Genomic DNA, 72,089 nt, shown 5'->3' with positions numbered 1-72,089 from the left:
GGGCTTACTGAGAGAGACTGTGTTAGCTCACACTAGTAAATAAAAAGAAGACATCCTAGACAATGCTACAGTTAAACCATATTGGTATAGGGGTTGTTCCATGTGATTTCAATCACTTTCTGACTGCACCCCTTTTGATTTGAACAAAACCTTTCATTCATGTTTGCCCGTGGTGGAAGTGGTCAGAAAGTGACTTTTTGGACCTGAATGTCAAAGCATTCAGGAGATGGAGGTGCTCAAAGCTGACCCATTTTGCATACCCCAACCTTCCATGAGACGTCCACATCGCTGGGGAAAAAAATAAACGGTTGAGTGTGATATCATTTGAAAGCTTACAAACAGGGTTGTCAAATGATATGATTTCATTTAAGAAAGTTCTTACATTTTCATTTACGCTATAACGGGGGGGGAACTGTCTGGCTTTCAAATTACTCTTGAATGCACAAGGTGCAATTTTGAAATTGGGTAGTGCATCATCAGTTTTCCTCTCGTCATTGCAGACCTCAGAGAGCTATTTATAACTTGTCAGAAATGTCCAGATCAACTAGTCTATGTCAGCTAACGTTTTTTTAGCTAGGTCTTTTAGCCCATTGATTTTGTTGTAATGTTTGAGTCACTCAGATATCACATGAACACGCAAAATATGTAAAACTGCAGGAAATTAGCTTAAAAATGGCCCAAAAAATCTTCACCCAATGGCAGAATGTATAGAATTACAGGAAATAAACTGCAAAATCCTCTCCGCCAACAAAAGGGGGTGTGAACAGTTTGTCATGGAATGTGCTTTTGCCCATAGAAATAGACATGGGGGGGGGGGGTGTTCCCCAATGATGGGAGGCCCCCTCCCTATAAAAGGTTCTGAAGACCGGGAAGGGGTGGGCTTGTTTTAAGAGAATTGTCCAATCAGAGCCTCCTGAGGGTTTTTGAACATAATGTCATTTTAAAGGATGAGATGCCCTGAAGCACCGATCAGCCTTATATTCAGACCGACCCATACTGAACCATTAGAACAAACTCCTCTCCCCCTTACCAACAAGTTCTTGGAACAGTTCTTTTTGGGCAACATTAGGCAGACACTTTAGCAGCCATTTCAAACCAGAACCTCCCCCATTTCACTACCAAATGTTTTAGGCATCTTTCCCCTCACATAAATAACAATTTAATTAAACAAAATAAAATAAAAACCAAGGTATTCGTGGAAGAACTTATCACACATGGAAAGGACAGCCACATCAATACAGTAATCGTCATCATCATGTTCATCAAAAAAGGTCATAAGAAAGTCTTGGACCAGACTGATTGCAGAGGAGTGTCTGATCACTGTTCAGAGTCCAACGCTCTCAGTCTTTTTTTAGATTACATCATTTCTGATTAGCCATCTTGAAATCAACAGTCCGTTCCCCGTTTGTTCTTCCTGATATTTACATCAACATTTACACAGTCTTGGTGTTTTGTCTATGCCCCATGAAATATAAAAAACAACGGGTGACGCCAACTCAGCACTAAATGGTCCATGAACGTAACAAAACAAAGTGGCTTAAAAGTAGCTGTTCCAAGGTGTGTGTGTGTGTGTGTGATATTTGTATTTGTCTCCAATTGTTATCCTCTGTATACGCCTATATTCAAGTCATTGTACTCTGTGTGTTGACGCAGATAGGCAGCTCTGTGATGGACTGATGAGGGGGCGGGTCATCAAATGATTGATGGACTGATTGATGGGGGAGGAGGGGGTGTATGCCCCTAGGAGGGACGTGGTCCTTTAAAGAGGTTCTGAACCCATGCTATGGATGCAATGGGTCTGGCCTGATGTCAGGTGTCATCGTCTGTGTCCTCCATGAGAACTTTGGTGTCCCGGGTCTTGGTCCTGAGGAGAGGAAGTTTAGTAGAGGGGAACACAGCCATACATTATTACCATACTGGGAAGCGAGGCGCGGTTGTCTCAGGGACACGCTGTAGCTTTGTGTGTATGTATGCATGCATGCCATTATATGTGTGTGGAGCAATTGTATAACCTTACTGGGAAGCGAGGCGTGGCCGTCTCAGGGACACGCTGTAGGAGCGTTTCCAGTTCTTCTTGCCCAGGCGGTTCCGGACTCCGTCCTCCTGGTCCATCATCTGCTCCAGCAGCGTCTGGTCGTCAGCGTTCAGCGGAGCCACTGAGATGTCCCTCACGGCACGGAACTCGCCACAGTTATTCAGGTGCTCGTTCTCCAGGCGGAAGAAGTTCCACACAAAACGCCTGCAGTGGAGCGGAAGAGAATCAAGTGAAATGTTGAGGTGTTTCACATTCATTTCATGTATGAAATACCATTGAGGGAGGTATTTAGTGGTTAAATGATCGCCCGTGAATCTTCAGATAATGTAATCTCACCTGAAGACCTCCAGAGGGGCTAGGATGGTAGCCACAATGTCTGCAGCTGACGGTGCACTGGCGGTGCTCAGGGAGAGGGGTATTGTCCAGGCAAAACGCAGCAGCACATCCTCCAGTATGGCACAGTAGTAGTAGGCCTGAACAAACACACACACCCATGTATTATCATCACATAACCACATATCTTCTGACATTACAGAAAAATAGTAGGCCTGAATATATTTGAACGATTTATTGCATTAGCAGACATCGTCTTATGGCTGGGTGTTATGGCCTAAAAATCATTCTCCATTTCCATTTTTTTCCCTAACTTCTGGACTATTTACGACATACATTTCTAAATAAGCTTTGTTGTACAATTAAGAGGTCAAATACACTGCATTTCAAACAGTCAACAATAATCTAAATGAATTCAGGGCTTGTGAAATTACACCTAGGCCTTCCACAACCATTAAACCAACTAATTATTTAATTATTTGATCAAAATAGTTGAACCTTTTTGTTGTTGTTGTTGCAATAATCACTGATCTGGCTTTCAGGTTTGTCTACAAAAATATTTTGTTACAATTTAACCAGAACCATGTATAAAGCACATTCACTAATAATGACTAACCTCTTGTAGCAGGCATTATAAAACCGGTCTCATAATCTCTCTAGCACAAGCCCACGAGCTAGTGAGTAGCCAGCCAGCCAGTTTCAAGGATCTATTTGCTAGTTAACAAGGCAGAACAGTTGAATTGTTATGAACACACCCTTCTGTCCTTCTCCAACTGTTTGAACAGCAGGCTAGCCTGTCCACTATGTTCAGATGTTGAAATCAAGTGGCCTACCTTCTTTCTCAGAATGAGATCGAGTTGCCAATTCCTTATATAAATTATGTTTTATGTTTATTGCACATTTATAAAACACAGATTATAAACTGGGTGGTTCGAGCCCTAAATGCTGACTGGCTGACAGCAGTGGTATATCAGACCGTATACCACGGGTATGACAAAATGTATTTTTACTGCTCTAATTACATTGGTAACCAGTTTATAATAGCAAAAAGGCACTTCTGGGGTTTGTGGTATATGGCCAATATACCACAGCTAAGGGCTGTGTCAAGGCACTCCGCGATGCAGCGTGCCTAAGAACAGCCCTTAGCCATGGTATATTGGCCATATACCACACCTCCTCATGCCTTATTGCTTAATTAGACAACTAGTATAACAGTCTGTGGCCAAATTGCTACTAGCGGTACTGCAATGCCGTGCGCGACACTGAGAATGAATTGTCCAGAATCAACGTTCATTGATTCTCCTGTTTTAGTACTGTCTGCTCTGTGTGAACTTTGAGCAGTTGAGGGTATGATTAGAAAGGTTAACTTGTCCTCTGTTACAGTAAAATAATGTCTCAATGTGTTTTGGTGTCCATATGACCCATTCTGTTGGAGCAAACCTCAAATACAAATAGCAGGTTGAAACCGCTTGTCAGAGAGGAAGACGTGATCTCTCATCTTTATTGTGCGAGTGTCAGGGGCTTTGTGTGTGAGTGTAAACAGAGGAACAGGCGAAAGCGAGAGGTTTCACAAATTAGCCCAATGCGTTTCTATGGGCTTATTTCGGGCCTAAGCTTGTTGACTACCTTTGCGTCTTTGGGACAACTCCCATTGTTAGGGCGGAGACATGAGCATCTGGTCATTATACTCTGATTGTTGGTGTAAATGGAAAGGTGCTCAGAGCAGAGAAGGAACGAAGGAGACGAGACCAAAAAGACAATATGAGAACAATCGGACATAAATGCTCATGAGAACAAAAAAAAGCTTGATTCTTGCGATACAGGCATTTGGAATATTGCACAGAAACATACATTCAAATGAGTTACATATCGACCAGCCCTACATCCTCTCTGTTCCTCTTTGAGGCATATGTTTTTCCCGAACTGTGTGTGTGTGTGTATTTCTGTATTTGGACGATTACCTCTACCCAACTTATATTTGTCATTTTGGTCGTTATGACCAAGAGGTGCACACTAACTTTCTGTGGGTAGACGATCTCCTCTCTGAGTATGGTGTTATCTCCTGCATTGCGGTCAAACAGGCCCCAGTCCATCTTCAGGTCCCACACCAGGGTGTAACAGGAACTGACTAATGAACAGCCAATCAGCAGGTAGAAGAAGATCTGGGTGTCATCATGACGCTCAGCTAGGAGGGGAGAGGCATAGGGGTCAAGGGTCATATTCAATCACTCAAATCACTGATCAATCAACAAAGCAACCGCTCAATCAATGATTCAAGCATTTGGTACGTAGTGCATACGTAGAAACTACAAACGTTATATTGCAAATAGCATTACTGTACTAATCTCTCCTTGTTTGTTGTTCCATTGTTTGTGGATCCTCTCTCCTCTTATGAGAATCACTGGTATATGCATGTCAACCGGCGTAGTGGCCCAAAACAGTTCTGTACTTACGATATGTCATTTAGATCCCAGTCTAAGATGACTATAAACATTCTCTCCATACCTTTGTGGGTGCTGTAGAGGGCAGCAAAGGTGACCACGAAGAAGGTGGTGGAGTATTTCCCTGCGTTGACCAAGTGTGGGAAGGCCCGTTTGGAGTCGCGGTAACGCCGCAGGCACTGCACAAAGCGGAACCAGGCCGGCAGACACTGGATCACTGCCCGCACGCCATACGAGTACGAGTGACACACGCCTCCACCTTTCAGAATACACATCGATTAGGAATTAACCAATACAATTCAGTTATACGAGTAGGAGTGACAAACACCAGCACCTATCACAAAGCACATTATCAGTCAACCAATAAAATCTGCCAAATTACATTCCATTTAAATTCCTGTCTGTTGGATCGGACATTTTATTTTATTTTACCTTTATTTAACCAGGTAGGCAAGTTGAGAACAAGTTCTCATTTACAATTGCGACCTGGCCAAGATAAAGCAAAGCAGTTCGACACATACAACGACACAGAGTTACACATGGAGTAAAACAAACATACAGTCAATAATACAGTATAAACAAGTCTATATACGATGTGAGCAAATGAGGTGAGATAAGGGAGGTAAAGGCAAAAAGGCCATGGTGGCAAAGTAAAAACAATATAGCAAGTAAAACACTGGAATGGTAGATTTGCAGTGGGGGAATGTGCAAAGTAGAAATAAAAATAATGGGGTGCAAAGGAGCAAAATAAATAAATAAATAAAATGCAGTAGGGAAAGAGGTAGTTGTTTGGGCTAAATTATAGGTGGGCTATGTACAGGTGCAGTAATCTGTGAGCTAGAATTTAACATAGAACATAGAATTTATTTACAGGAATTTAATATACTCATGAGTTTTAGATGGAGTTGACTCCAACACTTAACACCCATGCAAATAATAACATCAACGGGATAAAATGTGCTTGAACAAGGCTAGGTGGTGGTGTGTATGTTTATTTGGACTGGATAGTGTTTGGAGTGAGCCGTCTGTGGACTTGGTTTTGTTTGTTTGGACTCGAGTTCACTTTGTTTGGACAAAAGTCTTGAGGGTATGTTTAGTGTGGGCTTGTTTTGACTGAGATTTGTATGCTTGGATAAGGCTGCGTGTTGTGATGACTGAGAGTGAGAAAGAGAGAGATACAGAGAGAGGAGGCGGGGATAAAGGAGAGGAAGAGAGAAATGAAAGTAGCCACCAGAAATGAGAAAAGCCCTGATTGTTGAGCTGACTGATTGATAGTCAAACTAACAAGCTTATTGTCCATTGAGCTTGGAGTGTGTTAGTGTGTGTGTGTGTGTCCGTTGCTTACTGTCGCGCAGTAGCCCGTCTTGTTGCTTCCAGTCGAGCTCAAAGCTGTAGAAACAGATGAGGTACTCCAGGTCCATCAGAACCACCCCTAGAGAGTTAAGCTGGTCGGCCAGCCAGAAGTCTGCAAACTCTACCCTGTGGAACGGGGCTGTCACCACACGGAACTGGAGGAGAGGGAGGGATAGGGAGAAATGTAGAGAGGTGGGGAATGGAGAGAGGGAAGAGAGATCATGTGAGAGAAATATATATATATCTGACTACGGATGCATAGGACAACAAAGACAGAGCATTTGGCAACATAAAATGTCTATATTTTACCCCTTTCCCCCGTCATGATGACAGGCACATGTTCAGACATGTTCTGCTGCCATATAACATTTGACAGTGCACTTCTTCGGCATTCTGAGCGTCTCACCAGCAGTTTGAGGAGCCAGAAGCGTGACTTGTAGTAGAGGGTCTTGAAGGGGTTGATGAGGAAGAGGAAGAAGAAGCCGTAGAGGACCAGCGGGTTGGCCTGCATGGGCACCAGGATGGACTTGGAGAACAGACAGGACAGGATGCTCACACACCACAGCACCCCCAGGAAACCAGCAATCTATGTGGAGGGGAGGAGAGGCAGGTTAACTGATGTTGTAATTTGATTGAAAACGCCATCTATTCGTGTCATTCCGTTCTACTGCTTATTGCTTTGGCAACAGCTGATTTGCTCCCTTCATGCCAATAAAGCTAGTTTCAATTTGAGACAGAGAGGGAGAGAATTCAAGCAAATGACTTGATACTAATGCGAAAAGCTAGATTCAGTAACACTACACTAAATGTGACCATAAAAAGCCACATAGATAATATGAACGAGTAATAATAATCAGAACGATATGACTAAAACTCAACCAGTGTCCAACAACAAACTTCTGGGACCAGACTAATATATGCGCCATTCATAAGACGCTTTTATCCAAAGTTAGTTATGAGCGCATACATTTTACTTAAGAGTGGCCCCGGGAATCGAACCCAAAATCCTGATGTTGCAAGCGCCATGCTCTCCCAACTGAGCCACACAGGACCAAACTCTTACCTCAAAGAGGTGCTGGTGGGAGAGGTTGTTGCGGGGGTTGAGCTCGAAGATGAGCACATGGTTGACCCCAGCCTGGCGCCAGCCATACGTGTTGATGCCCAGCAGGAAGAGGAACTCGATCAGCAGGAAGCCGCCGCGGTAGATCCTCACCAGTGGCCACACGTTGGCATTCTCTATCACAACCGCAGCTAGAGGGCAGGACGATTAATAACCCATTTATAACACATTAACGTCAGCTTTCCGTCAACAACTGAGCTGTCAAATCCTGAACTAGAGCACTTAGGCCCGTAGAAATGGGGATGGAGGGAGGGATGACGGGCGTACCAGTGATGACAACGGTGACCATGAGGACGAGGAAGACGCCACAGTACAAGCCAACCCTAAAGGTGGTCCACGCCGGAGCTGGCTGTGCAGCACCCAGTGGGGGCACTCGTAGTCTCTTCATGGCTCTTTGTCTGTCTCCTCCCTCCAACTCTTGTGTTACCAGGGCCTGAGAGAGCGGTGGAGACACAGCGAGAAAGGAAGAGATTGTCACAGCTAAAAGTTCAAGACAAGATGATAAGCAAATAAAACTGAAATTATTATGGTACATTACTGCTAGCCAATGCTTTTCATTGATAAGAGGGGGGAACAAAATGGCTATCCAATCCAGTACCTCAGTCTCAGAGATGAGCTGGGTAATCTTCTTGCAGGTGTAGAAGGGGGCCACCTCCACGTGGGCCACGCGCCACTCGGCTCCCCGCGACGTCTCCAGGATCTTATCATGCTTCTTCAAGATCTTACGGAAACCTGTGAAGTTCAGATTCTGGGGAGAGGAGAAACAGTTGAAGGATTATAATAGGAGTCTCCCAGAGAATTCTTAGGACGAAAACTTATTGCAATGGATCAGAAGGTGACACAGGACAACAAGGTTAGGGTTTGCGGTAGTGTCTAGGGTTTGGTGATTAGGAGCTGGTACCTAACTTGGTAGTTCTGCAGCAGGATGAGGCTGAGGTAGTATCCAGAAGTAGTGTATAAGGGGGTAGTATCTAGGGGTAGTGTCTACTAGGATTGGTTGGTATACTGTATACCGGGGGTATTTGGAAAAAGCCACAGGATTGTTTTTCGATACCGTCAAAACTATTTCTTTGACGTTTTTTCAATATGTTGGACTATTTGTAGCTACCTTTTTAATACCTGGGGTCAACATGTGCAATATGTTAGGAGATAAAGCAGATTGAGTTCTTCACATCACCTGTTTCACATGATCTTACATTATGAAGCTTGCTGTAGTTCCCCAGAATAGTTATGCCAGTCACGTGTTTGTTTGTAAATAGCACAATGGGAGAAAGCGGGAGCAGGTGAGTCCATAGCAGTCTATCTATTGACGAGTCTCTGTTGTGCAGCGCACATGAGGTGATGAAGTTACAATTCAATACTAAATGTTTGCCATCAGATATCTTATAAAGGCTTTCTGCCAGAAGTCAAAGAGCTCTGGATGAGTTCTGTACAGCTGCCATTTTTTCCCTGTGCTTCCTACTAGCGTTTTTTTTTGTCTCCTCCCTTCTTCTCCCCTCTGCTCCATGTACACATGCTGCTCTTCCTTCAGAAAAGCATGCATCACAACTTGGCTCATTTGCACAACTTCTCTCGTTCACATTCGCTTGTAAATGTCCACACTCACCGAAAGTTACATTTGGTAGCTACTAGCTATGCTTGTATAGCTTTATGGGCTGGATTTGCCCGTCTTTGCAATTAGTTTGTTCGTTTTTGCAAGTTAGCATTTAGCTAACAGCGTCTATGTGATTTCACTATTAGTTTGTGCTGCTTTTGTTAGTATTCTGGTAATAGAGGCCCAATGGGCTTTTCTTGTGTTTTTAGCACCCCCTTGTGTGCTATGCCGGTAATACCGTAAATTCCAGGATGAGTGAAGCACGGTTTTACAATATGAAAATCTGGATACCGCCCAAGGGTCTAACTTTGTAGTTGTGCAGCAGGATGGGGCAGTGTCAAAGGGGCAGTGTCAAAGGGGCAGTGTCAAAGGGGCAGTGTCAAAGGGGCAGTGTCTAAGGGGCAGTGTCTAAGGGGCAGTGTCTAAGGGGCAGTGTCTAAGGGGCAGTGTCTAAGGGGCAGTGTCTAAGGGGCAGTGTCTAAGGGGCAGTGTCTAAGGGGCAGTGTCTAAGGGGCAGTGTCTAAGGGGCAGTGTCTAAAGGGCAGTGTCTAAGGGGCAGTGTCTAAGGGGCAGTGTCTAAGGGGCTGTGTCTAAGGGGCAGTGTCTAATGGGCAGTGTCTAAGGGGCAGTGTCTACTAACCTGGTAGTTCTGCAACAGGATGAGACTGAGGTAGAACTCTGAGAAGGCCAGTTGCAGGTCTTTGATGTTGCGGTGTTTGCAGCGCTCCTGCTGGGACAGGTGGAAGACGGCCTTGCGGCGGCGACGGAGGCCCTGCATGCTGCTCTCCCGCTGGGCATCCAGTGAAGACTGCAGCTCATTCTGCAGCGTGGCGAAACGGCGCTGGGCCTCGGCTAGCTTTTCTGAGAGAGGGAGAGGAAAGAAGAGCGGGAGATAGACGAGAGAGGGGGGCAGGGTCATGGGAAGAAGGGGAGAGAGAGGGAGATTGAGTAAGAGAGACAGGGAGATTGTGTAAGAGAGAGGCAGTCTGATTCATTCTCTGTTGCCTAACTATTGGTCTTTGGCAGGAAGATTCAGTCCCTAAGGGATTCATGTTTGTCTTCTGACCAGATGGGCTATTAGTGGCCTAGACCTGTGGAGGAGAATGTGACTGTTTGCTAGTAATGCAATGTGAATGTGCTGTTGGTTTTTGTACAATCATCGAAATAGGCTAGCTAAGTAGAGAAACAAACTGTGGTTTGGTTATATCAGGTGCATGAAATCGAGCATCATGCACAGTTACCAGAGTAGAATGTGTTGATTTTGGCCAGCTCCTTCTCACACGTCTGAAAGAACTTCTCCTCAAACTTGGCGTAGTACCTCTTGACCGTGTCCTCGTCGGTGACTGGAAAGACAAGAGAAGATTTGAAGCACAAGGCAAAAATGTGGTGTTATTCATCTTCTCTCTTTTCCAGACAAGCTGATGTTTGCAAATGTCTTTGAGACCTTGGTATTTTTTGCCACCTGTGATATTGCGCAGTGGTCCTTTCGCCAAAGATAGCCTCAACCCAGTCATTTCACATATTTGATGCATTTAAACACTAGCAGCCCATATTTAACTATCTAGTCAACTTAGAAAGATTGTTTAGAAGGGAATTTAGAAGGGAATACATCAAAACATGTGAAACGACTGGAGTCTTAAGTAGGGACGTCAAACGTTCATCCTGCTGCACAGACCCTATGGACGCTCTAGTCTAGAACGCCTTGTTAAAATTGTGCTTAGGAGATTTTTCTAAACTCTCTCCATGGATAAAGTAGAAAGAAATGGATGTCATTATTGTAAACGTGTGTGAATATGCTACATTTACTATCATCATATATTGGGGCGACAGGGTAGCCTAGTGGTTAGAGCATTGGACTAGTAACCGAAAGTTTGCTAGATCGAATCCCTAAGCTGACAAGGTAAAAATCTGTCATTCTGCCCCTGGACAAGGCAGTTAACCCACTGTTCCTAGGCCGTTATTGTAAATAAGAATTTGTTCTCAACTGACTTGCCTGGTTAAATAAAAAGGTCAAATAAAAACATGGAAATAATGAATTAAATTACACTCATTTCCATATGGTGGACAAAACATTACACAAGCTTGCATTTTCACCACAAAATGTAGTGGAATTAAACATCCGTTTTACCTCAGATTGGAGATGTTATTATAAAAAGTGTATAGTCATCACGCCAACACTAAATGGATTGCTTGAATCAGATTCATATATTTGGTTAGGTACTGTTGATTTTGTCATACGCGTCTGTCCGTCGCAGGACTTAGCGCCACTGTCATTTTCAAACTTAAAAATAGCACAGACAATTCGGGACGCTCTCGGTATAAAAGTCGCTGGTCCACAAACTAATACACGGATTTGACCGTCATCACTGAAACGAAAGCAACCCGTCACTATTTAGAACTACGTGTGGAGAGGCGATTCGTTGAAATTATCCAGTCAAAAAGTTGCGTTTTCTATTCCATATTCACCATAAACATTTTCCTACAAGGAAATGAGTTGATAAAAGCCTACTACAGGTTGTCATCTAGCGACAGTTACATGTTTTATACCCAAGTTTGTTGTGGTTTTTCTTTTAAAAGGAGCGCAAACTATATCTGTCCCAGTTCCATTGATTTTAATACAATATCGATGCGAGTGATTCATTTGCACGCTCTATTGATTGCAGTAGAACAAGCTAATCAATTTCAGTCTAGAGTGACCGATTGGTAAATATTGGTGCGTGAGCAGTTTTTAAAAAGGTACTCATTTTGCAAAATACAGTAATCTGAACACAAGTGTGACGTGTGTGTCATTTTTGTCTTCGTCTTCAACAGATCACAACTTATTGCAGCATATTGATTATGAATTGACATTTAAAAACAGTGTTTTGACACAGCTATAATTCCAAATCCATGACAACAGGAAGCAGCAATAGTATAATTTTCAACTTATGTTTTAGTAATATAAACTGTACCTTTTACATTACTTTTCAGGATTCTACTTAATCCGGTCAGAACTAATGGACTAGCCCAAAAACATGTTATGATATATTGATTTTGATGATATTAGTGTCTTGCCTACCCTAAGTCTGCATTGGCAGAGGCTGTCCTAAGAGATGGTACGGTAGGTTATTGTGAGACGCCATAGAGAGCAAGGTTTCCGTACATACATTACGCTGTCATTATTAACCTCTCAAAGTTAACTTATTCAGCACATTCAGGTGGCATGACATGGTGGAGATGACATTGACAGTGTTATGACAACAGACAGCAGCTCTAGTCCGTTCATAATGCTGAGAGCCGCAGAGGTCTTTTAGAATGTAGAACAGCTGGCCATGTTTGAGAGTTCACACACAGTAGAGGGTGAGAATGTTTTGGTAGAGGTGAAAAGCAGTTTTGCAATGTTTTGAAGGAAGAGCGCTAGTGTTTCACAGAAGGCTAATATTTTCATACAGAGAGAACACAGCAGTGGTAGAACACTAGACTGCTGCGAGAGACAAAACGTGTCCAATTTCTACGGGAAGAAAATATATGATGGACATGTACAATGTGGTCTTTACTTCTGGTCCTCCTGGACGCCCTGCAGTGTGTGCAGGCTTTTGTCCCAGCTTAGCACTGAAACGTCCGACTTCATATTGTGGATTAGTTGAATCAGGTGTTTAAAATAGTGTTACACTTGAGACTGAAGCCTGCACACATTTCAGATTTTTAGGAACACTGGTCTAAAGAAGGGGTATTCAACCGGGGGTCTGGAGGTATTGAATGACATACCTACAGAAGAAAATGTTCTATCTAATGACGTCAACTTTATTTCTCAACTCCTAATATTGAGCAAATTGGCTGGTTCCAGGAAATGAGGGCCTTTTGCATCCCTTTGATATTTTAAGTATAAATTGTGCACCAATATTGAATTTTAAAAGCCTGTTATAGTCCATGAAGTACCCTTTAATATAGACCACATGAGAATTCAATAAATCAGATTTTTGTTATATATGAATAAAGATTTACTAAATTGCCAAAATTCTGCATTTTGACATGCCCTCCGTGCAACCTCTGACTTGTAGGAAGGTTTTAACCAACATTTCTTCAAGTTTTCACCATCACTGTGAAGACCTAGTTATTTTGTTGCTTTGACAAAGTCATTTCTGAAGATTATTATTTACTTGTGATTCAAAATCTGTACCTCATTTTAAGGTCAAACCTGTTACCTTAATGTGTGGTGTCAGGAAAATAACCTCACACTCAATGTCAACAATACAAAGATGATTGTGGACTTCAGGAAACAGCAGAAGGAGCACTCCCCTATCCACATCGACGGGACAGTAGTGGAGAGGGTGGAAAATTTTAAGTTCCTCGGCGTACACATCACAAACAAGCAGAAATGGTCCACCCACACAGACAGCGTGGTGAAGAAGGTGCAGCAGTGCCTCTTCAACCTCAGGAGGCTGGAAAAATGTGTCTTGTCACCAAAAACACACAAACTTTTACAGATGCACAATCGAGAGCATCCTGTCGGGCTGTATCATCGCCTGGTACGGCAACTGCTCCGCCCATAACCGTAAGGCTCTCCAGAGGGTAGTGAGGTCTGCACAACGCATCACCGGGGGCAAACTACCTGCCCTCCAGGACACCTACACCACCCGAGGTCACAGGAAGGCCAAAAAGATCAAGGACAACAACCACCCGAGCCACTGCCTGTTCACCCCGCTTTCATCCAGAAGGCGAGGTCAGTACAGGTGCATCAAAGCGGGGACCGAGAGACTGAGAAACAGCTTCTGTCGTAAGGCCATCAGACTGTTAAACAGCCATCACTAACATTGAGTGGCTGCTGCCAACATACTGACTCAACTCTAGCCACTTTAATAATGAAAATATTGATGTAATAAATGTGTCACTAGCCACTTTAAACAGTGCCACTTTATATAATGTTTACATACCCTACATTACTCATCTCATATGTATATACTGTACTCTATACCATCTACTGCATCTTGCCTATGCTGTTCAGCCAACACTCATTCATATATTTTTATGTACATATTCTTATTCATTCCTTTACACTTGTGTGTATAAGGTAGTTGTTGTGAAATTGTTAGATTACTTGTTAGATATTACTGCATGGTCGGAACTAGAAGCACAAGCATTTCGCTACACTCGCATTAACATCCGCTAACCATGTATGCGTATGTGACAAATAACATTTGATTTGACCTATAGGTAAACAGACTAGACTTTTTTTTTATGTTTAGCTTGCATTCAACTGCCCCTCCCTGTTGCACTCAAGCTTCCATTTCCCCTGTCACAAGGGGATTTATGGCTGATGTAAGGTTAAATCTTCAACCCTCTTACTTTATTTGGTACTTATAGTATTTCACCTCGATGGGAACACGTACTTTATTAAAGTTGAACATGTGCTCTTAATGACAGAATGTAAACATTTGGTGAAATCAAATTTTTCACTGTCACAAATCTCAAAAGGCACCGAATTCACGGAACGATCCAATTTCACTATCTGGAATATCTGAAAAGGCGAACAGGCTACTATAGTGATATTGCTGCTGGTAAACTTTCTTGACTTGGACATTAATATTTGCCATCACATGACTAACCTTTGTTTAACCAGCTAAACAGCTGCTCTTATCCAAAATGTGTTTTCGAATTTCTTCTCCTTGCCATTTTCCATTCACCTGATGATAAGACATGTTAATCTGTATTTTTTGCTAATGTATGATGGGGCTCCATGGGCTGCCGGTTTGACTGAGAGGGGGGTCCCTGGTCTAAAGTAATTTAAAGTTTAGTATGTGCCTCGATACAGTGCTGCCACACTCCTGTAATACCTCAGAAGGCCAGCAAGAGGAACCGTTGGCAAGAGTGCAGCAGGTTGGTTCCGAGTAATTCCCAGTGTTACAGTATTAGGTTCACTTACAGTAGAGCTATGGGTAGTCCAGACAGGTGCGTCTGACTCAGTGTCTGAGCACTATCTGAGTCAGAACAACCAGACTGTGGTCTGGAAAAGACTGGGTGGGTGTCAGGGATATTTCAAGGAGTCTACCTTCCTCTTACATGCTCATGTAGGGTTCCATGTACATTTTTATCAGGTGCATTTGTGCTTGGATAGATTACAAACTGGCACACACTGTGGCCCCCCACTGGAGTTAAGGAAAATGGTGACCCCTGTATTACGTTCTCGATGACTTGGATTCCTGAAATCGGTTTTTGAAACTATGGTACATAATCTCATATTTTGTAGGACCAAAGATGCTGAAATGAACTAGAGATGTAATAGGCTAGGAGGATCTGAGAGGAAAGGATTCATTGCCCTAATCGCCTTTTGCCTTAGATGAGAAACGATGATTCATAACAAAACGCTCATCCTTCCGCTTTCTGCAGAACGAGTCTATCATGAATACATTACACACGCAAGGACACATGCAGCAAAAGATAAATCACTGGAAGGTTTTTTTCTGGATCAAAATGGGGCTTAGATAAAAGGTCAGCCAGTCAGAGCAGCTGAATTCTGTCCAGTCCCTGGGCAGCCCGTCCAAGGATTTTCTATGCAGAAAAATCCCTGCACTGGTCTGCAACAACAACAAAAATGCTATGAGAGAGAGAGAGAGGTTATCGTTAGAGTCTGAATCCACTGGAGGAAGAGAGGATGGGGAGAATGATGGATGAGTGAATGGATATAATAGCTGAAAGATACAACTCAGAACACTCCCTGTAGAACTGTATGCTGAACAGGATGTTAGCCTGTAGCAGTGCCGTTGGTGGGAAAGTCTCCAAATATCCCTTTTACTGGCCTTTCAGGGTCTCTATGTTTTGCACGTGTCTTCAGTCAAAAGGTCATAGAGAAATGTAAACATTTTGAGAGATTTTTTTATAGAAAGGATCTTCACAGTGCTTTCCCCTACTGTCCTCTAAGCTTCAGTGATGTCTCAGTTCCCTAAATCTAGCGGATGACAAAAACAAGTTCAAAGTTTTGAGGGAGAAATACATTTTACGTAGATGGGTAATGACATGATTTTAATTTCTTTCTTGTGTGTGTTATGACTCCAGTTTCAATATACAGTGACACACGATGACCAAATCTGAGTGGGGACTATCCAAGAGGGGTTGTTGTGAGTCTGCAGATTAAATAGAGCTCATTTTATTAAAAGATATGCTATTTTATCTCAGACAGGGATCCTGACTGTGGCTGAATCATGGACTAAATTGACAGTTTTTCCTCAATGTCCCTTTTCTTGTTTTTCCTTCGTCTTAGGCCATATATATATAGCAACTGCACAAAAGGGGCAGAAGATGTTGCTTGAATACCAATGGGATCTTAATATTATTGAATTGCTATGAACCCCTCAATAGGCTATGGGCTGCCTCTGCTATATATCACCCAATAAAACCCTTCTCTGGTGTGATGTTAATCAAGTTCAATGTACACAAAGTGTACAAAACATTAAGAACACCCTCCTAATATTGTGTTGCCCCCCCCCCCCCCCCCCCTTTGCCCTCTGAACAGCCTCAATTCATCAGGGCATGGACTCTACAAGGTGGTGAACGCGTTCCATAACTTTCACCTGGTCAGTCTGTCGTGGAAAGAACATGGTGTTCATAATGTTTTGAACACTCAGTGTATAGTGTAAGAAGTTGAACTCCCGGGTTGATTAAGGTTATCAACTGCCCCAGGGCATGGTAACAGCCACTGTAGTACTGGTAGCCAGCAACTGTATAACTGGTTTGGGTAACTCTATATACCTCTACAGAACTGGGTCACTGAGGCCGTCTGGGCCCTGAGGAGGGCTGACAAGATTGGAGATACACACCAACCAATCTATACACAGCTGGGTGACACACTGCCAAATCACAGGAGAGCCTGAGCACTAGGCACACATTGTTGGCCTATTTGGTTGAAGAAAGACCCTTAAAACAATTTTGACACGGTGGGTAAGATGGTGGTGGCAGTGAAGTCAGACTTGTGAGCGTGCTGGTGAAGTGACATCATGATGTCTGTGTGTGAAAATTAACGGGCGAAACCAACCTCACAAGTCTGCAAACCTCAGCTGTTTTCAAGGACCATCATTAACTTTTCAATTACATTCAATTTCGCCTAAAATGGGCCTGTGATTATCGTTAGTCTGCCATGGCAAATAACAGCTATTTACACCCAGTTCTGGCACACACACGTAATGGCACAAAAACAGCAGCCGAGATAATCAACACACACCCACACACATATTCATAAGCAACAGCCATTCATAACTGTCATTTACCACACGTGGGTAGGTCGCATCCTCGCTCCCGTTCTCTCTGACACACGCACACAACACAGTGACAAACAGCTGCAGCGATCACAACAATACATTCACTCATAGTTCTATTATCATCTGTTGATTGGAAGAAGAAGAAGGGAAAAAAACGATGCCTTTCGGCCTAATTCATGTAGTGAACGCATCTACGGTGCATCACAGCGATGAAAACAAAGACGACTGCAGTCTGCAGTTGAGAGTTTGGAAAGGGTAGGCCTACTGAACAAAGAGCTAAGGGTATTAACAAAAATCAAAAACTCTTGGTTGGGTAGTTTCACAGTGTGCGAAACTGCGGTGTCTTCTTGGTTATGTAACACCGGTTGGTTACTACATTGCTATTACAGTAAACACACTGGGAGCATAACAGTGTCCCAATACTTTTTTGCCGACGCACTGATGAGTCGAGTTTCAACTTGGGCAACACTCCAGGCCATGTGTCCACTGTCCAGCCATAGCAACCGCACCTACAGACCCAGAGATCGGCTCGCTCCAATCCTATCAGTGGCAGTGATGTTGAACTATGACCTCAGATGAACACAGGAATCCGTGTTTGTTTTTGCTGCCGAAGAAACCCAGGGATATACAGTGTCCTCAGAACGTATTCAACCCCCTTGACTTTTTCCACATGTTGTTGTGTTACAGCCTAAAATGAAATCGTGTCACTGATCGACACAATACCCTATGATGTCAAAGTGGAATTATGTTTTTAAGAAATGTTCACAGATTAATCAAACATTAAAAGCTGAAATGTCTTGAGTCAATAAGTATTCAACCCCTTTAGGCTTGCCATAACAAAGTTCAGGAGTAAAAATGCTTAACAAGTCACATAATAGGTTGTATGGACTGTGTGCAATATTAGTGGTTAACATGATTTCTTTTAATGACTAACCCATCTCTAGACCCCACACATACAGATAATTGTAAGGTCCCTCAGTCGTAGTGACTTTTAAGCACATATCCAACCACAAAGACCCATTCCGTGCAAAGAAGGGCACCTATCTAATGGCACCCACCTACCTTTTTATACATCCCTTTGAGCATGGTGAAGTTATTAATTACGCTTTGGATGGTGTATCAATACACCCAGTCACTACAAAGATACAGATGTCTTCCTAACTCAGTTGCTGGAGAGGAAGGAAACCACTCAGGGATTTCACCATGAGGCCAATGGTGATTTTAAATCGGTTACAGAGTTTACCTGGGGCGGCAGGTAGCCTAGTGGTTAGAGCATTGGACTAGTAACCAAAAGGTTGCAAGATAGAATCCCAGAGCTGACAAGGTAAAAAAAAAAAAGCTGTGATGGGAGAAAACTGTGGATGGATCAACAACATTGTAGTTACTCCACAATAGTACTAACCTAAAATATTCCAAAACATGCATCCTGTTTGCAATAAGGCACTAAAGTAAAACTGCAGCTTTGTCCTGAATACAAAGCATTACATTTGGGGCCAACACATCACATTCCAAATACATCATATTTTCAAGCATGGTGATGGCTGCATCATGTTATATGTATGCTTGTCATCGATAAGGCCTGGGGAGCTTTTTAGGATAAAAGAAACTGAATAGAGCCAATCGTAGAGGACAACCTGATTCAGTCTGCTTTCCAACAGACACTGGGAGACAGCAGGACAATAACCTAAAACACCAGGCCAAATCTACACTGGAGTGGCTTACCAAGACTCAATGTTGTCTTGGTAAGCCACTCCAGTGTAGATTTGGCCTGGTGTTTTAGGTTATTGTCCTGCTGTCTCCCAGTGTCTGTTGGAAAGCAGACTGAATGTTCCTGAGTGGCCTAGTTACAGTTTTGACTTAAATCAACTTGAAAATCTATGACAAGACTTGAAAATGGCTGTCTAGCAATGATCAACAACTGATTTGAGAGAGCTTTAAAAAGGATAATGGCACATTGTACACAATATTGAGACCCGTTAAAACACCCCTAGGGTAATTTGACGTGACTTCACTGTGAATATTGAATAGCCCCGTGTGTTTTATGCTAGAGACGTAGATTCTTTAAGTGGTGTTAATTTTTACCCTGTTATTTAGAACCTGGCGGACAACTATAAAAGCTCAAATCAAGTGTATTCACCCACTGGCTCAGACAGCTGAACAGACAAAGACATGTTCCCACCAGCACAAGTATATATACCCCAATTTAGGTGAAGTCTCCTCCTTCCCTCTAAACATGACATCTTTATTGCTAGGCAGGAAGCTAAGTGATGTGGCTAATAAACTGTTCCTTCTTTCTCCCGTCATGTGACCTGACCTGACCTCAGCCCCCATTCCTCACTAATCCACAGCTCTCCACACTATCAGTGACCGCAAGCATGTGATTGCCTTTCCCTCACACAGTAACATTCCAAGCCCCTGGCTCATAACCAACCTTAATTGACTCCACCATATACATAACCAATAACTTCTGGTGTAACAACCAGACTGTGGCCCTTCTCCTTTTCCATAGAATACCTGATTATTAACAATATTTCAAATTTAGAAGTCAGAAACCATCAGTGGCGACAGCTCAATCCTCTCTTTCTGCCGATTCTAATAAAGCTTGCGCCAATTCCATAACATGGGGCGTGTGAAAGGACACGCTCACGGCAGTGTTGTTTGTTTTGCTCTACGACATCCACAGGCTTTACGGCAGTCATCTGAACATTGACGCCCAGGTCCTAATTTCCAAGATGTCCTCTCACAAAACCGACTGTCCAGACTGAACCGTTTGAGCTATAAAGGAATAAGTCAACAACATGGACAGGTAAGACTCTCACGGACGTTTAGCTCTGACGCACACAAGCTTTAGGGGAGTTGCCAGGAAGCTAACCCAGTGCCGGGCCTTAACATTTTTTTTATCACACAACGTGAATAGGGTGCAACAGTGCCATAACCAAAGTGACTAAATATGGGTCTAACAAATAAAGTTTACTTATATCGCCTAGATGTAGGACAGACACGTCAACCTTATTCCTTAGGATTCATTTTTTACTCTGTTTTGCCATTTTATGAATGTGTTATTGAATGCGTTTCTATGGGCTATAGCAGTAAAGGCCAAAATCAATATAAAAAATAAATAATAATTGGTACTTTTTATTATAAACTGGGTGGTTTGAGCCCTGAAATCTGGTTGGCTGAAAGCCATGGTAGACTGTATACCACAGGTATGACAACACATTGGTAACCAGTTTATAATAGCAATAAGGCTCCTAGGGGGGGGGGTTGCAGTATATGGCCAATATACCACGGCTAAGGGCTGTGTCCAGGCACTCCGCATTGCGTCGTACATAAGAACAGCCCTTAACAGTGGTATATTGGCCATGTACCACACCTCCTCGGGCCCGATTGCTTAAATATACCTACACGGTTCCTAAAATTCAAAATCAAATTGCTAAATGATCCATGGTATGACCATTTTAGTAGATATCGCAAACCAAAGGCTTAGACCTATAGGAGTTAGTTATTATTCCACTTAGAGTATTTTGTGTATTTCATTGATTAAAAAAATACAATTAAATCAATTTTAATCCCACGGTAGGTGGTTAAAGTATTTGAAATGATTTCAAATTGTATTTGAACCCAGGTCTAACACACAGACATGCACTCGTTCTGATAGCAAACCATTTCTATCCCTTGAAAGAAGCTACACTGTACAATACTCAACCTACATGCCTTCTCGGGTCCCCTCAAGCTTTGACTCGCCTAACGCCTCTAACTTCAGGCACATCTCAGGGTTGATCGATACCAACTCTTTTCACCCTAATCAGCTACACTATACAATCCTCTACCTACATGTGTGTACTGCAGTTCCCTCCAGCTTTGACTGTGTTACAGACCTCAGGCTCCTACAAAAGGTGTTGACAGGCGAGTGGAACAAAGTAGCCTCTGTGGCCTGGTCAAACGTAACAAGCTGGATTAAGTCTTCAAGCTCACAATGCCACGCTGGCACCACAGGGAACTCTTAACAAAGGACCATGACGCGTTGCACTGAGAATCACGCTGTAGAAATGGATTAGCCGTCCAATAAACTGAGGACAGCTATGATTACGCCAGCGACAATAGAAAAAGTCTGGAGCAAAGCATTCTGTCATTCTCCTTGCTGTTAGACCAAAGACTGATGGACAGAAACTTCGTTTAAAGAAAGAGGGGTATTTGAGGGATGAAGTTTGCTTATTGTGCACTTTTCTTCCTCTCCCTGGCTCTACACTCTTCCTCTCCCTGGCTCTACACTCTTCCTCTCCCTGGCTCTACACTCTTCCTCTCCCTGGCTCTACACTCTTCCTCTCCCTGGCTCTACACTCTTCCTCTCCCTGGCTCAACACTCTTCCTCTCCCTGGCTCAACACTCTTCCTCTGCTCTGTCTTTTCTTCTCTCCATTTTCCACTTTGCCCAGCGCTTTTCTCTCCTGGTCTATCAAATGCAGGTGATTGACTTTGTTCTTGCATTGATATCTGCAGCAGTTTGATACTGAAAGGCCATGGGCTACCTAATAGTGGTGTGTTGGGGGGGGGGGGACGTGGGGGTCAGGGTTGGGCCCTAATAGTGTGCAATATGCACGTATACACACACACACACACACACACACACACACACACACACACAGAGCTTATTTTACCTTCGATAGAGGGTGCCTGGTCCTGGGCAGAATACAGCATATCCTTGAAAGCCTGCAGAGCAGAAATATAAAATCAAGAAAGGGGTAAATAAAATAATAATCACTAACCTAACTAATCGGATGACACATAAAAAGGCCTAATGCACTGCAGACATTTTGTTTGAGGCGACATTCCTTATGTTTCAACATGTAAACCCTTTAAATGATGCACTTTAGGTGCACACAGCACAATGTGTTATAACAGCACATGATACAGTGTGACTATTTTACTCGCATATGCGCCTATGCTGTGCGACCCAGACTTTTTAATTTTATTTAGGAGCACCAGTGCGCCTAGAAATATGAAGGATTATTACCTCATAGTTTTCATTCTCCTCAATGTCTTTGTGTCCGCCTACATTTTTTTTTGTTACTTAGGCGCACACGTCCTCCTTGTAAAAAAGCTCAGCGTAGAGCCCTGTGATGTGCTGTAGAGTATGACTCATGACGCTGCCGCTCCTTAACATGGGCAACCAGATTATTCCACCGCTGACTAGCTAAAACAGCCAGAGAATTTCTGCCCAGGACCAAGTAAGCAGGCAGGCAGGCACAGAGGTAGACAGACGGAGACCAGAGAGAGAGACCAGAGACAGTACAACCAACCAACCAGCCAGCCAGCGGAAGCAGCCGAGCTGCGTGATAAAAACGGGTCATGCAAATCTAACAATAGAGAAGAAAGGTGAAAAAGGGGAAGTGTTCTGTCCCAGCTTTCCTTGGCATCAGGATGACAAGGGAAACAGTCAAGGTTATTCTGGTGCATCACGGAGCCAATCACACAGAACAGAAGGCGCTTTTTCGAAGCCCTAGCCCCCTAGCCAGAGTCCAGACAATGGGTTCAGAATAGACAGAGTCAGCAGCAGATAGCTACTGCAGTCTTTCTACATCTCTGTGTGTGTGTCCCAGAGTGCAGAGAACAAGAAGCCCCTCGTTATTGTGGAGAAGCCAGTGAGACAGACGACAATACAAGTCCTCGGTGCCAATAGAGCCGCATGGTCAAGGTCACTCATGCTCTGCTGAATGAGTGGATTCAGTAGATCTACAAACAAGAGCAGCGAATGAAGAGAACAAATGGACAAAGGATTGAGAAAGAAGTCTAGTTCACTGGAAGACAACCTATTGGTTGTTGTACCGACATGGACAAGTGCAAACAGGAGTTTCAAAGTCTTGCCTGTTTTATTTCTGCCCATGGTGGATGATGAGCACGTGGTGCTGTTTGTGCATGACCTGGGATCAGTCATTGCGCTTTGGGTTCGTTGGCATACTTGTGTTGTGTGGGAGTGTTTGGAGTTTGTGTGTGTATTATCTTACAGTGGGAATCACAAATCAATCATTCCCAATCATTCAGTGTTTGCTGGTTCTTTATCAGGGTTCCATACTGTCACCTTATCCAACTTGTGTGTGTGTGTGTGTGTCCAACACTGCCAACCCCCACTGTTCCCAACAACAATGATGTAAGCAGATCCATTCTCACATGCTTGTTTTTTTTTTCTCTCATCATGTGACTCCTTGGAACAACAGCTTCACCATCAGGCTACAATAACAAGCATCCTCAGTCCAAGACATGCCTTTTAAAAAGTGTCCAGATAAATGCTACTCTTAGGCAAATAGCCTGGGGTCAGCTTTCGCTGCCTTAAGCCAGGCCTTTAGACACGATTAGAAATATTGGTCCTTAAGAGTCTACCCTACCTAGATGGAGGATAAAAGGACTTGCACTAGTTTATACCTATTCTCTTAGAACTTGGCTAGATCAGATAGAATCTCAGAACCAGTCAATAGCGAGACGGCGTGAGAACCAAAAGACTAGGGGCCCCATCTGTGTAGTCCTCCATCTTAGCTGTGGTCGTCTGTGAGGGGTTGGTTGTGTTCCAGCCCGTCTCCACACAGTCGGACCGTACGCATCATCAGACTGCTAGCCTACATCACATTAATGTGGTTCTGAAGATGTAAAACGCTTCAAGGCATTGTGAGGTCTGATCATTTTGCACAGTGCGGCGGGCTGGAACGCGACCCGGTCTTTCTTACTCTGCCCTGTAGCTGAGCCAGTTGAGGACAGTGATATGACCCCGCCGTGAGCCTGGTCCCTGCTCTGCACCCCACGAAGACGGCCACAGGACTGTCCCTGTGAGGGCGAGGGCTAATATAAAATGGAACAGTCCATCGTTGAACGCTCCAGTAGTTTTATTAGAAACATTCATTTTGACCACATGGGAAGGCCTGAAGATGACCCCTTTGTGGTAAAATCATTGCTAGTAAGGAAAACCACAGGGATATTTCGCTCCTAGGCTTTACCGTGAGAAAGTGTCTTCCTCTTTTTCACATGACATTTTCTACCCTTGTTTTGTACTACTTTCATACTAGCAGTCCAGTGTTTCCCTAGGGTTGTTCGGTTTTAAAATGGTGACTGTGAGGAACAGATAGATTTTGACTGAGCAGCTAATTGTTTGTGGCACAGATGGTAGGGATGATAACAGCAACAGAGGCAGCGATGGCATGACGTGGTCTGCTTACAAAGCTCACCAACTGTCATGCGATGCTCAGCATGTAGCCTTAAAAAGACAGGGCGCCGTGCTACTAGTGTAGCGAAAGCCCACGCTTTCCCACACTACCCACGGTGTGTGGGTGTGTACGTGACAGAGAGGGCAACTGCCCCTGCTTGAGCCTGTGTCTGAGCAGTAAGTGTATCAGCGGGTGCTAAAGCGTAAGTTTCTTAAAGAAAGCAGAACACTACAGGCAGGCGATTATCCCTTTAGCCCAACCTCCCTCCATCCTCGCTATTCTCTGACGCTGTACTCCCGTTGGCCTTTCACAGGTCTGTGGTATCTTTGCATATGGCTGTACTCACACAGCATGGACCGTAATACAGGCCAAACAACAACACAAGGCCAACCAAAATCAAAGAATTGTGGACTGTGGAGGTGTGTGTGTATTTGGCTACACCAGGAGGAGTCTAGGAGACAGAGTTAGAATGAACAGTCAAGTTGAGTGACTTCTGACTACAACTGACCGCTCACTCTGTCTGCAATCCCACTGCATTCGTCTGCCTAATAGGCTACTAAGCTAAAAGAAACCCAAATATATATCAGTTGTCACATTTATAATAGGATTACATCTACTCTATGACGCACAAGCCAAGATGAAGGTGTAGGTTGTCTATAAATTATTAACTACTGGTGAGTTAGCCACTGCATCTCCAATGTGAGCTTGTAAACCATAATCAGGGTCATATTCATCGAACAGAAAAAAACTGACTGAAAAAGGAAGGGACTACCTGAACGGGTCCAATAAGAAACTTGTTTTTGTTTTCCGTTGCAAACCGTTTTGCCCTAATGAATACGACCCACCCTTGCTTTCTGCAATGACAACAGCGATAATCATAAACTGTGACTTAATGGTTCGGCGTAACTCGCATCAGGTGACAGCCAGCAGCCAGAAAAATCGGCTGACACCAGCGTTCCACAAGAGCGAAAGATACAGCAGTGTAGACAACAACAGAGGTCACACAGACAGCACTAAGACTGGCACTGGTTGTTATTCTCAATGACAACCGTAACCACAGTCACACACACACACACATGAATACAGACAGACATGAATATGGCACATGAATGCACACATGAATGCATACACAGTCACACAGGGTCAATCTGACGTCTGCATTGGCCGTGACAGCATTCTACGGTGACACGGCCTCTACAGAAGTCCGGGCCTTCATACTTCTTGTGCTTCACGCCCTCACCTACCATCAACCAATCATGTCAATGCAGAGCTATATGTAACCCTCCACGTTGTTACAAAATTTGGGCGGCGCACGGCCATGCGGTACAGAGCTCCATTTGGACTCTGCGTGCTACCGGAGGCTCCGCAATTGCGTCACATTCTTCATACAGAGCCTCCGAACACATTTCAGGTAGAAATCGGCTTTAAGCCTCAGCCCGTTTCCCTGCTGAATCTAATTCAGAGGCAGTACAGTGCTCTGCTCATACAGAATGGTGAGTGCAGAGGCCAGCTTCCCTCTTGACCTGAGAGAGAGAGAGAGATCAGTGAACAAATACAACACCTATATTCTCAGAGCTGCACATGCATGCAGTCACACACATGCATACGTGTCTGTGTGTGTGTCTGTGTGTGTGTGCACACTCAAACAAACCACACACACACACACACAGCTAGGCAGAATCTAACAAACAGGTTCTCATAAATAGGCAGATTCTCAGAATACACTTCTGAAAACCACTACACAAGTGATAATTCATCCCTATGTGTTGTGCAACTCTAGCCAACAGCCGGGAGTCTGAAAAGACAAATTGTGTCATCATTGTGTAAAGAACTGACCCCCGCAATAGCCAGAGAGACATCATTCAGTGTCTGTTCCAGCCCTGCCAATCTCTAATCGGTAGGCTAATCCCACGAAGGAAACCTCCGCAGCACTGATGTTAGATGATTAAATTATATGTACTGCAGATGGAGAGTGCTATTTTCTGAGGGAGAAAAAAAAGGTGGACACATAACTAGACCATATTTCATACATTTTTAAGAATGCCGGCCAGCACACCGGCATGGATCAATATGCCATAAATCTATTTGGTGTGTATGCTTATTTCATAACAAAGAAATGCTTAAGGGACCACTGGTCTGGACCCATTTTGTTCACACACTGTCCAGCAGACTGTGGGAGGGCAAGCTGACCCTTTACAGAGATGTTTTCAGTGCAAGAAGCAGCAATGCATAGATTAGAACTGGAAGCAGCTGTGGCTCAGTCTGACTGAGGACTGCAGCCGTCGTCACCTCCAAATGCAGGTGCTCATTGAAGAGCTACAGTATGTTGCTGCAGTCCACACCAGTTCCATAGATTGCAGGTCTTCTCAATCATCCCCATTGAACAGAGGCACTGAGTTTGTTAGTAGCTGTGATGTAGGGTTCAGCCAGAATAAGACTAACGTGAAAACAAGATGTGGGAAAAAGTCAAGGGGTCTGAATTAGAGGTCGACCGATTAATCGGAATGGACGATTAATTAGGGCCGATTTCAAGTTTTCATAACAATGGGAAATCGGCATTTTTGGGCGCCAATTTTTTTATATATTTTTGTATTCCTTTATTTAACTAGGCATGTCAGTTTTTCAATGACGGCCTAGGAACGGTGGGTTAACTGCCTCGTTCTGGGGCAGAACGACAGATTTTCACCTTGTCAGCTCGGGGGATCCAATCTTGCAACCTTACAGTTAACTAGTCCAACGCAATAACAACCTGCCTCTCTCTAGTTGCACTTCACAAGGAGACTGCCTGTTACGCGAATGCAGTAAGCCAAGGTAAGTTGCTAGCTAGCATTAAACTTACCTTATAAAAAACAATCAATCATAATCACTAGTTAACTACACGTGGTTGATGATATTACTAGATATTATCTAGTGTGTCCTGCGTTGCATATAATGTGACTGAGCATACAAGCATACAAGTATCTGACTGAGCGGTGGTAGGCAGAAGCAGGCGCGTAAACATGAATTTAAACAGCACTTTCGTGAGTTTTGCCAGCAGCTCTTCATTGTGCATCAAGCATTGCGCCGTTTATGACTTCAAGCCTATCAACTCCTGAGATGAGGCTGGTGTAACCGAAGGGAAATGGCTAGCTAGTTAGCGCGCACTAATAGCGTTTCAAACGTCACTCGCTCTGAGCCTTCTAGTAGTTGTTCCCCTTGCTCTGCATGGGTAACGCTGCTTCGATGGTGGCCAGAGAGGAGAGAGGAGAGGGACGAAAGCTATACTGTTACACTGGCAATACTAAAGTGCCTATAAGAACATCCAATAGTCAAAGGTTAATGAAATACAAATGGTATAGAGGGAAATAGTCCTATAATTCCTATAATAAGTACAACCTAAAACTTCTTACCTGGGAATATTGAAGACTCATGTTAAAAGGAACCACCAGCTTTCATATGTTCTCATGTTCTGAGCAAGGAACTTAAACGTTAGCTTTCTTACATAGCACATATTGCACTTTTACTTTCTTCTCCAACACTTTGTTTTTGCATTAACATGTTTCATTATTTATTGAGGCTAAATTGATTGTATTGATGTATTATATTAAGTTAAAATAAGTGTTCATTCAGTATTGTTGTAATTGTCATTATTACAAATTAAAAAAATAAAAAATAAAAAAAAATCGGCCGATTAATGGGTATCGGCTGTTTTGGTCCTCCAATAATCGGTATCGGCGTTGAAAAATCATAATCGGTTGACCTCTAGTCTGAATACTTTCCGAAATCTTATAGTTAGTCCTTTCATAAATTGATTATACTTAATTTTTTTAAATATTATTAATTTTAAGCCTTATTCATACAGTTTTGTTGAATAGGAAACACATCAAATATTTGTAGTGTACTTGAGCTTGTATCCTCAAAAGTGACTACACCTCAGCAATTTATCAGTTTTAACCAGAAAGGTTAGATTTTAACCAGAAAGGTTAGATTTTAACCAGAAAGGTTAGATTTGAACCTTTCTTGCAGAATGCAGCATTACTAGTTATTGTTTATTGCACTCATGATAAATAATTACTTGGGAGATTACGTAGATTCTATTTTCAATTACATATAGTTTTAACGTTTCAGAGGTTAATTCCTCAATCTAAGTTCTGTGCATCCCAGCATGTGACAAAATCAATGGTGCAAAACCAAAGATATTGATCTGTTTTAAAGCAATCAATCATGTCATTGTGATGACTAACTTTTACACCAATTGGAGGTAAAAAAAAAAAGGATGTGTAATTCAAATAAATTTTATGGGGTGAAAACGCAAGCTTGTGTAAGGTAGTAACACAAACTGTCCACATTAGGGAAGTTAATGCAACATACAATAATTTAATATGGCAAAGTAATTCAACTTGTCAATTTAAAAAGGTGCAATATGCAGAAATCAATCTGCCATTCCCTGGTTGTTAAAATTCTAATAGTTCGCCTAATTTCAGTTTATGTGACGAAGCAATCTAAACCAGGGTTCCCCAAGCCACGAGTTCGCTACAACCGCAATAACATCTGCTAAACATGTGTTCAGTGTGACAGATACATGTTTTTTTTTGCATTTTTATTGTTGGACATGAACTGTAAAAACACCAGGAAATCAACTATTTTAATTTTAGAAAACTGTTCCCAATTATTCCCACACATAAGAGACATTGGTGATTGTAAACAAATAATAGATTGGATTTATATAGCACTTTTCTACTAACTGACGGTCCTCAAAGTGTTTAACCTTCTCACCTCATCCACCCTCAATATGTAGCACCCACCTCAGTGATGCACAGTGACCATTTTTGTGCCAGAACTCCCACCACACATCAGCTACCAGGTGGAGAGGTGAGGAGTGATATATGCCAATTAGGAATGAGGGAGATGATTAGGTGGCCATGACAGAATGTGACCAGGTTGGGAATTTAGCCATGACACAGGGGTGAACACCCCTACTCTTACAATAAGCGCCATGGGATTTTGATTGACCACAGAGAGTCAGGACACCCGTTTTAACATCCCATCCGAAAGACGGCACCCTATGCAGGACAATGTTACCAAATGTAATCAAGGTTTGAAACAATTATGTTTTAGTCAACAACAAAAAATAAAGATTATGTTCTGGCCCCCCTACCACCCGCTGAATAACAAATTGGCCCACGGCTGATTCTAGTTGATGATCCCTGATCTAAACCCTGTGAAATATATTTCAATTGTAATTTCCGCTGTTTGAAGCTGGTGTACAAAACCGAAAGTAAAAGATGCTATAACGAAATATAAGAAGGGAAGCATAGAAATAGCGCACATCTACCGCTTCTTAGATTTGCTTTCAATATGAATGACATTTATAATTCACATTTCTGTGAATTTCGTCGGTTGCCCAAAAAGTTACATATTGCAGTTAAGATTATAGTACATGTTGCCCACTCACCAACTATTGCAACAATTACATTATTTCTTAACCATTTAGAGGGTTTAAAAACGCTCTCAAACACAATTTAACCGGTCACTCTGGTCTAGACTAACGCATTCATAGCGTCTGTGCAGAAACCTGAACGTCTGAAGTGTCTAATCCTAGCCGATTAAACTCAACACCACGATTTACGATGGAGTTGAGCGGCGACTAATTTAGTGTGGGCGGACTGGAGCTCCGATGTCAGTTTTTATCCAAAACTGCTGATTTCAGCACCCAAATAGCCTGCAATTACAAACGACATTGTCCTGTGTAATTGCAGGCTGTTCATTGGGTGCTGAAATCAGTCGTTTTTCGTAAATCGTGGAGTTGGGTTTAGTCGGCAAGGGTTCAGCCGAAACTATTTTCGATTCTGGCGAGGTGGTTAGCGAGATAATTTAGCAAGCTAACCCGATATTACTAGTTGGGTTGACTATAAAACAACGAAGCTCCGTTAAGAAAACCCCCTTTTGGGCACCTACTGTAGCTAGCATAATTTAGCTAGCTGCGCATGCCAACAAGCAATACCGCTAACGTTAGCTAGCTAGCTATTTACCTCATACTGGATGTATTGTTTTCTCCATTCAGGAGTGATGTGCGCCGAAAGGTGCTCCGTGAATTTCATCCTTCCTCAGCGGTTCCCCTCCCGGGGTTTCGACGATGAAATACTAGCTGTCAGATGACTTTCTTTGTGGTGAATGGATATCATACAGCTAGCTTTTTTAAATAAAGCCAGCGTGGATGATGTGACAGAATCACCACTGAGCAATGTTTGTCATCCAGATTATGACTGCTGCTCGATCCAAGATCCCCTTTTTCTCCGTCTCACATTATGGTCGGAGAACGTTGGCGGGACAACCCCGAAACATAACTGCAAGATGATGCTCCTCTCCTCCTTTATCTTAACTATGTTGTCACTATAATACACTGTTATTTCGCCTTTAGTTGTTACTTTGACAATATTGTTTTTGTGGTAACACGGGTCTAGCCTCTTGTGCTGTAAAATCGTTCAGTCGCCATCATTGGGTAGAAAGTGACGTACTTGTGTCGTCACCGCTCATAGAACGCACAAAATCATGCGTGTAATCATTACGCCGATTCTGTTGCAAAACGTTTCGTCTGTTGTAGAACGTATTGCAACAGAAACCATTTACTCCAAACATATATATTTTTTTGCAACAGAAACCGTCTACTACAAACGGAAAACGTTTTGCAACGAAAACGAGAGTTTATATTGGCTAAATGCAGGTAGGACCGTCCCCGTTTCTGTTCTGCTCTGTTTGCTTCCGTTTGGTTCTATAACTGTCAACGGTTTCATTTGCGAGACGTAATGAATACACCACAGGTGGATTATTTTCTCCAAACTCTCACCGCTCCCTACATTTGGAAATTGCCACTGCCTTTCCCACAATTTATAGTCTAAACCACTGATTTTGCTGTGACTGTCCAAACCCTTGCCAGATGGTCAGACATCATACATTTGCGTTGTGAACATCAGTGTCTCCCAGAGCAGTGCTATATTTATCAACAGACTATGAGTCGGAGATTGATTGGCCCCAAGTAGGTCTGGCACCAAGGCGTTATGAACAGACCTCAGACTGTTCCTTGGTATGCAACCAACAGAATAAGACACATCGTTACGTAGTCACTAGATGGCCATGCAATAATAAGGATACATGTAGTGTAGGGATTGAGGGAAAGAGTCAGAGTAGGACTTGAACCAGCAATCCTGCAATTCCAGGGCAAATGCACAACTACCTTTCAGGTCCAGACCTCTTGGTACAGAGCAGACTATGCTCACAGTCGACACTGTTCCCGCTCTCTCAAAACGCGGCACGTGAGTTTCTTTTGACAACAGCGCCCTCAAGTGGCATTATCAGATATGCCAAGAGCATAATGTCACCAAGCAGTGCCCATAGGGAGCGCCAAAGTTGGTGGGTAAAGAAGATAAGGCCGTTTACCATAGAACAAGTGTTCACAGTTCTGGTCTACTTAAGAGGTGGCTCTCCCAAAGGTACCAATGCGATAGCAGCTGAGTCTAGTCTAATTGGTTAATTGAACATGTTTAGTTGTCTGTGCGTTTTGTCCTTCAACTGATCAACATTTTTGGCTTTTTTTTAATATATATCCAGAGGAAAGTATTATTTATCCAACTTTTTAGAGGTCCAGTACTGCCTTTGAAATGTATATGAATTGGCACATGCGCAAAATCATGCAAACGCCTGCAAGACTTCAGTTAGTATGCATTCATCTCGTGCATGTACTTCCATCTTGTGCACATGCATTAAGTCATAAGCAAACAGATATTGATTGCCACACACAGAGACCCGCGTTTTGAAGTGGGTTTATTTATTCTTTCCTGTGGATATGTTGTCTCAAATGTTGACCAGCTGAGAGACCTACCCCATTGGGCAATTGGCAGAGTAAGTTCAAACATAATTGTATTCAACATTTGTGACAGACAAGGGACGTTTCGGTTTTTTTCAATGTAAATGTGCGTGGCTATGCTTTTCAGGAAATGTAAAGCATCGCCACAATCGGGATCTCCCTGGATTCCTCTGGCTGCTTGTAAAAGAAGATGAATATCTTCAATAAATGTAAAATATATATAATCCTTTGCGGACAGGGATTTTACTCTGTAATTCTCACAAATCATAATTTTTGTGTAAATGTTTAGTTTTTCTTGTAAGGATTCAAAATACTGTTGTGAAAAGGACAGCTAGTACTCACCCCAAAAGAGGATTCGTTTACATGCTAAGTGAACCCTATATTAAAGAGTGACAAGACCCCACAAAGTTAAATCCTCTTGGCCATGAAAATGAATGAATCTTGAATTACTGTAATTGAACTCAGGAAATCAGCTTCGCTGCATGTGTGCTGATTTTTGATTGTGTGAATATGCTGCAAAGTCAGCTCCACCTCTGTAGTATGACACTAGTTCTGTTATATAACTATTTGGTGCTTGAGTGTGTGCGTGCATGCGTGTGTGCTTGAGTGTGTGTGCGCGCGTGTGTGAGTTTGTGTGTGTGTGTGTGAGAGAGAGGGAGAGATCATAAATAAATAAACACAACTTTTTTTTCTCAATAAATCTTTATTAGGCATGAAGTTAAAAAAACGTGGGCCTAACACACCATGCACAATGGAGGACAGCATTTGAGATGGATTACTCTTGCCTTTCAATTACATAAGAGTTGAGTTTGCTTTGTTTTGATGTCAACATCCGCTCTAGACAGCCCAAGGCAGACTAACAGCATGATGACACTGGCCCCATCGGACTCTGGTCAAATTCAGCACCATGTATCGTGGACAGCGCCTCTGTGCCGCACCACACCACATAATGCTGGCTTGAAATGGCAAACATGTATGTCTCCCTGCAACGATAACGAAGTGAAATCTGTATAGTAAATTATATTTGGTGGTAGAATCACTAATTTAAGCGTTATTGATTAGGCTACATATGCAATGCTTTTAAATGAGCCCCCGAGTGGCGCAGCGTTCTAAGGCACTGCAGTGCTAGAGGCCTCATTACAGACCCGGTTCGATTCCAGGATGTATCACAACCGGCCTTGACTAAGAGTCCCATAGGGTGGCGCACAATTGGCCCAGCGTCCAGGTATTGCCGGGGTAGGCCGTCATTGTAAATATGAATTTGTTCCTAACTGACTTACCTAGTTAAATTTTAAAAAAACAACGTCCATTTAGTGCTGTAGGCCGAGGGCTCGGCTCTTGGCATTCACCGCGTGCCTTAATTGAATGACTTTAAATCAAGGTCCGCTGTGAACACGGAGAGCCGGAGTCTAAATCATGGATGGAGAGAAAAAGGCGTCACCGGTCTCCATTTTATGCAAGGCTATCCATATTCTCACCAAAAGAGAAAACCGGTCCTTGTCCCTTCGGATGGGGGTGCATTCCAAATAGTGTAGCCTAATTTACATATAAGATGTTGCAGCCAATTGAGTCGGTCAACAATAACTCAATTGTCTATCCCTAAAACCTGCGTCTCGAATTTGGATAATGTTTGGCCCCTGAAATTTCGTTGACTCAACCTCGGCTATTCATAAGGAGATCACCAATACGCCTACGAGATAATCCACGGCAGCCATTATAAGATAATCAAGTTGGTTAGGGACGGCAGTGCATTTTAGTCCTTGTAGGAAAGGGTATGCATTGCTCTGAATTTGGAGGTTGTAGGCTACCACAATGAAAACGCCTTAAAATGAAAAGCGGTGGCACATTTGATGTCCTTACGCGCCTGTCATACAGCATAAGCAAACATGTTATTTACCATAGTAGTATGACTAGAATAATCCTATAAAAATACCAAGGCCGTTATTCCTCAGACATTCATTCAGAGATGGAGGGGAGATAATCTAGGCCAAACAAACACCATAGCCTGCAACACCACTAATCCGACATCGCATGCAAACATTTGAAAATTCTGCAACGCCCTAATTCACTGAAAAACGCAAAGATGAAAAATACAAAATACAGAAATCACCTAAAGGATGACACTTTTAGCCCGTGTCTGTTTGAAGGGCAACAATGATTAGGGTAAATACAATAATATACAAATTCTGCCAAATACCAACCGTGCGCACAAATGTTGTCTATTATCTAAAGAGAAATAACTTATTGAAATACAACCCACATAAATAAAACGACACAGGTTTTAACTGCATATAGGCTATTCTGGTCCATGACGCATTCTTTCCTCAGGAATGATCCCCAGTCGCATAGCACTTCTTATCACGTCTGAGGTCGTCTCCAGAATTCGAGGGATTTTGATTCGATGCCGGGAAAAAATCGTTTCAAATCAAATCTAATAGCCTACATCCTCGTTCGGCATTCTTCTTCGGTGAGAATTGTACTATTATATGTCGTTTCAGACGATAGCAATTTAGCATCCTTTCAGCGCGAGAGGATTACGAGCAGGGTCAGTGACGTCACCATGCAGACAGATGCTCCAAAATCCCTCTCATCCTCATCCAATGCCCTTGAGACTGTTGCTGCGCTTGCAATTTTACCAGCCTTTTCTCAAATAGCCATTTGCAAAAACGTCCATCTATATTTTTTTCCACAAGTCAGCAATATTTTCATATGCCGAGTGTGAACATTTGTGTCTAGGTTTGGCTGTGCATGATGACACGTGAATAAACTAATGAGTCAATTATGTATAGGTCTAATTCTTATTGGCCTACTCTCGTCAGATACTCATGCAGCACACACTCATGCAGCACACACTTTTAGCAACAGGCCTATCAGAATATTTACAAACTATATCAAGATTTACAAGATATAGGAGCCATCCAAATAAACTGCATAATTCAGCGATGGACATACCGGTCTGAGTTTGCCACTAGAGAGCAGTATAGCCACACAAAGTACCTTGATGCACAGTTCAAAGGATTTCAGCCACACTGATAAAGAATGTTAGATTTATATTGATTAGTCAGGACTGATGAGCTCAGTTTCACAGATGCCTCTGGCCAGCCATGGATGTGCATGTGTCCAGTCTAAACACATGATTCAATGGTTCTATTCTTCAGATTCAGTAGGTCATTCCATTATAAACCTGTCACCATATTCGGTACATTGTGCACTCTGTTCATCAGAACATCTCGCCATATAACATAGCTGAACAGAAATGCTATGGACAGAGAATGACATTCTGCTTAACCTTTTCCTATTTTCCTAGTTTGCACTTTCAGTCATTAGTTCCCTATGATGGAACCACATCTGTTCTGCCTTAACACGGCATCAAACCATGTGACTCTTTGTGGAGCAGCAGGCTATACCACATCCACTTTATCTAGCTGGACAGTGGCCTTGTGATTTCACCAATGAGAAAGGAAATGAACAAAGGATGAATGCTTTGTCTTACAAAACATACTCCACTTGCTTTTAACCCTTGATATTGGGGAAGGGCCGATATTGGATGAAGGTGAAACCCCAGGTTGCATGCGGTCACACACCTTAGTTTTTACTCTAGTTAAATCTTGAATAGCGTTATCAGCTGTTACACAGTACAGACACAGTTTCTGGCATTATTTTTTTGTTTACTACTTAACATCACAGTAATCCTGCTTTCCCGAATACATGAGCATTATGACCTCGCTCCCTTTCTCTTAACAGTAGCAGAACAGTATGCTCATCCCTTTCAAGAGATTAAAACAGATCCAGATCTCAGTGCTGTTAATGGGCCTCCGTCTTGTCCTTCCCTTATGAGCGCTTGAGGCAGAAGTTGCCCTTACACACAGATCTAGGATCAGATTTCTTTGCATACCTGCAATTCTAACATCTGACTCTTCACTGGTGGTTGGGGGAAACTACCTACTCCTATATGACCACTGATACACACAATAGCTGGATGGGTATACACCATATTGCTCTCAAGTGATCAGTGCTTTCAGATCAGTGTTAGTGATGGAATAAAATGGAAGGAAAGTTATAAAGCTTCAGTCATGGTGCTGAGGTGTCCAGGGATGTAACCAGGCAACCAATTCCTGATAGTGAGATGTGCAATACCTGAAGGTCCCAGCTTTTACCTACTGAGTAGTGTCTCATCTCACCTAGTTCCCACCGGCCATGGGATTAGTATCCATGACTGTGTGCTGGGCCATGTTTCCATGACCCTGTCTAAGCTCTCGCCTAATTGATTAATTAGGGCAGATGGTTCGGAGATAAGAATAGATGGAACCGTCTACATGTCAGGCATGATACAGGGGAAGTTTAGGGTAACCAGTACACTCCAGGGAATGTTGCACAAGTCTACTTTTAGATTTAGACCTCAGCATATTAAGACTGTAGGGCAAATAATCTCAGTCTCGCTGTATAAATTACACTCATCTTGGATCAGGGCCATGCACAGAACATGCCTTTCAGGGGTCAGATGCTCAAAATAAAAAAAGAGGCACCCTGCTTGAAAAAAATAACTATTTTTGATGTTGTTGCATAGGCCTATTTCTGCAACAACACCCTCTCTCATCACAAATTGTAAGCAAGGCAGTTAGTTAGTGCCTCCTAAACACATGATTGACATCAGACAAATATGCTGGGCTATCAGATGATGATTGATGTAGGCAAAATCTGCTAGTTAGCTAAACCAAATTACTTTTACTGAAAGTGCCTTTGAGCAGTCCCAGAAGTACCGATATTTTCAAACATGTTGGATTTTCTCGGTACAAAATATGCAATGCTCGTCTAATGTGAGATGTGCAACAACAAGTTTTGAGAACGTGTGATCAGCAATAGCCAATGAGAGCTAGATCACCAGAGAAGAAGCCAGTGAGATGACGTTGTTTCGCATCACTCATAATGACTCGAGCAGGAGCGATGACTAGGCAACTACTAGTATACGTTTGTACTTGCCTTAAACCAAAGCATCAAATTGTTACAGCTCTAAAGTTCATAAGCAATGTTATTCAACTTAAAATGTTGGCTAGATATTTCAATTCTGAATAGCAAGCGTGACTGTATGACTAAACTTTTACGAGGCTGCTTTGAGACACCACTAATTCTAGCTACATTAGGGATTACTACAAATAACAATGCCTGTAGCAAACCTGTCGTTATACACGTGAATATTGACTTGACCACTTCAGCATTGTTTTGTGGCACAGTTGATGCAATGCAGGGCTATGGGCCAGAAGGTTAAGTGTTCGCTGACCACTACCGAGGAGCTCATTCTCCCTGCCAGTTTCATCTCATTACACTATGATCAGAGCCGGAAGCAGACAATGATCAGCTAGGGGGAAATCAGATTATCAACATTTTGATGCTATATTCAATGGCGATTTTTAGCATGTGCATCTTGGTGGGGCAAAAAAATAAAAAATAAAGTGGGATGCATGCCCACAAAGCCACTACACAACACAACACTAAACAATACATTAATTGCACTGTAACGGTGACATACGGTGCCCACAAACTGTTAGGGCCTACATAAAGCTGTCCCAACAGCAGTCCCAACATTTTACCACTGCTACAACTGACTATCAGCAGAGCCTTGTCTGGCAGCGAAACAGTTCATTCATCCTCATTTACTGCCTTTGAAAAAACATAGCCGATATGGATGACTTGCTTAAACAAATGTGATTTCTAATGACAATTGAGATGTACAAACTATGGCATAAGAGGCAATCCGCAATTTAGATTAAGATATTAATGAGTGAGCTAGGATGGATGTAGTCAATATAATTATTTGTTTAGGACTTTTGAAATGTACAGCGTCAGAATTCATACAATGGCTCTTTCTTACAGTGTTCTCCCTGTACACCAAGTCAGAACCACAGGATAAATAAAGGGGGCATATAAGCAGACAATGAAAGCTCTTACAAAATTTGATGATTACATTTCTCTAAAACAGGTTATAGGCTACATGTGCACCACCAAGTCAGAACAGTAGGCAAAATTAAGAGGAGTAAATAGATGAAATTATTAGGGTGAGGCACATGGGCTACTAACAGCTTACTACACAACATACACTTATGTATACTGTAGCTAAGAAAGTAATAATATCTCCCTGGCATATTACATAATTTATGCAGCAGCATACAAGACATTTTTGGACTCACCTTGTTGTGCTGTGCTCACTTGAACAGGAAGGTGGCACGGCGATCCTTCGTGGGCAAATGTTGTCATCAGTCTGGCATTCTCTGGATTTATGGTGCTTTCAAGACAACTGGGAACTCTGAAAAAACAAGGTCGAATCATGATGATGTCATTGATCTTCAGGTCGTAGCTCTAGAAAGAGGCCAGAGTTCCCGATTTACAATTCCAAGTAGGATGACCGTTCAAAACGTATTTCCCAGTATTTCCCAATCGGTACCCCAGAATTCCAAGTTGTCTTGAACTCACTGAAGTCAAGGTTCCGCAGGTCAGAGTTAACAGTTGTTTTGACCGCGACACTAATCATGCTTCATTGACAGCATGGCCAATGTTGAATGTTTATCATTTTAAACTTGGAAAAGAGACACTCAATCCCAGATTTGGGACCACACAGCCACTCCACTGAATCGCAGGCTAGTGATTTCTTTACAGTGCTTGCAGTTATCCACTGTCACTGATTCCTTCCAAACCACTCATTGTTGAATTTGCGATTTCCAACTTGTTGTGTAATGTTTATGTCCAATGGCTGATGAGCACTGATACATTTTGTCTATAATTTCTCTTCATTATTTATCTTCATATGACAAGGATTAAAAAGGATTTGCCAGTAGATTGTTGACTTGATTCATGATGACTGCTAACTAAGATTTTGAAAGTATGATGTTGACATGATCAGTCCAATGAAAGCTACTGTAGATATAACGTGATTTGACATAATTTTATCTGTGGCCAATGACCTTGAGCCTTCTTGGATGAGCACTTCTAATGTAACTCTATGGCACCACACAAGAGACTTGGATTTTGGAGGTATACCCTTAGACTTGGCGGTGATGTAGTGTCCCCATGAGTGATAGAACACTGAGCTAATCATGGCACAACTGTATTTTCCGCTGGCTGCCCCACCACCACAGAAAGCACTGAGCTAGGCTGAAAAACCTGCATTTTGGAGCTTCCTTCCTCAAAAAATCAAAAAAGAGACCATGTTTGTATGTGGATTTATCAACTCAATGATTTATTTTTTTACATTGATATCACACTGATATGTGATACGTATTAATGCCAAAATAACACGTGGGGCTCAAACCCACCTGTCCTGAATGACAGGTTGCCACTGGCTATATTTATAATTATATCAAATATATGTAACAAATTTTCCACCAACAGGTTTCCGTGTCAATGCACCATACACAACCCAAAAGCAATGTATAACTGCATCCCGATTGCCGACTTTGAGTGCTTCATTATGGTTTGCGTTTTCAACACCAAAATTAAATAGAGTATGTCAATCTCGAACAAACACAAAATACATCCCTTCCTACTCAGTATCGAAGGCTTGGCTTGACAAACTCCGATTGTCATTAAACTTTTTGGTGTTTTGTTTTCTAACAGATGTCTCTTCCCATTCATCGAATGACCGGTGCACAGTTTGGATGCTGGAATTATATTGGAGTGGATGAACATGCACAGGTAGCCTACAAGAGACATTTGAAATAGCATAATCAGATTAAAACATTGTGACTGGTCGTGTTTATGCCACACATAATAGGTAATACATTTTAAATGTTTGCGCCGGATGTCATTAATTTCAATGGGGAAGTCCACAATGGAATGAAATCGCAACGCCCCCTTGTGGTTGACGGTTCCGTTGCAAGACTTACGCTACATACTTTGAATTTTCTCAAACTTTCCGTCGTTTTCAGTCCAGCCAAGAAGAGTCCATCAAAGAACAGGAAGTGACCAAACCACTGAAGAAGATAAAAATATGTGGTTTTCGGTGATGGCATTATGGGATAGCTAGCAACTTGTAAACAATTGAGTACTATTTTAATAGTAATGTTAAATAATACACATGGTCTGTTAAGCCAACTATATTATGACTGTTGCCTCCCATTTAAGTTTATTGTGATGGTAATGATGCTTGTTTTTAATGATAATTATTAGGTGGAGGTTGCTAGCTACAGTGGTATATTTGGCGTTATGAAATACGTCACGATGTGTATGGGACATAGGTTTGAGGTCGAGGAATAGTCGCTCGGATTGGAAAGGAGGCAAAGCACGCATTAAAGGTTACTACAAGCTTAACTCCATTGACCTACGTGTGTGCGTGCACATGAGTGTAGTGGGATTTTTTAGTAGTGGACACATTTTGGCAACATGATATCTTCGTCTGTCCCACTCCCATTCACAAGGGGACGATAGCAACGTTTTTTTTTTTTTGTCTTTTCAGTTTGTGAAAACAAGGAAGTCACCTTCCCTTGCCAGTAAGTGCTAGCTGGCAGCTTGGCTAGCTGGCTTTAGACTGGCAAAAAACATACCAAGCTAGTTAGCCTTTTTAGTTTCCCACATCTCCATGTGAAATAATCAGATTTATAATAAAAAAATATTCCCTGGCAAGTACTCTTATACTTGCTTGTGTAACCTAAAACATTTTCCCAGTTTGTTATGCGTGGTATGGGGGATGAGTCCTTCCTGGTTACCTCATTCAGTCGCCTGTAGTCTGCACAGAACCTCAGCTTGTCCCCCTTAGGAACCATGACGACTGGCGCCGTCCAGGGGCAGTCTGAGTGCTCGATGAAGTCTGCCCACTGCATCTCCAGACAGCCTTGTCTGCTGCATCCTGGCATGCCAGCGGGATACAGTGGGGACGCATCTTGATGGGCCGAGCATCACCTGTGTCGATCTCATGCTGCACCAGATGAGTCTGACCCACCTCTTGCTCAAACAGAGCAAAGCTGTCTCTGAACTCAAACAGCAACTGCCACAACCATTCCTGCTGCTCGGTGTCAAGACCAACACAGTTCCTCCCCCATATCTCCCTCCATGCAGACAGTGTCCTCTCCTCTCCCATCTGGGGTAGCTTGGCTGGAGGGACATGGACTGGGCTCACGGAGGGATGTGTCATGGAGGTTGCTGGGGGACTGTAACACACACAGCCGTAGGTGACAGAGGAGCTGCCATGAGTCTCTGCTGCTTTAACTGTTGAAGTAAGGGGGTTGTGTGAATGTGACATTAGGGGGCGCCATGTTGACTGCCGGCCCTCTCTGGAAGCTCAGTGTGCCTCCATTTATGTCTAACTGGCAGCCTGTGCTCCTAAGAAAGTCCAACCCCAGAATACAAGGGGCCTGCACAGCCGCCACCCACACAGGATGACGCACAGACCTGCCCCCTACTGTCAGAGTCATTATTCCCTTCCTTTTCATGGGTGCCAGCCCACCTGTAACTGTGCCGAGCTGCAGAGTTGTGGGCTCAAACTGGCACAATATCCGGCCTCACAAGGATTACTGTGGACTCAGTGTCCTCCAGGGCAGAGTAGGGCACCCACTCCACAGTGATAGGGACATGACAAAAGTCCGGCCCACCACAACAGGCTCCATCTGCACTCGTCTTGCTCCCCTGTCCGTCGTCGACCTCACCCCTTCGGTCCGCCGCCCAGAATCCGTGCGAAGCACAGTTGCAGAAGCACCCATGCCCGCTTCAGCCGCCATCCTTCTAACAGTCACCCTCAAGCGGCTTCTGTGCTCTGATGCCCTGGAGATCCCCTCGGCCAGATCCTCCGATGTCCATGCACACGCACCTCCTTAGCCATAATCGTCTCCTGCCTCCTTCACTTTCGGATTCCCTTGAAACATTTTCAACCCCTGTTCTCACGTAACGTTTGCTAGCCATGGTAGTCAGCAAGCTAGCTGGCTAACTTTTTTCTACGTTTTTACTTCTGACACCAATGTAATGACCTGACTAGATCAGAAATTGACAAATGTCCAGAGGATTGCGTTTACGAATTCCCGGTTTATTAACCAAACTCAACACAGGTTTGGCCATAGCCCACGCCAAATAAACCAAGGAAAACAGTCTCAAACAACGGTGACCCATCTCTTTACCAGCCGTAAAAGTGGGAGAACAATAGCTAAGCATGGTCTTAAACTTGCGGTGCTCCACCCCCCTTCCAACACCCGGGGCTACCCCCTGCCACTCCACCAACCACAAGGATGGCCGGCACCAGAACATTGCAGGCATTCCCGTGGTCCGACATGCCAGTCAACCTGCTAACACTGGGTATTGCTAAGTACAATACAACTAACGAACAGCATGACTCATAACACACAGCTGTCTGTGCGGGTCGCTACACTGTCGATGTTACATTGAGCTGGGTGATCGGAATATGAATGACAGTCATCTAATATGCTGTAATAGAAATAAGGCCATGCTCATTAAAAAAATATATCATCCTCCCTCATCTTAAACGGCACCGATCTCCACTGCTATAGATCAGATCAAGGAACCAAGCCACGACAATGCCTCCATGGCTGCGGAAGGAATGATAAGCGTGTCTCAATTTTCAGGAAGTAAAAAAGAATGTTGAATGCCGGAGCTTATTACAAGGAGATCTCAAGGTGTGATCCCTTTTGTGACGAATAATGACATTGCAACACTCCAGATTTTGCGTCTGCATTGAGCTTGTAGTAAGCTTAAGCTTTGTAAGCTTAAGCTGTCCTGAATAACTGGGCCTGATGAGAACATAGGCCTAGGACGACTTGGGAGAATAAGGATCGGGAACAGACAGCGCATCAGTATCAGAAGTACAAATACAGCCAGACTGTCCTGTACTGTACCTTTCTAGACCTTACAATCTGTCGAGAGTCGACCCACAACTGATCCAAATGGAATGAGATATTCAAATAACAGGGCTTTTGCACCATTATTTAAATTATATTTGCACTGCAGTTTACATCTAGAATAGAATTGTACTCACTTGAAAACAATAATGCAATATTCATTGCATTGTGGCGTTGTAGGCTAGTCTAGGTAGAGTAATTGTAATGTCCCCAAGGTCATACAAATGTAATAAACTGTAACAGTTACAAAAAAAAATTAAAAGTGAGGTGAGCCAGTGGGGAAAAAATAATCATAATAAGAAATAAAGTAAAAGTTGTACTACTTGTAATAATACTAAACAACCTTTGTACAACCCCTAGCGACCTCACCAAGAGATTTTAGCCTTTTGGTATTCCCACTTCTGACACCAATGTAGTAAACCGCAGGACAAGGAAGTGCAACCGGCTCACTGGTGTGAAAGGCAAACACCCTGTGCAGTTTTAGTCACAGTACATTTGTGTTAGGCTAGCTGTGTTTCTGTACTGCACATGTGATGGCAGAGTATGCAATACAAATTTGATACAAATCATCATGATATCATTCTGCCAGGTAGGCCTACTTTGCAGTCAACATTTAATTGGGAAGGTTTTTGGGGAAAAACTTTTTATAGAGCCGATATGCTTTATATCTTACCTTTTTTAGAAGTGTTTACTTCAGGCTGACTACTAGCATCTATTGAGCTGATATTTCCCATAAATTCAATGTGCAAATCAACTTAAAGTAGTGTATCTACGAAATGTTCTGCAACGACACAATTCGAAAGGAAGGTTACAGCTAAATGGTGTCCTTTTACTGTTTGCGATTCACAAATGACTATTTTGATGGGCATGACTCGATTCACCGAGACTTAACCGACTACAATGGTGAAGAACATCATTCACTTAATGAATAATAATATTTCAAAAATAATTTATTCATATGAATTAAATATTTTGAGATATGTGAAGAGGCGAATCCGTTCTACAGTAAATTCAATTTGTATGGCCGAAACAAGATCAATAGCAGAGCTTTTTGAGCTGCGTGTCTCATGTCTTGACTGTTATTTTATGTGCAGTGACGCACCCGGCCTCTCCACTGCCTGTCAGCTATTCAAATCAAATCAAATTGTATTAGTCACATGCGCCGAATACAACAGGTGTAGTAGACCTTACAGTGAAATGCTCACTGCAAATAGTCTGGGTAGCCATTTGACTAGATGTTCAGGAGTCTTATGGCTTGGGGGTAGAAGCTGTTTAGAAGCCTCTTGGACCTAGACTTGGCGCTCCGGGTATCGCTTGCTGTACGGTAGCAGAGAGAACAGCTGTAGTCTTTGACAATTTTTTAAGACCTTCCACTGACACCGCCTGGTATAGAGGTACTGGATGGCAGGAAGCTTGGCCCCAATTAAAGTCGGGGGTGTTAAACACTTCAGTGGCACGTCCTGCTATGGAGAAGTAGCAAGGCATAATGGTAGTCAGGTGGGAAGATATAGTTGGTTAAAGGACTGCATCACATGCCACCAATGCCAAGCACACACATCACATCGCTTGCACCTTACATCACTTAAATGTTAACCACACTATAAAAGTGACTGTTTTACAGTTTTTACAGACCTACAGTTAGGTCTATGTACTTTTAATTCAGACATATCAAAACGAAAACTGACGGGAAAAAAAGATTATAAAATGACTATTATAAGACTTAAAGTGGAAAAGTAAACTTAATAATGTAAAATAACAACTGAAATATGACACACAAATCCACAAAGAACATTCTTGAATCCTTATGCGTAAAAGACGTGACACTTATTGTACTTGGCTAGGCTAGATGAGTAACCATCACTGCGCAGCCCAGACACTTGACAGGGGATTTACTTCTTAGGTCAGAGCCGCCTCCTATTAAATGCTGATTGGCCGGACTCAACTAAACCATAGCGACGTGCCCTGTGTTGAGGTTAAGAAACATATGTTTTATTGACTCTTCACTAGTTCGTCAATATAAGATAATCAAGAGGAATATTTCGTATTGTGTGTTGTAGTTTAGTTGAAAAGGGGGCGCGTATAAATAACTTATTTTTGCACCAACAATTTGCGCCCTCCATCTCCAATTCATCTGTTGAAGGACCCTATATAATTTTGAGATTTTAACAACGACGAATGAAATGGCAGATGAATATGTACTACTTGGAGCGTCCGAGTTCATCAAAGGTAACAAAATAAAAGTAGTTGCGCAACTTGGCTTGAATAACATCCACTTATTGCGCGAGAGTTCATGGACGTGTTGGTCAGGCACATCATTAGATTGCTTTCGCCCACCAACGTTTAGAACGTGACTTAACAGCTGTTTAACTAATTTGTATGTGGAATCAATGCTTTTCATTCGTGTAGTTGTGTTGTTTCTATGAGCATTGTTTGTTCAGTTTCTAGTGACTTTAGTACTTTATTAATATCCCAGAACGGAAATTTGATTGCATCAGCCAAAACATAGGCCTACATGGACTCACAAGATTAACTTTATATTTCCGGTGTTAATGAATGTTTGATGTTTTGGAAGAAACAAAGAAGGCTAAGCCTCGGGAAATGGAAAGGGTTTAAGAACCACCAATGTGGGTCACTGAGCGTGGGAAAATAAATATGATTATTCTTATTGTTGTTATCTCTTTGCCCTTGTTTTACATGGTCTTCATTCTCTTACAGACCGGTTGTATTTTGCAACCCTTAGAACCAAACCGAAAACTACAGCAAACTCTCACTACTTCAGCACAGATGATGAATTTCTCTATGAGAAGTAAGTAGGCCTGTTGTATGGACTACCCTCTTCAAATCAAACCACAGGTTTTCAATGGGTTTCATGTCTAGAGACAGATGTACTGGATACATTTCATGATGCCGTTGACCTTAACAAGTTGTGTTGTGTGGCCAATGAACACTATTTTCATGTAATCTGACCAAAGCACCGGTACCAATCCTATGCCGTTTAGCAAACTCCAGGGGTTTACGGTGCATTCAGAAAGTATTCAGACCCCTTCACTTTTTCTACATTTTGTTACGTTACAGCCTTATTCTAAAATTGATTAAATAAAACATGTTCCTCATCAATCTACACACAATACCCCATAACGACAAAGCAAAACATTTTTTTTTGAAATGTTAGCAAATGTATTAAAAATTGAAAAACTAGTATCACAACTTGTATTCAGACCCTTTACTCCGGACTTTGTTGAAGCACCTTTGTCAGTGATTACAAACTCGAATCTTCTCACCTGTATTTTGGGAGTTTCGACCATTCTTCTCTGCAGATCCTCTCAAGCTCTGTCAGGTTGGATGGGGAGCGTCGCTGCACCGCTATTTTCAGCTCTCTCCAGAGATGTTTGATTGGGTTCAAGTCCGGGCTCTGGCTGGGCCACTCAAGGACATTGAGACTTGTCCTGAAGCCACTCTTGCGTTGTCTTGGCTGTGTGCTTAGGGTCATGGTCGTGTTGGAAGGTGACCCTTTGCCTCAGTCTGAGGTCCAGAGCGCTCTGGTGCAAGTTTTCATCAAGGATCTCTCTTTACTTTGCTCCGTTCATCTTTCCCTCGATCCTGACTAATCTCCCAGTCCCTGCCGCTGAAAATCATCCCCACCACATGATGCTGCCAGAACCATGCTTCACCGTAGGGATGGTGGCAGGTTTCCTTCAGACGTGATGCTTGGCATTCAGGCCAAAGAGTTCAATCTTGGTTTCTCAAGACCAGAGAATCTTGTTTCCCATGGTCAGAGTCTTTTAATTTGGCAAACTCCAAGCGGGGTGTCATGTGCCTTTTACTGAGGAGTGGTTTCCGTCTGGCCACTCTTACCATAAAGGCCTGATTTGGTGTTATGCTGCAGAGATTTTTGTCCTTCTGGAAGGTTCTCCCATCTTCACAGATTAACTCTGGAGCTCTGTCAGAGTGACCATCGGGTTCTTGGTCAGCTCCCTGATCATGGCCCTTCTCTCCCGATTGCTGAGGCGGCTAGCTCTAGGACAAGTCTTGGTGGTTTCTAACTACTTCCATTTAAAAATGAATGAGGCCACAGTGTTCTTGGGGACCTTCAGTGCTGCAGGCATTTTTTGGTACCCCAAAAATGTGAGTGTACAATATCATTTAGCATTTAAATAATTTATTTTATACAGTAATCTTTGCTCACCTTTATCAAGTGTGTCAAAAATGTCAGACCCAACTGTTTTATTATTTAAAAAAAATATTTAACATTTATTTCACTATGAAAGTCAGTTAAGAGATTCTTACCCTGGCCAAACCCTAACCCGGACTACGCTGGGCCAATTGTGCACCGCCCTTTGGGACTCCCAATCACGGCCAGTTTTGATATAGCCTGGAATCGAACCAGGGTCTGTAGTGATACTTCTAAGCACTGAGATGCAGTGCCTTATAGACCGCTGCGCCACTCGGGAGTCACTCAGGACACTGTAGCGCACATAGATAAAACACGTGTTGCCTCTGGATTTAGGCTAACCAATAATAAGTAGGTCTAGGCCTAATGGCAACCAGTTACCATGTGTAAAATTGGATTTTACAACCTGATTTCAAAAAAAAAAAAATTGTATTACATGTACCTTATTCTGTAGTAGTTAATTTACAGTATTCAGGCCTACGTAATATTACCTTTCTCCACTGAAGAGTAATAGTTATACTATTACTTACATTATTTACATTTGTCTCTCGGGCTTGTGTCTCAGCTTCTATGCTGACTTTGGACCCCTGAATCTGGGCATGCTGTACAGGTACTGCTGTAAACTGAACAAGAAGCTCAAGGTAAGACACATTTCGTATTACCATTACTCCAAGGGGGTTTCCTCAATATGCACTTTACTTTACCCCTTTGATAACCCTTTCCACGAAGTTGCTCCTATTACTGTGTAATCACAATGTAATTTCCAACACAATCTTTCGTATAAAACCAAACGTAGAAGCCGTTTTAACAAACACCTCATGATTTGAAATGTTGATAGTCTGGTTTCTTTCAGTCCTTCACTCATTCCAGAAAGAGGGTGATTCACTACACCAGCTATGACCAGAGGAAGAGGGCCAATGCTGCAGTACTTATTGGTGCCTATTCTGTGAGTGTTCATCTTCTTGTCTTTATTATGTTATTCTCGTAGTCTCTTATTGTCTCTAATGCATACGCACGCATGCACACGTCTGTTTCAGGTGATCTATTTGAAGAGAAGCCCAGAGGAGGCCTACAGGAGCCTCATCTCAGGAAACAATACTGCATATCTGCCTTTCAGGTAAACAAACAAAACACCTCTCCAGCTAACTATTCAGTTACTCTAGCGCCCAATCTTAAATTTAGAGGTTGGTAGGCTAATGCTGCGTACATAACACCCTGCATGAATGGTTCATATACAAATACTGCCAAGCTTCATGCCGATATGCCTAACTGCCTAATGTTTGTCACCGATAATGTTAAAATAGCGTACCACTGAACAAAGGGGAATATTTGTTGTTTATTTTCTATAACTGGTATCCATGTGCTCGCATTAGACTCCGATATGCCGCAAATCACAATTTAGCCGGGCTGTGCCACTGACTGAAATGAGAATGTGGAGGAATGATGCAAAATTCCTGCAGAACTTTCTAGATTCCTGATGACTCAATGCCACATTGTAACCCCATCATCCTGACATCACAGGATGATACGACACCATACCAAATGACATTGTCACCGTTTGGGTGTATGTTGAGTAAATATCATTGGAAACGCTTATAATGAGGTTAGCTGTTGAAGTGACGACCATTTCATGTTCAACAGGATGGTTGGAAATAGTGCTTTTCCAGCAAGCATGTTAGGCCATTTCAACACACTGTGATGCACAGCCAACAATAGTATCTAAATGTGAAATGAACTCACCATTTGTTCTTCTCTTTTAGGGACGCTGCTCTCGGAGACTGCACGTACAATTTGACCATCCTAGACTGTTTACAAGGAATACGCAAGGTAAAAATGCATTGTTTATTTTCAGTTGAGCCTTGGGTTGCTATTTACTATAAACAAGGAGATATTATTAGACTCTGTCCCTCTTGTCCTGGGTATTTGGTGTCTTCCAATGCTTGATATTAGTTATAACTGTCAGTAATAAGTATTGATAAACTTTTTCTAAGTAGCACATACTCTTAATAAATGAGTATTCCATCGTGTATTAACATATATGGCATTTACAATGGTGTAGCATTTAAACATGTTATAACATATTACCCAGCCTTTTTATGAGTTTGAAAGGACCCATAGACAGGTTAAATAGCCTCAACGAATCCATTTTCTTTCTCAATATCCCCCCCTCTCTCCCTCCCTCTCTCTGTCTTGGTCGCATTGTTAATCTTTTAGTCCAATTATGCTCACAGGGGGAGAAACATGGTTAGCATGTATCAACATGGAGGAAGGCTTACATCATGGGTTCACTCCAGAATGTTCCGTTCAGATAGAAATATAGAATTTAGATTAGACATGATTCTCAACTATGTAGAATATGGACTCATCTTAGTTCTCTGCAAAACATTTCTATCTGAGCATTTCAAAATGTTGCTCGCCTGGATGCGACCCTGCTCTATGTGTTGGTGCTCACCCTAGCCTTTTAGTCAGGGACTCAATTCTTCCCACGCAACCTGGTGTGTGGACTCTATATCCAGTTAATGGATTGGTTAACCAATCAAGTGCCAGCGAGATGTGAAGACCAGAAGGGTTGTGCAATGGAGTGCGTAATTAATAAGAGAAAAAGAGAAGATGAGGAAGAGCCGCAATTTCTCCTGGCCCCACGTTGACACAGGTCCTTGTGACTGCAAGGATATGTCTATAGTAATGACTCTACAGTGTATGTAAGTGGCTCCTAAGTACTGGTCTTCTTGTGAACAACAATTAATGTCAGGTTTGATTCAATACCACCCTGTGTGCTTTTTTTTTTTACATCCTTAGGCCCTGCAATGTGGATTCTTCAACTTTGAGACGTTTGATGTGGAAGAGTATGAACATTACGAGCGAGTAGAGAATGGAGACATGAACTGGATTATTCCTGGGAAGATTTTGGCCTTTAGTGGACCTCACCCAAGAAGCAAGATAGAGAATGGTGACTTTTCCCTTGCTGCCTATACATGTTTTTCATAGTTCATGGTTTTAAGAGACAATTATAGCGCTTGTCATGTCACAGTAAATGGAATGGCAGTTGATAGTACAGAATACCTACATTTATTTAACTAGGCAAGTCAGTTAAGAACAAATTCTTATTTTCAATGACGGCCTTGGAACAGTGGGTTAACTGCCTTGTTCAGGGGCAGAACGACAGATTTGTTTACCTTGTCAGCTTGGGGATTTGATCTTGCGACCTTTCGGTTACTAGTCCAACACTCTCCACTAGGTTACCTGCCGCCCCAAATGACTGTCCTTCATCAACCTCCACTATAATGGCACTGACCCCAACCCTGTCCCCCCCCTCCCTCACAGGATACCCTCTCCATGCTCCAGAGGCCTACTTCCCGTATTTCCAGGAGCATCATGTAACCGCCGTGGTGCGGCTCAACAGGAAGATCTATGACGGACGGCGGTTCACTGACGGCGGCTTCGAGCACCACGACCTGTTCTTCGTGGATGGAACCACGCCCAGTGACCTCATCACACGACGCTTCCTCCACGTGTGTGAGAGCACTGAGGGCGCTGTGGCTGTCCACTGCAAAGGTGAGAGGCTTTGTGTGTGTATTAATGAGTTCATAAAACTAGCATGGACCTCATACTTAGCTCTGCTGTCTGTTCAGTAGTAAATAAGATCATTATTCAGTGTTGGACTCTAGCATGCAGTGACACAGAGACTCATCATTAGAGGGCAGCAATAGGCTGACATTTCAACAGTAGGCTTACTCCTCTCTCGCCATTACTCTCTATGTCAAGGCTCAGGAGAAAACCCAGGTGCAGACTGTTTCGAAGTAACAAAAGTTTATTACAAAAACAGGGAGGGCAGGCAAACGACAGCTCAAGGGCATGCAGAGGTCAATACTTCAGTGCAGAGTACGAAAGGTACAGAACGGAAGGCAGGCTCAGGGCAGGCAGAGGTCAGTAATCCAGAGTGGTATGGCAAGGTACAGAAAGACAGGCATGCTCAGGGTCAGGGCAGGAAGAATGGGGAATGCTAGAAACCGGGAATGCTAGAAAACAGGAACTACAAACCGGCAGGAGCACGGGACAAAATGCTGGTAGGCTTGACGAAACAAAACAAACTGGCAACAGACAAACGGAGAACACCGGTATAAGTACACTGGGGATAATGGGTAAGATGGCCAACACCTGGAGGGTGGTGAAATCAAGCACAAAGACAGGTGTGTGACACTCATAAAGAACTGTCTTTTCTCTTCACTCTCACTCTTTTCTGCCCACTCTTCCCCTCTGTCCATTCACAGCGGGTCTGGGTCGTACGGGGACTCTGATAGGTTGTTACCTGATGAAGCACTATCGTTTCACAGCGGCTGACGCCATCGCCTGGATCAGGATCTGCAGGCCTGGATCCATCATCGGACCTCAGCAGGACTTTCTAGAAGAGTAAGGAATAAACCCCAATATGTCACACTAAGACCCAGTGAAAGATACAGTGCATTCAGAAAGTATTCTGACCCCTTGACTTTTTCTAAATGTTATGTTACAGCCTTATTCTAAAATGGATTCTATTGTTTTTTTCTCTCTCATCAATCTACACACAATATCCCATAATGACAAAGCAAAAATTGACAAAAATGGACACATTTACAAAAGTATTCAGACCCAGTTACTCAGTACTTTGTTGAAGCACCTTTGACAGCAATTACAGCCTTGAGTCTTCTTGGGTATGACGCTACAAGCTTGGCACACCTGTATTTGGGGAGTTTCTCCCATTCTTCTCCAGATCCTCTCAAGCTCTGTCAGGTTGGATGGGGAGCTTCGCTGCACAGCTATTTTCAGGTCTCCAGAGATGTTCGATCGGGTTCAAGTCTGGGCCACTCCAGGACATTCAGAGACGTGTCCCGTAGCCACTCCTGCAGAGTCTTGGCTTTGTGCTTAGGGTCGTTGTCGTGTTGGAAGGTGATCCTTCGCCACAGTCTGAGGTCCTGAGCACTCTGGGGAAGGTTTTCAATCAAGGATCTCTCTGTGCTTTGCTACGTTCATCTTTCACTCGATCCTGACTAGCCTCCCAGTCCCTGCCGCCGAAAAACATTCCCACAGCATAATGCTGCCACCACCATGCTTCACCATAGGGATTGTGCTAGGTTTCCTCCAGATGTGACACTTGGCATTCAGGCAAAATAGATTAATCTTGGTTTCAACAGACCAGAGAATCTTGTTTCTCATGGTCTGAGAGTCTTTTAGGTGCCTTTTGCCAAACTCAAGCGGGCTGTCATGTGACTTTTACTGAGGAGTGGCTTCCGTCTGGCCACTTTACCATAAATGCCTGATTGGTGGAGTGCTGCAGAGATGGTTGTCCTTCTGGAGGGTTCTCCCATCCCCACAGAGGAACTCTGGAACTCTGTCACAGTGACCATCTGGTTCTTGGTCACCTCCCTGACCAAGGCCCTTCTCCCCCGATTGCTCAGTTTGGCCAGGCGGCCAGCTCTAACAAGAGTCTTGGTGGTTCCAAACTTCTTCTATTTAAGAATGATAGAGACCTTCAATGCTGATGGGGACCTTCAATGCTGTAGACATTTTTTGGTACCCTTCCACAGATATGTGCCTCGACACAATCCTGTCTCAGCGCTCTATGGACAATTCCTTCAACTTCATGGCTTGGTTTTTGCTCTGACATGCACTGTCAACTGTGGGACCTTATATAGGCAGGAGTGTGCCTTTCCAAATGTCCAATCAATTGAATTGACCACAGGTGGACTCCAATCAGGTTGTAGAAACATGTCAAGGACGATCAATGGAAACAGGATGCACCTGAGCTCGAGTCGCATAGCAAAGGTTCTGAATACTTATGTAAATAAGGTATTTCTAAAAACCTATTTTCGCTTTGTCATTATGGGGTATTGTGTGTAGATTGAGGAGGAAAACAATTGAATCAATTTTAGTTTATAATCTGCCTCTTATATCTGTGGAAGTTTGGTACAGTTTAATATTTTTCTCCTCCTGACTCCTTATCGCTCTCTTTAGTAAGCAGCACAGTATGTGGGTGCAGGGTGACATGCATCGCACCAAACAGAAGCAGCAGCAGCGTCGCCAGCGGCCAAAGCTGGACCAGGAAGTGACTTGCCTCGTCTCCAGCATGGACGACCTGTCAATCAACACCGTTCTTTATAAGTCCTTCAGCCTGGATGAGGTTAGTGACTTTGGCAATGGTTCTTTGTAGAGTTGGGTAGGTTACTTTCTAAATGTGATCCATTAGTTACCTGTCCAAAATTGTAATCAGTAATGCAATTTTGGGATATCCCAAACTCAGTAACGTGATTTGATTACTTTCCCTTTAAGAGCATTTTCGTTATGCATCTTGTCCTGGAGGCAGCTCTGCAGAGTGGTCACTAGGTGGCATACAGCAGCCACAAAGTTATACGATCCGATTTTAAACCTAACCTTAACCACACTGCTAACCCCTAGTGCCTAACCCTAACCTTAAATTAAGACCAAATTGTATTTTTTGTTTTCATACATTTTTACAATATAGACAATTTGTGTTCTGCAGCTGGCCCATCTAGTGGAAATCTCTCAGTTCTGCCTCAAGGACAAGACTCATCCCAATAAATGTCAACCTGCTTAAGAGGCATTAGAAGAAGACATAAGTCAATATTACCAATTGAACAGCATCCATTGCAGGATAAATCATTGTTAGAGTTTACATAGCTGGTCATAAATGGATGTTGGATTTTACTTAATGGGTTGGTTATATAGGCTGCTTCTGACACATTGCTTTCTTTTTGCATGTGACAAATTTGCTATAGAGGCCTATTGTTTACATTTTTGTTGGTGACACTGATATCTTGATAATTTGCCTATAATTAGTCTATCAAAAGTGTGTGAGTTTGAGCATTTGTCCGTTAGGCCTAAAATTTAATCAGCTTTCGATTGAGAAATAAAATCCCCACTCATGGTCTTATTAAACTAGTTTTTGACGGAGCATAGTACCACAGGGGAGTTTACTGGCTGTCCACTGGGTCATATTAATTATGCCGATTCTGTTACAAAACGAAAGCAAACGGAACAAAATGGGAAAGGACCTACCTGAATTTTCTGATAGGAACTCTTATTTTACTCTGTTTGCTTCAGTTTGGTTCTTAAACGGTAACAGATTTCTTGATGAATACACCCCTGGTCACAAAAACAATGATTAATAAGCAGCTTACAATTCTTCAATTCAACTATTGTGTTAAAATACACATATACATTTGTGAACAGCCATTCACATTCACAACACCGTAAAGCACAAATAGCTAAATGAGAGAGTAGCAGTGTGATTCACATCAATGCCCTACGTACACTGAACAAAAATACAAACACATGTAAAGTGTTGGTCCCATGTTCCATGAGCTGAAATAAAATATCCCGGAAATTTTGCATACGCACAAACAGCTTGTTTCTCAAAAATATTGTGCCCAAATTTGTTTACATCCCTGTTAGTGAGCATTTCTCCTTTACCAAGGTAAATCCATCCACCTGGCAGGTGGGGCATATCAAGAAGCTGATTAAACAGCATGATCATTGCACATGTCCACCTTGTGCAGGGGACAATAAAAGGCCACATGAAAATGTACAGTTTTGTCACACAACAACACAATGTCTCAAGTTATTGGATGATATTAGGTATGAAGGGAAGACCGAGATGCAGACCACATCGAATAAACAATAGTTTAATCTTCCAACAGGTGCAGGCAATAGACAGGTCAAGGCAGGCAGGGGTCATAAAACCAGAGGTCAGGCAACGGTACCAGACCGCAGGCTGGCTCAGGGTCTGGGTAAGGCAGAGGTCGGTAATCCAGAGGGGGGCAGCGGTACAGGTTGGCAGGCAGGCTGTGGGTTGGGCAGGCAGAGTGGTCAGGCAGGTGAGGGTCAAAACTGGGAGGGCAAGAAAAGAGAGACTAGAAAAAGCAGGTGAAACACAAAACGCTGGTTGACTCGAACAAACAAGACAAACTGGCAACAGACCAACAGAGAACACAGGTATAAATACACAGGGGAAGATGTGCGACACCTGGAGGGGGGTGGAGACGATCACAAAGACAGGTGAAACAGATCAGGGTGTGACAGATGACTTCATATTCCATTCACCCAGTTCAATGTAACAGCAATAGGTTTAGGCTACTACATGATACTCACATTTTCCCTATACCCATCATGAGGTTGCTAACCTAGCCTATGAATGAAAGTTTACAACGTACAGTTGAAGTCGAAAGTTTACATACACCTTAGCCAAATACATTTAAACTCAGATTTTCACAATTCCTGACATTTAGTCCTAGTAGAAATTCACTGTCTTTAGGTCAGTTAGGATCACCACTTTATTTTAAGAATGTGAAATATCAGAATAATAGTAGAGTGATTTATTTCAGCTTTTATTTCTTTCATCACATTCCCAGTGGGTCAGAAGTTTACATACACTCAATTAGTATTTGGTAGCATTGCCTTTAAATTGTTTAACTTGGGTCAAACGTTTCAGTTAGCCTTCCACAAGCTTCCCACAATAAATTGGGTGCATTTTGGCCCATTCCTTTTGACAGAGTTGGTGTAACTGAGTCAGGTTTGTAGGCCTCCTTGCTCGCACACCCTTTTTCAGTCCCACAACTTTTCTATAGGATTGAGGTCAGGGCTTTGTGATGGCCACTCCAATACCTTGACTTTGTTGTCCTTAAGCCATTTTGCCACAAATTTGGAAGTATGCTTGGGGTCATTGTCCATTTGGAAGACCCATTTGCGACCAAGCATTAACTTCCTGACTGATGTCATGAGATGTTGCTTCAATATATCCACGTAATTTTCCTCCCTCATAATGCCATCTATTTTGTGAAGTACACCATTCCCTCCTGCAGCAAAGCACCCCCACAATATGATGCTGCCATCCCCGTGCTTCACGGTTGGGATGGTGTTCTACGGCTTGCAAGCCTCTCCATTATTCCTCCAAACATAACGATGGTCATGTGCAGTTGCAAACCGTGTCTGGCTTTTTTTATGGCAGTTTTGGAGCAGTGGCTTCTTCCTTGCTGAGCGGCCATTCAGGTTATGTCGATATTTTACTGTGGATATAGATACTTTTGTACCTGTTTCCTTCAGCATCTTCACAAGGTCCTTTGCTGTTGTTCTGGGATTGATTTGCACTTTTCGCACTAAAGTACAGTACGTTCATCTCTCGGAGACAGAACTCGTCTCCTTCCTGAGCGGTATGACGGGTCTGGTCCCATGGTGTTTATCCTTGCATACTATTGTTTGTACAGATGAACGTGGTACCTTCAGGCGTTTGTAAATTGCTCCAAAGGATGAACCAGAGTTGTGGAGGTCTACAATCTTTTTTCTGAGGTCTTGGCTGATTTCTTTTGATTTTCCCATAATGTCAGGCGAAGAGGCACTGAATTTGAAGGTAGGACTTGAAATACATCCACAAGTACACCTCCAATTGACTCAAATTATGTAATTTAGCCTATCAGAAGCTTCTAAAGCCATGACATAATTTTCTGGGATTCTCCAAGCTGTTTAAAGGCACAGTCAACTTAGTGTATGTAAGCTTCTGACCCACTGGAATTGTGATAAAGTGAATTATAAGTGAAATAATCTATCTGGAAACAATTGTTGGAAAAATTACTTGTGTCACACGCCAAGTAGATGTCCTAACCAACTTGCCAAAACTATAGTTTGTTAATAATAAATTTGTGGAGTGGTTGAAAAACAAGTTTTAATGACTCCAACCTAAGTGTATGTAAACTTCCAACTTCAACTGTATAGGTGCACACAGGTCGAGAGACAAGTTTCTATTGGACAAATTCTGGTATGTTTATCCCCATTTTGTTCCGTTTGCTTCCATTTAAGAAGCGTTTTTTTCAACAGAATCGGCGGAATAAATACACACCCCTGATCATGCGTAAACGGAGTTCACTCTCATAACAGACATGTTGTATTCCTTCTCTTCCCTCCGCTTGTGGACTTCAATGCACAACACATCAGCTGTATGTGACCAGGCGAAAATACCTTTCCAAGCCAAACTACACACAGCCTACACCATGTCACCATATTAGCTAAAGTAACGTCATAGCCAATAGAACGAATGTGTTAGTAAACCCGCTACAATCATGCATTTCACTGGTTGGCCCCGGTGGCAATACTTTTGTAATAGCAAACGCTTACCTTCACTTGGAAGAGTTCCAGTGTTGTTTTGGACAGTCATAGTCACCTAGCCACATATTATCCCTCTGTTTGAGCAGGGTGTTTCAGTAGGCTAAACTAGCTGCATTTGCTAGCTAAGTAAGTGAAAGTGAAAAAAAGAAATCTTTCTCTCTTGCTTCTACATCATTTTGGAAGAAATTCATTTGTTAAAAACTGTTCAACTATTGTCTTTCCCTCTCTGAGTCAAATACTCACCATATTTTAAAGACTGCAGTGCTAGCTAGCTGTAGTTTATGCTTTCAGTACTAGATTAATTCTCTGATCATTTGATTGGGTGGACAACATGTCAGTTCATGCTGCAAGAGCTCTGATAGGCTGGAGGACGTCCTCCGGAAGTTGTCATAATTACTGTGTAAGCCTATGGAAGGGCTTGAGAACCATGAGCCTCCTAGGTTTTGTATTGAAGTCAGAGGAGGGCGGAAGCTAGCTGTCCTCCGGCTACACCATGGTGCTACCCTACAGAGTGCTGCTGAGGCTACTGTAGACCTTTGAAAAATAGTGTTTTAATCAGTTATTTGGTGACGTGATTATATTTAGTATAGTTTTATCTAAAAAGGATAACTTTTTAGATTAAAAAAAAGCTGAAGGGGGGGTTTGCCCAGGGAGCCATACTAGCTAGAACCGCCACTTCGAGTCACGACCACTCACACGGTAGCCTAAACATAGTCCAGTTCAAAGTGAATGGCACAGATCTATAAATGGCAATGGCTATTTACATATAGGCCTACTGCAGCTCTGATTGGTTATGGCGCACCGGTCTGTGTAGAGTACAGCCCTGATTCGAGCCTGTCAATGCAATAGAATCCTGCTCCAATGCACTCTACCTACAAGACAATCTCTAGCAAAGTTAATTTAGCATACTGTCTTCATTGTTTGTTTTGTTACGATATGTGACATTGAATGTGGCTAATATTGCCACAGTAGAGCGAAAAGTTGATAGTGTTAACTAAAGAGGAAAACTCTAGAAAATTGAGTGAAGTTCAATCGAGTGTTTCTTAGCGCGGGCCGAGGGGAGCTGAGCGCCCACGCATGTGTGCATCTTAAAGGAACATTGCTATTGAGCATGTTTTGGATGCTCTGGACGTGTACCACAGCGTGTTCCAGGTCCTGCCAATATCCAGCAACTTCACACAGCCATTGAAGAGGCATGGGACAAAAAACATTCCACAGGCCACAATTAACAGCCTGATCAACTCTATGCAAAGGAGATGTGTTGCGCTGCATGAGGCAAATGGTGGTGACACCAGATACTGACTGGTTTTCTGATTCACACCCCTACCATTTTTTAAGGTATACTGTATCTGTATTGGCAGGACCTGTACATAGCACCTGTACATAGCCCATCTGTAAATAGCCCAAACAACTACCTCAGCCCCTACTGTATTTATTTATTTATTTATTTATCTTGCTCCTTTGAACCCCAGTATTTCTACTTTGCACATTCATCTACTGCACATCTACCATTCCAGTGTTTAATTTCTATATTGTATTTACTTTACCACCATGGCCTATTTATTGCCTTACCTCCCTTATCTCACCTCATTTGCACACATTGTATATAGACTTGTTTTTCTACTGTATTATTGACTGTATGTTTGTTTACTCCATGTGTAACTCTGTGTTGTTGTGTGCGTCGAACTGCTTTGCTTTATCTTGGCCAGGTCGCAGTTGTAATTGAGAACTTGTTCTCAACTGGCCTACCTGGTTAAATAAAGGTGAAATAAAAATAAATAAATACATTCCCAGTCATGTGAAATCCATAGATTAGGGCGTAAATTAATTTATTTCAGTTGACTGATATGAACTGTAATTTAGTAAAAGCTTTCCGATTTTTGCATGTTGCGTTTATTTTTTGTTCAGTTTAGATAATAAGTGATATCCAAATCGCCCGTAGGCTACACCACTGCTGTCATCCTTACCTCCAAGCATTTATTCAAGTTGGATAATCTTTGATTGCCAACAGCAGTCACTCCATTGGAAGATATAGCTTGGACTAAATGCCTTCAAAAGCCTATTCCTGCTCTTTCCCCAAGATTCATCAAACGCATTTGGTGTGTCATCATAGTGGTCTCTGACTTGTGGTCAGACTCGCTCAGGCAGAAACAAATGTAAACTTGAGTCTTTTTTCAATGCTGATTTGAATGTCATTGAGAAAACAAAAAGTTGTAAAAAAAAAAGCATGCAAACATCCTTTCTGAATTTAAAAGTAATCCTAGAAGTAATCATCTAGTTTTTCAAAAGTATCTGTAATCTGATTACTATATTTTTGCTGGTAATGTAACATATTAGTTTGTTTTTTTGTAATCTGTTACATGTAACGGATTACATCTAATCCGTTACCCCCCCATCCCTGTTTGTGTGTTTTACTTTTTAACTTTATTTATAGACTTAAGATATAACAACAAAAACAGTACAACCCCAACCCCTCATTCTCCCATCCCTCCACTTCCTCCCTCCCTCCCTCCCTCCCTCCCTACAAACCACCCACCCACCAAGGCATCTATAAAAGTAAGTTAAATAGGACAGAAAAACAGAAACAAACAGTAATAGAAATAAAAACAATGGGGATAAAGTTATAGAAAAATTCTTATCAGCACAAATGGCCACTAGAACAGACATGACCGCTTACCAAACTATGCAAGTTACACTAAGTAAAATACTTTCCACGTATTGTGTTAATGGGGACCAGTTTAAGTCAAACTGTTGTTGGGACCCATGCACAGTGTACCTAACCTTCTCCAGAGGCAGAGATGACATCACCTCCTTAACCCACTGCATAAAGGAGGGCGGCTTTCGCATTTGCCTGATGCTTGGTAGCATTCTGGTCTAGGGGAAGTACCCCAAAAAAATGGCAGGGACCGGGTTGGTGCTAACAGTTGTATTACACATATGTGAGAATGCCTCTCAAATGGGTCCCAGAAGCCAGTCAAAGATTGGCATGACCAAAACATATGTCCCACAGTCGCTGGACTCTGGTGGCATCTCAAACACTTTGGTCAACATTTGGGTGTATTTTTCCCAATCTGTCATTTGACAAAAGCCCACGCCTTATGCAAAATGATGATGTGTGGATACACTCAATACACTGTTGCCATATGTCATCGTGTAGCTCCCATGCAGATTTTGTATTTGCAAAGGAAGGTGGATTAATGTTCTGTATTATGTCGTATAGTCTGGAGATTGTGCCCTTCAGATAAGGGTTAAGATCTAAGCACCTCTCGACTGGACACTTAGTGGGCTCGAGTGGAAATGAAGGGAAATGTTTTTTGGCAAAGCTGCGAGTTTGCAGATATCTAATAAAGTGGCTATTGGGAATATTATGGTCAACCCTCAGAGTATCGAATGAGACGAATGTGTTATCAACAAATAGGTCACAAAAAAACCAGCAGACCGTTCCTATGCCAGAACTGGAATGCCGTGTCAATCTGTGACGCTGGGAAGAGATGATTAGATGTTAATGAAGAGAAGCCACTTGCTTGTTAAAGGCTAAAGTGACTTTGGAATTGGGACCAGATTTTAAGGGAGTTCTTAACAATGGGGTTTAAAACATGGATGCCAAGGTTCATGGGCATTGGGGAGCACAGGAGCGATACCGGGGACGTTGGAAGGCTTGACTGTAACTCTATGATGGCCCAAGTTGGGCCTTCCTTGTTTTCAAATGTAGAAACACATTAAACACATTTAGAAATATTTGCTGACCAGTAGTAGTGTAAAAAAGCCTGTAGGCTTAGGCCTCTCTAGATATACCTTTTTCATTCGTGGATTTGACTTATTCCAAATGAAGTTGGAAATGTAGCTGTCCAGTTGTTTGAACATCGACTTTGGCAGACAAATGGCAATCATTTGGAATAGGTACAAAAACCTAGGTAGTACAGGCATCTTAACAGAATGAATGCGACCTGCTAATGAAATGGGAAGAGACGAGTACCTAATGAAATCCTGCTTAGTGCGCTCCAGGATTGTTTTGAAGTTATGTTTAGACAGAGCCTTAAATGAGCTTGTGACCTTTATCCCCAAATAAATAAAGACCTGATGCTTAAATGGGAAATTGGCATACCCAATTCCTTCTGCGAACGGATTAATGGGGAGGAGCACACTTTTTGTTAGGTTTAGCTGACAACCAGAGAATGTCCCAAAACCTTGTAGCATGTCTAAGAGAGCGGGCATAGGGTTAGAGATGTATAAAAGAAGATTTTCTGCTTACATGGACACCTTGTGAGTTATGTCGCCCCTTAGTATTCCCTTAATCCTCTCCTCCGCCCGCAGGGCGATAGCAAGAGGCTTATACAGATATAAGCAACCCTACCCTATACGGAAAAACAGCAACCCTGCCTGGCCCTCTGTGGAGAGGAAGTAGCTGGAGGTAACATTGTTGGTGTGAACAGAAGCCACTGGGGACGAGTACAACATCTTAATCCAGGAAAGGAATGACAGGACCAAACCCAAATCTCTCTAGTACTGCAAATAGATATTCCCACTCAACCCCCGGCCGAAAGCCTTTTCAGCATAAGAGATGACAACTTCTGGCTGTAGAGTTGAGTGGGCAGAATAGAGAACATTAAATAGTCGGCGAATATTATAGAAAGATTGACTACCTGAGATAAATCCGGTTTGGTCAGAGTTAGTTTGTATGTTTTTTAGTTTTTTTGAAATGTGATTTTACAGTTTGAATGGGGTGTCCTGGGTCCTGTTCTGAAGGGTGTAATGTCACAGAACGTTCAGATAGAAATATATTGTGCAACACAGGGCTGCCAAACTCAACCAGTGCATATTGAAAAAGCTCAACGAATTTGCGTGCCAGACATAGCCTATTATATTTGTTAAAAATATTTTTTTGCATAGTCCTACAACTGCTACCCATGTCCATTTTATAATGTCCACTTATCTACATAGGATTCTGCATATAGCATTTTAACATATTGAAACAGAAGAAGAGATATTTGTCCAGTCTTTGCTGCTACGCTTGTGCATTTGGCTATATCCTGTGACCTTAATCAAAAAGTATTTCATAACGCCGAATAACAAAAACATAGCTCGGTTGTTGTAACATTTAAACTTTAAAAAAAAATCAATTTCTTGCACTGCATGGATCACTGGTGTGGCAGAATGCAACATTGCTGTATGGTGCACTGAAAATGTCTTGATTTGAGTAGGTAGCCTAGGCTATTTCTCAAATGTTGCTGTAATAGTCCCACATGTTTCTCCTTTGCATGGTTGTTAGGAATTTTATGAATAATGACTAAACAATATTTACATTTAAATAGAACTATAACTAATTAAACTCTAACCTGTTTTACAATATCTGATTAATAATGTTAGTTCCTAAGAAAGAGGTTATGTGGCATGGACAAGGGGTAATTGGAAATGATAACCATTTTGGAAGAAGGGATGTATGTGTGTGTGTCTAAAGTAAGCAAAGAGTGTCATTAACCTATGTTTGAACCGACTCAGCTATAACTCTGTAACGATAAAATAAGACAGCGAGAGCCCCTCCAGGTTTTCCTTATCTGGAACTGTCTGCTAAGTGGTAATAGACTATGGTGAGACTTCAGGAGTTAATCCAGATATAGTGTGTCAGGTATGTGCGCTAGTGAGTTGGAATGAACTTTTGAACCTCCTGGTCGAGAGGAGGAGATACATTTTATAACCTATGACTTCATATGTGATATATACAGTGCCTTGCGAAAGTATTCGGCCCCCTTGAACTTTCAGTGCAGCAAACTCTCTCCAGAAGTTCAGTGAGGATCTCTGAATGATCCAATGTTGACCTAAATGACTAATGATGATAAATACAATCCACCTGTGTGTAATCAAGTCTCCGTATAAATGCACCTGCACTGTGATAGTCTCAGAGGTCCGTTAAAAGCGCAGAGAGCATCATGAAGAGCAAGCAACACACCAGGCAGGTCCGAGATACTGTTGTGAAGAAGTTTAAAGCCGGATTTGGATACAAAAAGATTTCCCAAGCTTTAAACATCCCAAGGAGCACTGTGCAAGCGATAATATTGAAATGGAAGGAGTATCAGACCACTGCAAATCTACCAAGACCTGGCCGTCCCTCTAAACTTTCAGCTCATGCAAGGAGAAGACTGATCAGAGATGCAGCCAAGAGGCCCATGATCACTCTGGATGAACTGCAGAGATCTACAGCTGAGGTGGGAGACTCTGTCCATAGGACAACAATCAGTCGTATATTGCACAAATCTGTCCTTTATGGAAGAGTGGCAAGAAGAAAGCCATTTCTTAAAGATATCCATAAAAAGTGTTGTTTAAAGTTTGCCACAAGCCACCTGGGAGACACACCAAACATGTGTAAGAAGGTGCTCTGGTCAGATGAAACCAAAATTGAAATTTTTGGCAACAATGCAAAACGTTATATTTGGCGTAAAAGCAACACAGCTCATCACCCTGAACACACCATCCCCACTGTCAAACATGGTGGTGGCAGCATCATGGTTTGGGCCTGCTTTTCTTCAGCAGGGACAGGGAAGATGGTTCAAATTGATGGGAAGATGGATGGAGCCAAATACAGGACCATTCTGGAAGAAAACCTGATGGAGTCTGCAAAAGACCTGAGACTGGGACGGAGATTTGTCTTCCAACAAGACAATGATCCAAAACATAAAGCAAAATCTACAATGGAATGGTTCAAAAATAAACATATCAAAGTGTTAGAATAGCCAAGTCAAAGTCCAGACCTGAATCCAATCGAGAATCTGTGGAAAGAACTGAAAACTGCTGTTCACAAATGCTCTCCATCCAACCTCACTGAGCTCGAGCTGTTTTGCAAGGAGGAATGGGAAAAAAATTCAGTCTCTCGATGTGCAAAACTGATAGAGACATACCCCAAGTGACTTACAGCTGTAATCGCAGCAAAAGGTGGCGCTACAAAGTATTAACTTAAGGGGGGTGAATAATGTTGCACGCACAATTTTTCAGTTTTTGATTTGTTAAAAAAGTTTGAAATATCCAATAAATGTCGTTCCACTTCATGATTGTGTCCCACTTGTTGTTGATTCTTCACAAAAAAATACAGTTTTATATCTTTATGTTTGAAGCCTGAAATGTGGCAAAAGGTCGCAAAGTTCAAGGGGGCTGAATACTTTCGCAAGGTACTGTAAACTGTTGTACATGGTTCTATGAGCAGCGCTCTCGAGAATGCTATTGGCTAATTTTGATAGACTGGTCTCTGTCTGTTTTATGCAAATGAGAATCTTACAAATTCTTAAAAACAGACAGTGATTTCAATTGAATTGGTTAATGAATATATATATAGGAATTGTTCAATTCCTTTGACAATGGTGTTTTTTTTTTGGTTAGTCATTGTCAAGCTACAACATATTTGCCAGACCACAACATATTTGTAGCTTAGCTAGGACTGTGGCATGTGTCTGTACACTTTCCCTCTGCTGCGAGCTGTAAATGGGACACACGAAAGCAACGTAAACGGGACACAGAAAAGCAGCGCAATTGAACTTTGAATTCACCGTTGCGGGCGCATGAGGTTGTAATTTTGTAAAGTTTACTAATTTATACTCGCTTGTTTGTCCTATTGTCCTTTAGTAGTAATTTATACCCTCGTGGGAATCCTTTATCTTAACTCTTTTGACAACCAAGATGACATTTTATGTAGGTTACAGCAATGACCAGTCGGTACTGAAACTCGGCATGGACATTTGGCTTACAACACTTTTAAACACTGGCTGGCTCGGGCATTGCTTGCTGTGACTTCTAGTGCAGGGCATAGCAGGCGGTATGAAAGCGGGCCAAAATGAATTGACATCCCAAATCATTTCACGGGCCAGATAGAAATGTGTCACGGGCCAGACTCAGCCCGTATTTGACACATGTGGTGTTACATATAGGACTGTCTGTCAGGTACAATAAGGATTCAGGTCAGTTTTTATTCACTGCATTATAATCTGAAATGGTCTGACCCTGTCTAAGGGCTGGCATTTTGCTAGGATGTGAAATGATTGCGACTGCATGTCTTGGTTTGTCGCCCTCTCTCTGTCATCTGCAGAATAACTACAGGGAGTGTCTGACCCAAGGAGATAAACTCAGGGATTTGAAAGGCCGTCGCTCATCCAGGTCTGCCACCACGTCACGGTATGTGTGTGTGCTGTGCGAAAGTGAATGTGGTTAAACATCCATCAATACTTCGTTGACGTTGTTTGCATCGTACATCGACAGACATAACCCTGCGTTCAACTTTAGAGCTATACTTTGAATGTATTTTTAAATGGTTATAAAGCCTTATTGTTTGTTGTACCATCCTTCTCCAGGTTGAATTTGACAAAGACCAGTCAGACCTCTATCACCCCTCCCAAGTGTTCCAGGCTATCTCAGGTCCCTGTCCCCTTCTCCTCCTCCTCTTCTCCCAAGAGGCTGGTGCAAAGCTCCTCATCATCAGCTAGTAACCTTAAGAGGTGAGTTTCTGTGTGTGTTTTTGTGCCATCTTCATGTGTTCAGGTATGTACAGTTGAAGTCGGAAGTTTACATACACTTAGGTTGGAGTCATTAAAACTAGTTTTTCAACCACTCCGCTAATTTCTTCTTAACAGACTATAGTTTTGGCAAGTCGATTAGGACATCTACTTTGTGCATGACACAAGTCATTTTTCCAACAATTGTTTACAGACAGATTATTTCACTTATAATTAACTTTATCACAATTCCAGTGGGTCATAAGTTTACATACACTAAGTTGACTGTGCCTTTAATCAGCTTGGAAAAATCCAGAAAATGATGTCATGGCTTTAGAAGCTTCTGATAGGCTAAATTACCTAATTTGAGTCAATTGGAGGTGTACCTGTGGATGTACAGTGGGGCAAAAAAGTATTTAGTCAGCCACCAATTGTGCAAGGTCTCCCACTTAAGAAGATGAGAGAGGCCTGTAACTTTCATCATAGGTACACTTCAACTATGACAGACAAAATGAGAAAAAAAAATCCTGAAAATCACATTGTAGGATATTTAATGAATTTATTTGCAAATGATGGTGGAAAATAAGTATTTGGTCACCTACAAACAAGTGGGAGAACTTGCACAAGTGGGAGAACTTGCACAATTGGTGACTGACTAAATACTTTTTTGCCCCACTGTCCTACCTTCAAACTCAGTGCATCTTTGCTTGACATCATGGGAAAATCTAAAGAAATCAGCCATGATATCAGATTTTTTTTTTGTAGACCTCTACAAGTCTGGTTCTTGGGAGCGATTTCCAAACGCCTGAAGGTACCACGTTCATTTGCACAAACAATAGTACGTAAGTATAAACACCATGCAGCCGTCATACCGCTCAGGAAGGAGACGCGTTCTGTCTCCTAAAGATGAATGTATTTTGGTGTGAAAAGTGCAAATCAATCCCAGAACAACAGCAAAGGACCTTGTGAAGATGCTGCAGGCAACAGGTACAACAGTATCTATATCCACAGTAAAACGAGTCCTATATCAACATAACCTGAATGGCCGCTCAGCAAGGAAGAAGCACTGCTCCAAAACTGCCATAAAAAAAGCCAGACTACAGTTTGCAACTGCATATGGGGACAATGATCATACCTTTTGGAGAAATGTCCTCTGGTCTGATGAAACAAAAATAGAACTGTTTGGCCATAATGACCATCGCTTTGTTTGGAGGAAAAAGGGGGAGGCTTGCAAGCCGAAGAACACCATCCCAACCATGAAGCATGGGGGTGGCAGCATCATGTTGTGGGGGTGCTTTGCTGCAGGAGGGACTGGTGCACTTCACAAAATAGATGGCATCATGAGGGAGGAAAATGATGTGCATATATTGAAGCAACATCTCAAGACATCAGTTAATCAAGTTAATGCTTGGTCGCAAATGGGTCTTCCAAATGGACAATGACCCCAGCATACTTCCAAAGTTGTGGCAAAATGGCTTAAGGATAACAAAGTCAAGATATTGGAGTGGCCATCACAAAGCCCTGACCTCAATCCTATAAAACATTTGTGGTCAGAACTGAAAAAGCATGTGCGAGCAAGGAGGCCTACAAACCTGATTCAGTTACACCAGCTCTGTCAGGCGGAATGGGCCAAAATGCACCCAACTTATTGTGGGAAGCTTGTGGAAGGTTACCTGAAACGTTTGACCCAAGTTAAACTATTTAAAGGCAATGCTACCAAATACAAATTGAGTGTATGTAAACGTCTGACCCACTAGGAATGTGATGAAAGAAATAAAAGCTGAAATAAATAATTCTCTCTACTATTATTCTGACATTTCACATTCTTAAAATAAAGTGGTGATCCTAACTGACCTAAGACAGGGAATTTTTACTAGGATTAAATGTCAGGACTTGTGAAAACTGAGTTTAAATGTATTTGGCTAAGGTGTATGTAAACTTTCGACTTCAACTGTATGATCTCTCCCTTTTGTCTCTCTCTCTCCTTCTAGTCCGTTTAGCCTGAGTATGTTCAGCTCTAAGGCTACTACCATTCACTGAGCCCACGTTGATCACTGACTTTTCATCTTTGACCTTCTGACCTTCCAGTTGACCCCAGGAGACAGGAGGTTAACCCACGATAGTCTCTGTTATAAATGCACGTTAAATAACATTTAATAATACAAAAAAAAATATCTAATCCACCCCTGAGACACTCTGTAAAAAATAATATTTGTAACAATTGGATTTGTCGACATGATCTCATTTCAATCAATGTAATTGTTTGATTTCAAAATGGGTTTATTATCATTGTAATTGTGTGCAAGGAGAATGTTTATCATGGCTTTCTCTTTCTCTTATTCAGTTATTTAATTTCTATTGTTTGACGCTGTAAAAGAGGACACATCCTACTGTACACTCAATTTATTCATGAGTGGCTGTCTTATGAATGTTGTCATTCAGGAGATCCATTTGTTTTATGTGAATACACATTTGGATTGTAACAGAAGTGACTCTGGTTGAGCACTTTCTTTCGGACTTGTTTTTACGACTCTTGTTGACAGGCTCGAGACAATTGTTTTGTTTTAAATGACTTTAAGTAGTAGGCCTGTATGGCGTATATGGAATGTATTTCTGCAAACTTTGCAGAAATACTATTAGTACATTGTCATTTAAATTTGATTAAAATTATTCCTTGTTAAAATAAGTTGTCTTTCTCTGCAAATGTTATTTTACATTTTTCGGCGTATATTAATATCTCCAACAATAAAATAGGGACCATGTATAGCAGTTGTAAGGGCAGGAAATCAACAGAAGTTAAGGCAGATTGAAGTGCTACTTAAAAAAAATATATATTTGCAGATCTTGTGTTTACACAGGCAGCCCAATTCTGATGATTTTTTTCCACTAATTGGTATTTTATGACCAATCAGATTTCTTCACAAGATGTTTTTCAGAATTTATCTGATTGGTCAAAATACCAAAAAATACCAGTGAAAAAAAATATCTGAATTTGGCTGCCTGTGTAAACGCAGCCTTTGCGATCCAATGGTGAATATGCCATAGGCCTACTTGGCCTCATACGTGACCATACCATTACCAAATTGTTAACCAATACACTGGTTCTACAATGTAAAAGGCAATTTACATATCGGTCTTTACTTTGATACATTTGTATATATCAGAAATAACATCACAGTTAATAAATTGAACACTTTCAATACTTTTCTCACAACTCATAGTAACCTCCCTAGGCTTGGACTCCCAAATGAGGAGCGCAGGCCACGTATATACATATACTTATGACCAATTAGATCAGCTCTTTTGCCAATAATTGTGCAAAATATCAGAATTGGGCTGCCTGTGTAAACGCAGCAAGAGAAACTAGACTCATGCACAGATGGAGCGCTCCAAACAAAAGTACATAAATGTTATGTAATAAATCAAAACTTCTTTCTCACAAGTGTAACGTAGGCCTAGTTTGTGAACACTGCAAACAAGGTGTCCACTCCATAGCCGTGGGAAGATGTGGGGGTACTGAGAATTCTTTTGAAAAGGTTTTTTCGCCCGTGCTACAGACGACTATATCGGCCCGTTAATTCAGGACTAGTGAAGGCCCAGTGCATAACCTTCGTGAACTATTTCATTTTTTATGTCACGCCGGGAATAAGAACAGAAGTTATAGATGTCGACTAACCAAACACTTACATTCTAGAACACTGGGTATGACGTGGGTTAACGTAAATTCATTATTGACGATTTATCGGGTAGCCTAAATTCAAATCAAATCACAGTTTAATGATAAACATTTAGAGTGCATTCCTGGTGAGAGGAGCCAATTTCATTATCAAAAAAGATTTATTATATACAATGTGACGAAAGTATTTTAATTTAGACGTGTCATTGTTTGTGAAAATGTGGTGAATTAATAGTTGATTTAGGGGATGGTCCTTGGTTACCCTTAGTCACTTCTTCCTACCCCTCAGAGGGGAACACACATTAGCCCCCTAGATTGGGAAATTCCATTCAACTCTGTTTGAACTTTAGTCACCCAACAACAAAGGGACCAAATGAATGACCAGCTGTACAGATTTCATTCATAGCATTCTTCATCTTGCCCCAGAGTAACCCCTGTTCCAGTTAAATGACCTCACACAGACACTCTCTCCCAACCCGCGCTTGTGGCTCAGACCGCAAATCAATGATTGCATCTCTGCTCAAAGGTCACACTTTCAATTGTTTTGAATGGCTCTCGTCTTAGGTTTACTTTAGGTTGGAATGGTGGGAAAGGTTCGCTAAATCTCAGATCTGTACGTGCTTTAAGCCAAACGGTCATTTTGTACATGTCATGTCAGGGTAAAGCACATAGCTACAGAACTGGTGCCAGGCTAGGGAAAGTTAAACCAGAGTTATGAAAGCTTCTGGCATTACGGTGACATTTGTAAGAACCAAGACTGCAGTGTATCTCAGGAGTCTCTGACATCAAATGGTTTGTATAACACCTTGAATAGCCTAAAGTTGTGAAGAAAGACTATCTTTAAAGTTAGCATTATCTTCTCCTGTTATCCTGTCTTTTGTATTTTTAACATAGTTCCGTTATACAGTACCATGGTATTGGTATATGATTGATGGTAGCCCACATTGGCACATTTGGGTCTGAACTGTGGTAAACTCAACTGTTTAATTTGATGGCCTTTACGAACAGCTCCTGCATCAGCTGGAGATAAGGAAACGTTTGCTCTCTGAACAGCAAACAAGCAATTCAACAGTAATATTTCAACCGCAAACACTGCAGTACAATTTAATCACAAGTTAGTTTAAACGAGATTCAAGTCAATCTGACCGTACATGTTCACTTCTGAAGCGTCATTAGCATCAAAGATGTGCTTTTGGGTGTAGGTTATATATAACCAGATCAAATGCCAAAGAAATAAAGCTAGATGGGTTCTTCAGTTAGAACACTACAGCGACAACATCATCTTGGGATTAAATCAAGCACAGATATAAAACAACAAACAGATAAAATAGGATCAAAGTTATTAATTGTGTTGCAGTCATTAAGGCAGCTCAGCCAAGCTGTGCCTGAGGCATGAAATGCTCTTCCAATAACTACTTTCACAGACGGTAGCTCACAAAATGCACCCGTTGGCCTGTTGGTGAGACAGCTGTGCTGACAGCAGCAGTTGGGGTTACGATGTGCCAGTGACACTGTGCCTACTGGTTCTCTTATCATCCTGGGGTTGATGTCTTGCCCAGATGGCACACATACAGTCAGGTCCATAATTATTGGTGCTCTTGATGAAGATGAGAAAAAAATACTGTATAAAATCAATCATTTCAAGACTGAGGTATTATTTTGTTCTCAAAAAAAGGGAAAATTATATTATTTCATACGAATACAATTGCTCAAAGAAATATATTTTATTTAATAAGTAATTAAAAAAAAACAAAAAAAACAATAGGGGTTAAAATTATTGGCACCCGTCTTTTCAATATTTTCGAACCCTCCTCTGGCGAGGATAACGACACTGCCTTTTTCTAAAATGTTTATTGAGATTGGAGAACACATTGGGAGGGACCTTAGATAATTTCTCCATACAGAATATTTCCAGATCCTTGATATCCTTTGTCTGCGTTTATAGACTGCCTTCTTCAATTCAAACCACAGGCTTTCAAGGGGTTTCAAGTCCAGAGACTGAGATGGCCATTGCAAAATGTTGATTTTGTGGTCAAAAATTGCCAACAAGTGACATCAATAAGGGATCATAACTTTCACCTGGTCAGTCTGTCATGGAAAGAGCAGGTGTCCTTCATGTTTTGTACACTCGGTTCTTTGTGGATTTTGATTAGGGCTTGGGGTTATAGTCTTCCTGGAAGACAACCAGGTTTTTGGCTAAAATGTCCTGGTACTGGGTAAAGTTCATGATGCCGTTGACCTTAACAAGGGCCCCATGACAAGTGTAAGTTAAATAGCCAGATAACATCAAAGATCCACCACCATATTTTACCGTAGGTATGACGTACATTTATGCATATGCTTCCGTCTTCAACTCCAAACCCACCACTGGTTTGTGTGGCCAAAGAGCTCTATTTTCATGTTATCTGACCATAGCACCTGTTCCAACCCAAGTGCCAATGGCGTTTATCAAACTCCAGGCGGTACTATGGTCAGATAACATGAAAATAGAGCTCTTTGGCCATGCACACCAATTGAAGAGGGCAGTCCATTAAAGCAGACAAAGGACATCACGGATCTGGTAGGATTCCTCGTGGAGGAATGGTCTAAACACCCTCCCGGAATGTTCTCCAATCTCATCAGTATTCCTCCAGTGGTGTGTA

General features: G+C 42.2%; 2 protein-coding genes across 2 annotated transcripts in view; one reads left to right on the top strand and one right to left on the bottom strand.

Moving 5' to 3' along the window:
- LOC110530206 (xenotropic and polytropic retrovirus receptor 1 homolog) overlaps window positions 1-30,806 on the bottom strand; it is a 33,666-nt gene extending 2,860 nt beyond the window's left edge. Inside the window, exons 1-14 of the mRNA XM_036985763.1 lie at window positions 30,311-30,806; window positions 21,765-21,816; window positions 10,118-10,219; window positions 9,517-9,737; window positions 7,881-8,030; window positions 7,550-7,715; window positions 7,226-7,413; window positions 6,569-6,748; window positions 6,155-6,317; window positions 4,874-5,068; window positions 4,387-4,553; window positions 2,372-2,508; window positions 2,018-2,239; window positions 1-1,864 (exon numbers count right to left, since the gene is read on the bottom strand). The exon at window positions 1-1,864 is cut by the window's left edge and continues 2,860 nt beyond it. Of these exons, the coding sequence (XP_036841658.1) occupies window positions 1,810-1,864; window positions 2,018-2,239; window positions 2,372-2,508; window positions 4,387-4,553; window positions 4,874-5,068; window positions 6,155-6,317; window positions 6,569-6,748; window positions 7,226-7,413; window positions 7,550-7,715; window positions 7,881-8,030; window positions 9,517-9,737; window positions 10,118-10,219; window positions 21,765-21,816; window positions 30,311-30,379 (2,067 nt within the window). The 5' untranslated portion in view covers window positions 30,380-30,806 and the 3' untranslated portion in view covers window positions 1-1,809. The remainder of the gene's footprint in view (window positions 1,865-2,017; window positions 2,240-2,371; window positions 2,509-4,386; window positions 4,554-4,873; window positions 5,069-6,154; window positions 6,318-6,568; window positions 6,749-7,225; window positions 7,414-7,549; window positions 7,716-7,880; window positions 8,031-9,516; window positions 9,738-10,117; window positions 10,220-21,764; window positions 21,817-30,310) is intronic.
- Window positions 30,807-44,911: 14,105 nt separating this feature from the next.
- Window positions 44,912-68,447, top strand: LOC110530205 (dual specificity protein phosphatase CDC14AB). Its single transcript, XM_021613082.2, has 13 exons — window positions 44,912-45,200; window positions 45,690-45,780; window positions 47,711-47,786; window positions 47,999-48,091; window positions 48,183-48,262; window positions 48,906-48,972; window positions 49,945-50,095; window positions 50,470-50,700; window positions 51,417-51,555; window positions 53,137-53,302; window positions 65,369-65,454; window positions 65,631-65,774; window positions 67,763-68,447. Exons 1-13 carry the CDS (start codon window positions 45,155-45,157, stop codon window positions 67,809-67,811), a joined length of 1,419 nt encoding a protein of 472 aa, XP_021468757.1. The 5' UTR covers window positions 44,912-45,154; the 3' UTR covers window positions 67,812-68,447.
- Window positions 68,448-72,089: the final 3,642 nt, after the last annotated feature.

This window comes from Oncorhynchus mykiss, chromosome 8 (assembly GCF_013265735.2).
Source record: "Oncorhynchus mykiss isolate Arlee chromosome 8, USDA_OmykA_1.1, whole genome shotgun sequence".
Taxonomy (NCBI): domain Eukaryota; kingdom Metazoa; phylum Chordata; class Actinopteri; order Salmoniformes; family Salmonidae; genus Oncorhynchus; species Oncorhynchus mykiss.
This window is presented reverse-complemented; position numbering and strand designations above follow the sequence as displayed.

Coding starts and splice junctions, on each gene's coding strand:
- LOC110530205 (XM_021613082.2), top strand. CDS start 45,155: ATGGCAGATGAATATGTACTACTTGGAGCGTCCGAGTTCATCAAAG. Junction 47,787..47,998: donor AACTGAACAAGAAGCTCAAG/GTAAGACACATT, acceptor GGTTTCTTTCAG/TCCTTCACTCATTCCAGAAA. Junction 65,775..67,762: donor TCAGCTAGTAACCTTAAGAG/GTGAGTTTCTGT, acceptor CTCTCCTTCTAG/TCCGTTTAGCCTGAGTATGT.